The following is a 72,089-nucleotide window of genomic DNA, read 5'->3' as shown; positions in this document are numbered from 1 at the left end:
TTTATTTCTACAAACGAGTGACAACGCACTGAAAATGAGTCTCCCACTTTGCGCATTGCAGAAGAAACCAGAGGAAAGTGAGAATGTGTGGATGACGGGTATACCTGACAAATACAGAGCCAGGCCTGAAACGCCAGAGTTTGAAAACATGTGTCTTGCAGACTTTGCATCACATTACAGGATTGTTTACGGCAAGGAAACAGAAGATGGCAAGCGTGTCAGCCTATTAAACAACATGGGAATGATCCAGAAACGCACCAGAGGGAAGCCTGCAATCATCAGATATGCTCGCTTTTCAGAAAAGAAGGACCCTGAGAACTTCTACGGAAGATTGCTCAAACTCTACCTCCCCCATCGGTCAGAGTCATCGCTGAAAACGGAAATGTTCCCCACACACCAGGAGTTTTACAAACATGCCCATGTGAGATTACCAGGAACACATGAGATATGTGCAGTGACTGCAATTGTTCAAATAAACCAACAGAAGTTTGAACAACACAGTAAGATAGTGGAACAAGTCTTAAATGACTACATGCAGAACGGCCCTGTGGAAGATGCTTAGAACACCTTCGCCCCGGAAGCTGAGTTGGAGAAGTTGGAATGTATAGAAGAACGAAAACAAGCAGAACCACTTCACGAGAATGAACAAGATGATGTTCCGGAGTTTACACGTGAGAAGCAAACTGGGGGGATTGCATTTACTGTAAAGGCCCCACAAATGTGCCCCGATTTTGTTCGCAAAATGTATCGAAACCTTAATTGGACACAAGCTGGCACATTCTACTTGGTTCGTGAGTGGTGCGTTAACCGTGTGCGTGGCCTAAATCCTGACCCTTTCTTTTACTTTGTCACTGGTGGCGCAGGCACAGGAAAATCTCACCTCATAAAGTGTGTTCATGCTGAGGCAACAAAAATACTCAGTAAACTGCCTAGACTACGCGAGGACACCGACATATCCATGCCAACCGTTTTACTGACTGCATTTACAGGAACCGCTGCTTTCAACATTTCAGGCAACACTTTGCATTATGTCCTAAAGTTGCCACGATGCTTAAAGCCACCGTACCAAGGACTTGGAAATCTCATAGATGAAGTGAGGGCCCAGTTGTCAAACGCCGAGATCATCATTATTGACGAGGTGTCAATGATTTCAAAGCCCTTGTTTGCCTACGTCAACTGGAGATTACAGCAAATCAAAGGCAGTAAGAAACCGTTTGGTGGCATGTCGGTTCTGGCAGTAGGAGACTTTTATCAGCTCCCCCCACTGGGAAGAAGTAAACCGCTCTGCGTAATTGAGGAAGATACAGATGACTTCTGGAAAGACTACTTTCAAATGATCACACTGACGGAGATTATGCGACAGAGAGATGATGTTGCATTCGCTGAGGTTTTGAATAGAATCAGAGTGAAGCAGAAGACGGATGCCTTAAGCAACGATGACAAAGCTCTGCTTCATCAGGCTGTGACTGACCCCGCCCGCTGCCCTAATGACGTGCTACACATCTTTTCCACCAACAAAGAAGTTGATAAACATAATGCTGCAACTGTGTCTGTCCTCCATTCCAACGTCATCAACATAGATGCAGAGGACTATAGAAGAGACCCTCAAACTGGAGTGATGAAGAAGCAACACCATCCTTTTAAAGGAAAAAAGGACAATCTGCTTGACATGCTACAAGCAGCTGAAGGTGCCCGAATCATGATCACCAGAAACATAGATGTGGAAGACGGGCTTGTTAACGGGACATTTGGAAAGATTGCGAGAATAGTCACCCAGACAGAGAATGGTGTTACAGCTATAAACTCGCTGGGACTTGTGCTGGACAATCCAAATGCAGGACAAAGGTATCGGGACAATTCATCAGGTGATGCTGGACACTTGGTGTACATAGAGAGGGTAGAGGAAAACCTGAAACAAAAAGGAGTGGTTCGCAGGCAGTTTCCCGTCAGGCTGGCTTTTGCATGTACAATTCACAAAGTCCAAGGAATGACAACACAATCTGCAGTGGTTTCATTAAAACGTGTCTTCCAACCCGGAATGGCCTACGTGGCTCTGAGTAGAACCACTTCACTGCAAGGACTGAAAATGACGGACTTTGATGAGAAGAAGATATTTTGTGATCCTGCAATCACAGCATCACTGGACTCAATGACAAGAGCATCGTTGGACAGCACTATGCCACTTATCAAGTATCAACAGACCACAAACGAGGCACAAACATTGACGATAATCCATCACAACACGGAAGGATTGCCAGCTCACGTTGCCGATATCAAATCTCATCACCAGTTGACACTTGGAGACGTTTTATGTTTTACAGAAACTCATCTATCAGGATCTTTTGTTGCTGAAAGTCTACAGCTGGAGGGCTACAACATGTTCAAACGCAACAGACACCAACCATCCTCACATTGCAAGTAGAAGCGGAGGTGGTGTCGCTATGTATGTCCGAAACCATTACCATGCCTGTGAAAAGCAGTACCTTCAAAATGTTACTGACTTGGAGTTTTTGGTCGTCAAACTGCAGTCCCCTGTCAAAGCTTTGATTGCTGTTGTGTACAGACCACCGGATTACAATATTAGCCACTTCCTTTCAAACCTGCAAAGCCTCTTGGAATCTTTAGACGTTATGGATTGCCAGCCTATCGTACTTTGTGGAGATTTCAACGAAGATTTACTGTCCATTGGAAAAAAGCCAATATCCAACCTTCTTCAGTCAAGAGGATATACACAACTGGTCAGAGAAGCCACCACTGAGAAGAACACACTGTTGGATCATGTTTACATCTCCAGAGCACAAGACTGTCTCCAATCAGGATTATTGCAAACTTACTACAGCTATCATAATCCTGTATATTGTATTCTAACTTCTAACATCTAGGGCAAAGAAAAAACATGACTGTCCAAACACAGTCAGCGGCTCCGAAGTCTTCCAAGACAGGATCTCATCAACACGACGTCATGCCACAACAACCGACCAGCCACTCAACTCTGGTGTATTTTCTAATGACATCTTGGTGATATGAGACAGGGGGCCCTATTACAGGGTGACTCCTTGTTAAGCCAAGATGTCACGCCACAAAAACCCACCAGCATCTCCAGCCTTCCAAACCAACACAGGATCCCATCAACACAACAAGAAGACATCACGCCACAGAAACCGACCAGCCACTCAACAGCCTTCCGTCCAACGCAGGATCCCATCAATACAACAAGAAGACCAACAAGAAGACATCACGCCACAACAACCGACCAGCCACTCAACTCTGGTGTATTTTCTAATGACATCTTGGTGATATGAGATAGGGGGCCCTATTACAGGGTGACTCCTTGTTAAGCCAAGATGTCACGCCACAAAACCCACCAGCATCTCCAGCCTTTCAAATCAATGCAGGATCCCATCAACACAACCAGAAGAAGTCACGCCACAGAAACTGACCAGCCACTCAACAGCCTTCCTTCCAACGCAGGATCACAGCACAGCAGCAATTTGTCACGCCATGACAAAGGACCAACAAAACAACTCACCACCAAACGACAACCAACCAGCACTTGTCATCTATATGGATAGTACGCGTCCATCCCTCCGTTTCACGTTGTCTGATCAAGTGGGCCTGTGCGGCACTGACAGACCAACCAGCACTTGTCATCATATAGATAGTACGCCTCCAACCCTCCACGTTGTCTGAACAAGGGGGCCTGTGCGGCACTGACAGACCTAACTCTGGTGTATTTTCTAATGACATCTTGGTGATACGAGACAGGGGGCCCTAATATAGGGTGACTCCTTGTTAAGCCAAGGTGTCACGCCACAAAACCAAAAAAAAAAAAAAAAAACTGTTGATGTTCACTTTGTTACCTTTAGCTATGCATTGATGTTTATTGTGTTACGTTTCATGTTTTAACATCTGTTGTTTTGTCACCCATTCTATTCAGTAGGTGCGGTGGGCAGCTGTGGAGCAGTGATCAGGCACCACCACCTGATTTATAGCATATGTTCATTTAGTTACAGTTTGTGTAAATGTTATAAATGTGTATATATTTTGGATCCATCTTGTACACTAGGAGCAGTGAGCAGCTGCAGAGCATTGACCGGTGACCAACTCCACATCCATTTCTAATTCCCACCACTGGTCATTCTGGAAAACTGTGTACAACTCTCAATTATCCAGATAAATTAAAGTGCACCAGTTCTCAATTTTCTTGTGATTCCATTCACATTGAATATGAGATACAGGTGCTACAAGGGCATCAATAATAACCATTTCCGACATTTAGGACAGTATTTATGATAAAATAATTTAAATGTACCTGCAGTTGTTACAAAATAAACCTGAACTTGTCCAGAAGGGATTTCAAGTGTGCTTTTTTAAATACTTATTTGTTTGTGGAAATCTGATACATTTTGCGGGAGACACATCTATATGATGCTTAAAATCATTTTGAAAATCAAATATCCATTTTAGATAGACTTGTTGCTGTAAATCCTAAAATGGAAAACTGGACATAAGTTTTGATGGAATTTTATTTTGAGAAATTTCCCACAAAAATCGTGTAATAAGGTAAAAAATGTTCTTTAAATAACATTCCCATATCCTTTTGGTTACTCAAGGCTATCTTTCTGTCACTTTGGATGAGTAATTTGTATTTATGTTGCCTATCAACTGGAAGAAATGTTGGTTGTATGGTTTATTACAAATTTACAAAATTACATGTCAATTAATGGTTGCTCTCCAGGAATTATAATCCTAGTAACCAGATAACGGGACGTGTTGACCAACAACCTACACACATTTTCTTTGCTGTCTTAAAAGCAATGTAAAAACACACTGAATGGTTGATATCAGTAAACACCAGGAGACTATGGGCAGCTGGGGCAGCCGCAAGCACACCCTCACAATTTCCCCAGAAATTGTATCCTCTCTAGTTGGGTGTGCTCAAGCCTTCGGCGAGAGCACAACCTTTGTTCTCTCACATATATATTATTATTATTATTTTTATTATTATTTTTGCCCCCGTAAAACTCAGTCAATATTTGGCCTACATAGACAACGTAGGTGTCAAACGTTTCGTCTTGGTAGCGATTGAGTTGCTTCTATTGGAATTTACGGTCCGTTGCATGGTTTGGGCTTAAGTTAAGTTTTTGTGGCGAAAAGTGAAGCTAACGGTGGCTAATTTGCTAGCCACAGTCACTGACGTTACTAACGTCACTGCGTCACTAACGTCATGAAAACACGCGTGACTACCTTTGGCAGAACATTCGTTTCGCATCTGTTAACTTGGGGGATAGCTAGGCTAACTATAGCTTTACTGCAAGGCAGCTGCAGAAACGCCACAAGCAAAGAGGCCAGGGTGATAACTATTTACTCATTTTACTTTGTGATATGACACACAATTGTGATGTGTAATGTACAATATAAGCTGATATTATTAAGGAAGTACATCTACTTTCGGAAACAGTAGTCTACTATTTCACTGAAGTATTAGCATCATGACATTAGCCTGTGTGGCCCGGGCAACACATACTACAGTGGTCTATGATGTATCTGTTTTCAATCGTTAAAATAAACATTCCTCACATATACATTTTTGTTGTATGATTTATTCTGACATTAGTAAACGATTTGTTGGTGAAATTACCATTACCTGTGGTTTCAAACCAGTGTAGCTCACTGCAACGCTGTAGCCTACTGTACCCGAGACACTAGTGTGAGTAGCTAACAAAAACTCCTCAGCTGTTTAAGTCAAACGGCAACAGAACATGTTCGGCACTCCCCTTACTCAAAAGTCTTTCAGTAGGGAAACTATCTGACTACTAACCTGAACTTCATTGCCACAGCCTAAACTTTGTCAATCTGTTCATGAAAATAATTAATTTCAGCCTAAACCGTACAACGGAACGTTTAATCGAATTCAACCAACGCAATCGCTATCAAGACGAACACAGCAGTAGTCTAGTACTGTACTGTAGTAGTAGAATTTACCGGGGCAGCTTCTCCACACAGGGCTATATCGCATTTTGCGTTGTTACTGACAATGATCGCTACCAGTGAGCTTTTTATGAATGAGCGATTTTCCACTAAATAAATGTCAAGCTTATTTACGTTTTTGGGGGCATATTTTCAGTTAGCAGATGGTACTGTTTGAATCGCGATTCTATCTTCTTCCGGTAAAGTCGTAGAATAATCTTCAAAGGGGGTTCTTTATTAATGAATGAATGCAATATGAGTAGGCTAAATGCCTGAAAATATCACGAGAAGGGACAACTTAAAAGGACGTTTAAGTCATAGAGATTAGGTCCATTTTAACACCGGTCTGCCAAATGTATTTGTTTTGATTCAGCCTGTCAGCTGCCTCTTGCAGGGGAAATGAGAAGACATCATATTTCATTCTACACTTCACTCGTATTTTGAGTTGTAAATGAGCAGCAAAAAAAAGATGCTTTTAAATCTATGTAATCTTTATAAATAATAAGTAGGCCCGATGCATTTTTATATAAAATATACAGACCCCTGTGCAACCGACGCAAGCAAGCACACCCTACAATTTCCCCAGAAATTGTATCCTCTCTAGTTGTCAATTGTAACAGTCACCCCGAAGCCTCCGCGGTCTAACACTTTGTCAGGTGTAGTCATGAGTTCTTCTATGTTAAAGTCACATTTAGACCCATGGGGTCTGCCGACGTCAGCGTATATTTTCCACAGATCAGCCTTTGCAGTTGACTTTAAAGGTTTCCAGTTTCGCCTAAAGTTGTCCGTTGTCAAGATTGGTGTCTTGGGGCTGGTCGTCTGGTAATTCGATGGTAAGAAACCGTCTATCACTGGATGTGACTGCTGTGAAAGTGGACGGATCTCCAGAGGAGGACATTTTGAGAAGGTAGGAAATATGAGAGTGTGTGGATTCTTGGTTATTGCCTGTGTGTCTTTTAGCAATTTACTCAACTCCCGCATGTACAGGACCATTGGATTACCAAGAACAACACAAGGGAGTTGTACTTGCTGTCTTCAGTTGTATTGTCGTAGTCTTGTTTTACATATACAACTAGATGATCTTTTCCGAGGACCTGAGGTTCGTCAGATATTAACCACTCCAACGTTTGTAAGATTACGCTGGTTGACAATCTTATTAATTGCCACTACGCTGTCTTCGTTGTGGCTGAAGGTGCCATCGCCGGGTTTTATTCCAAGCCAGTCTAGCACACCTGCCACGTTGCTGTAACACAAGGTCTTGACGTGATAGAGATTGTAACGTTCGACCAGTTCTAGCAACCTTTCGGCGTTGCTCCCGGTTCGATTCTGCTGCTGAGACATTTCCGATCGGACCTCAAGAGACTGTCACGCCGTAATTGTCTCTAGAACATCTGCGTAGTAAATAGAAGATGGACGGTTTGGTTCGCAGAGATATTGTGTTCTCTGAACACGCTTCAATGCCACTGTTCGAATGTCTGATAGTTGCAGGTGCCCCTGCAACGGGATTGCTTCAAGATGCCGCGTTCAAAGACCGTACCACGCTCCAGACAACCTTACAGGTTTTGCGAGATATGTGGCAAAGAGTCGACACGTTGCGTATACCCAGAGCCGATCTGGAATCTCTCCACCATATGGAATGTATTAGCAAAACATCTGACAAAATACCCATCCCTGATCACATAATACTAGATGTCCGTAAACTCTCCAGATACTATATATATCTACTGTTCGGTTACTGCATGAGCTCCGCGCGACCTACTTCCTACAACTATCAGGCTTGTCAGCGAGAAATCAAGAGTATCACAGCTCCCTTAGTGGATATACCTGGAAGCTGGCTAGAAACTAAAGTGTGCACAAACTTCCCTTCGGCTCCACCGATCCCAGAAGGTAGCTCAATTAATGACTGTCCCAATTTTACACCCCAGCAGCAACCTCAGAGACAACCCCGATCTATAGAGAACCGCCTATATCTACCACATCAGCTTCCACGCCAACCAATGACAGAGGTCAGAGATTACCATGGAGGGGGCTATGTCAAGCAACAGGGTGGGAGTATCCCGTTGCAACGAAACACCAACCATTCAGACACAACCATACGCTAATTCAGCCAGCGGGCGTCACAAACTAGACATTTGCGTAAACCTACGTCAAACAATGTAACCTTTAAGGCATGTTACAATTCTGACATTGACTGCGAGGACTAGTGCTGATATTGTTAACAGATATTGCCTACTACCGTTGTGTACCAATGGAACATTCTCTTAAATTTACATCTTTGAATTTGATCACCAATCACTGACTGGACCCGGTTGGACACTCGACCTAGGTTGGACACTCGACATTGGTTGGACACTCGACATCGGTTGGATAAACATTTTTATGATATATAACAGGCCATGAACACTTCCACATTACAAAAACCACATTTACCAATGGCAACAGGGACGGCGTTGAGACCCCGTTCAAAGTCAATCTTTAAAAACTTAGCCCTCAGCAAGCGCAGTAGATGCATGGAATGTGCCGTGTGTTTGGAAGTGGTGTTCAATAAAGCCATTCGGCGGGACCGCGTATTTGGCATTCTTCCCAACTGCAACCACTGTTTCTGTCTGGCGTGTCTACGCACGTGGAGGAAGACCGACTCCCCTTTAAAAAACTCAAGAGGGTGTCCGGTCTGCCGGATACAATCGTCCTTTTATGTTCATAGTGATTATTGGCTTGAGGATCAAGACAAGGTGAAATGTATTCAGAAATACAAGGATGCCATGGCAACTAAACCGTGTCCATACTACGCAGAAGGTCGTGGACGATGCCACGCTGGCTCAAACTGTTTATACAAACACGACTCTCCAAAGATCGAACCTTGGCTGACTACAGGGACTTTTGAGAACGGAAGGGTAGCATGCTATACCCCCGCTAACTTCCTCGGATATCTGAATCTTTCTAGCCCCAATCCTCCAAACCTCGATTGACCTCGGTCAGGACACTCAGCTTCAGCGGTTGGATAAACTGATATATATTTGATATATAAAATGCTACTAACACCTTCCACATTACAATACCACATGTAGCAATGGCAACAGGGACAGGACTGAGACCCGGTGTAAAGGTACACCTTCAAAATATAGCCCGCAGCAGGCTCAGTAGATACATGGCATGTGCCTTGTGTTTAGAAGTAGTATTCAGTAAAAGCAATCCACAGGACTGTATGTTTGCCATTCTACCCAACTGCGACCACTGTTTTTGTCTGGTATGTATTCGCACATTGTGGAACTTCAACCAGTTTTTAGAAAAAGTTAAAGAGTGTTCGGTGTGTAGGAAAATGTCAAACTTTTATGTTCCAAGTGAATTTTGGGTTGAGGGGCAAGACAAGGCGAACCTGGTTCAAAAATACAAAGACGCCATGGCAACTAATACGTGTTCAACATACGCAGGTTGGCGTTCTCAGACTACAATACACCCCTTGATGCCAAAGACTGATTGCTCGCAGACCAAAGAGCCCTCAACGGCGAAGGCTGATCGTTGTCAGACCATACACCCCTTGATGCCAAAGACGGTTCGCTCGCAGACCAAAGAGCCCTCAACGGCGAACTCTGATTGTTCTCCAACTATAATACAGCGCCTGATGCCAAAGACGGATCGCTCGCAGACCAAAGAGCCCTCAACGGCGAAGGCTGATTGTTCTCAGACTATAATACAGTGCCTGATGCCATCAGAGACCAAACATGATGATAGTTATACAATTGACATACAAGCGATGTTGCTCAGGTTACTCGATGAGTGAGATGAGACCGTAATACAAGGACTGTGCCCCTTTATCTATACAGTAATGAGATTTGTCATTTTGTATATGGTACGTCTATCAATGTGACTGAAGGACATGTAATGGCAAATAAATCCCCTTATATTCCTAACCTGTGTAAATGTCTTTATTTCAACATTAAAAGGAAACATCACAGGGCACTTCACTCGTTATGTATTTGTTTAATCATTTTAATCATATCAAGTCTTTACATTGGTCATTCGAAAGTGTCATATCTGACTGAAATTGAGTAGTTTAAATTTCATAGTTTAAAGTTTACATAGTTTAAACTTATGTTGTCCTTCCTCACCACAAAGTTGATTGTTCCGTCATCGATTGAGACACCTTGTTTAAAGGGAAAAAAATATTCTTCTCTTGACACCCAGTCGATCCTTTAACCCTTGTGCTACCTTCGGGTCATTGTGACCCACCGTCGTGTTGCGATACCTATTTTTTTTTAGTTTTAAAAGTTTTATTCACAACAGACACAACACGGTGCGACTCTTCCTAATACAAAAACGTAGATACGTAGGGGAGGGGTATATCAGATAATATCAACAGTTAAAACTAGGACGAACACTCGCGCTGCCCTCAGGTCATTGTGACCCACCGCAGTGTCTGCGTTGTCAAAGTGTGTATATCACGTTATATCACTAGTTAACACTAGGTGGAGCTGTCTCCGGGTCGTTGTGACCCAGCGCAGTGTCTGCATTGTCAATTGTGAACCCGCCGCCTGCCCCAGAAGTTTATATATCAGGTTATATCACTAGTTAACACTAGGTGGAGATGTCCGCGGGTCGTTGTGACCCACCGCAGTGTCTGCGTTGTCAATTACGGCGGTCGAATTAGGTAGGCGTCATTGTGCTCTCTCAACTTGACGAGGTTTGATCCACGCCTCCAACCTCTCCCCTGAGTCTAATGACGCCTTTACAATCAGCGACCCCTCTCGGCGGTAGAATGAGTGTGACGTCTGGCGTCAGAGAAACCGCTATCGGACCCGTCTGCCAAGCGGCCGTGCGGCTGCGGCCCCTCGGAATCGGATTGGCCACATTGACCTAGATAAAATTGATAATGTCGGAACGAAGGGAGACAGATGAAATCGACGCCTCTCTCCGACCTCGTCTCGTCCACTTTATTTATTTTATTTTATATTATTTTTTATTTATTTTTTTATATTTATTTTTTTGTCCAACCGCGCGCGCACGCGCCGCCTTTTACGATTCGACGATTGGCGATCCCTCTCGGCGGGAGAATTGTCCTTGCGTCAGAGAACACCGCGGTCGGACCCTTCTGACAAGTTGCCGTGCAGGTCGGACGGCCTCGGCAAGCAGACGGGCCACGTGACGTCTGGCTTCAGAGAACACCGTGGTCGGACCCGTCTGCCAAGCGGCCGTGCGGCTGCGGCCCCTCTGAATCGGATTGGCCACATTGACCAAGATAAAATTGATAAGGTCGGAACGGGGGTAGACAAATGGTAACCGTGGTCGGACCCGTCTGCCAAGCGGCCGTGCGGCTGCGGCCCCTCGGAATCAGATTGGCCACATTGACCTAGATAAAATTGATAAGGTCGGAATGAAGGGAGACAGATGAAATCGACGCTTCTCTCCGACCTCGTCTCGTCCACTTTATTTATTTAATTTTAAATTATTTTTTATTTATTTATGTATTTATATGTATTTTTTTTGTCCAACCAGGCGCGCGCGCCGCCTTTTACGATTCGACGATTGGCGATCCCTCTCGGCGGGAGAATTGTCCTTGCGTCAGACAAATGGTCACCGTGGTCGGACCCGTCTGCCAAGCGGCCGTGCGGCTGCGGCCCCTCGGAATCAGATTGGCCACATTGACCTAGATAAAATTGATAAGGTCGGAACGGGGGGAGACAAATGGTAACCGTGGTCGGACCCGTCTGCCAAGCGGCCGTGCGGCTGCAGCCCCTCTGAATCGGATTGGCCACATTGACCTAGATAAAAATGATAAGGTCGGAACGAAGGGAGACAGATGAAATCGACGCCTCTCTCCGACCTCGTCTCGTCCACTTTATTTATTTTATATTATTTTTTATCTATTTATTTATATTTATTTTTTTGTCCAACCGCGCACGCGCCGCCTTTTACGATTCGACGATTGGCGATCCCTCTCGGCGGGAGAATTGTCCTTGCGTCAGACAAATGGTAACCGTGGTCGGACCCGTCTGCCAAGCGGCCGTGCGGCTGCGGCCCCTCGGAATCGGATTGGCCACATTGACCTAGATAAAAATGATAAGGTCGGAACGAAGGGAGACAGATGAAATCGACGCCTCTCTCCGACCTCGTCTCGTCCACTTTATTTATTTAATTTTATATTATTTTTTATCTATTTATTTATATTTATTTTTTTGTCCAACCGCGCACGCGCCGCCTTTTACGATTCGACGATTGGCGATCCCTCTCGGCGGGAGAATTGTCCTTGCGTCAGACAAATGGTAACCGTGGTCGGACCCGTCTGCCAAGCGGCCGTGCGGCTGCGGCCCTTCAGAATCAGATTGGCCACATTGACCTACATTAAATTGATAAGGTCGGAACGGCGGGAGACAAATGGTCACCGTGGTCGGACCCGTGTGCCAAGCGAACGGCCGAGAGGGGTCGTCGCAGGCCATTATTTCAAAGACGGCCTTTACGATTCGACGATTCTTGATCGCTCTTTGGTGGTCGAATTAGGGAGGCGTCCTTAGAATAATTTGTGAATGCAATGTCGTAAGCTGTAGACAAGTGCTACTAACACACATTCCGTGGGGGTCAGGACAGCTTCTGTCTAGGGTAACGCAGCTATGGCTCAGGATTTCAGTGCGCTGCAAGTTCTACAGCAGATGTTTGCCAATATCGAGCAAAGTGAGTCTGAAGAGGAGGCAGAGGATGTGTCAGAAGATGACGGTGAAGAGTGTGCAGAGAATGTGGCAGAAGAGGACGAGGAAGAAGAAGAAGACGGGCAAGAGTACGCCGAGCATGTGTCAGAAGAGGAAGACGAAGACGGGCAAGAGTACGAGGCAGTCAACCACGACGACGACACTGCCGCCGCCGCCGACCAAGCCCCTCAAATCGACAGAGATACTTTCTTGTCGAAAAACGGCCAAATTGAATGGTGTTCGATTGCGTATCGGAGGAATCCGAGGCTGCTGTCGCAACGTGACAGTACGGAGAGGACACCCAGAGGACCCACAGCTTACGCCGTTTCCCACGCTCACGACATCGTCTCCGCATTTTTACTCTTTGTCACGCCACAAATCGAAAGAGTAATCTTGGACGTCACAAATCGGGAAGGTTATCTGAAACGCGGAGAGGAGTGGAAAGCCATGGACGCCACTGACCTACGTGCCTACATAGGGCTGCTAATCCTGGCAGGGGTGTACAAGTCCCGAGGCGAAGCGGCCGCCAGTCTATGGGACGCGCAAAGCGGCAGAGCGATTTTCCGCGCTACCATGCAGCTGAAACTCTTCTACACCTATTCGACGTCGATACGATTTGACGACCGTGGGACACGAGCGGCGAGACGCGCGACGGACAAGTTGGCGGCGATAAGAGAGGTCTGGGATATGTCGGTAGAGAGATTACCACGCCTCTACGACCCAGGGCCCGAAGTGACCGTGGATGAACAACTGCTCGCGTTCAGAGGACGGTGTCCTTTCAAGCAGTACATGCCAAGCAAACCGGCGAAATACGGCATCAAGTCGTGGGTCGCGTGCAATGCAAAATCAAGCTACGCTTGGAAGATGCAAGTCTACACCGGGAAGCAGATGGACGGAGTCCCGGAGAGGAACCAGGGGATGCGCGTCGTGCTCGACGTGACAGAGGGCCTGAAGGATCGCAATGTAACGTGTGACAATTTCTTCACCTCTTACGAACTCGGACGAGAGCTCATGGCGACGAGAAACATGACCGTGGTTGGCACCGTGCGAAAGAACAGGGCCGAGCTCCCGTCCGAGCTGCTGACGACGAAGACGCGACGGGTGCTGTCGTCGCAGTTCGCCTTCACTCCAACCACCACTCTGGTTTCCTACCTCGCAAAGAAAAATAAGAACGTTTTACTCATGAGCACACGCCACACAGACGCTGAAATCAGTGACAGAAACGACGGCAAACCGACCATCGTCCTGGATTACAATTTGAACAAAGGAGGAGTCGACAATCTGGATAAGGTCATCACGGCCTACAGCTGTAAAAGGAAGACGGCCCGCTGGCCCCTCGTCATCTTCAGCAACATCGTTGACGTCTCCTCCTACAACGCCTTTGTGATATGGAGAGAGGTCAACCCCAACTGGATGCCGCGTAAGCGCAACAAGAGGAGGTTTTTCCTCGAGCAGCTCGGAAGGGCCCTCGTGACTCCGCTGATCGAAAGAAGACGATGTCTGCCCCGCACGGGAGCTGCTGCCGCGGTTGTGAAAGATCTACGGATGGCCAGCTGTTGCGATCCGCCTCCTCAACGGCGACCCGGAGAGGATGGCGCAGCGGCAGCAGCAGGACCGACGTCGCCGGTGCCTGCCAGTAAGAGGAAGAGATGTCAAGTCTGCCCGGTGAAGAAGGACCGTAAAACGTTCACCGTTTGTCGCGGGTGTAAGAGGCCTGTCTGCAAATCATGTTCTCATGTATACTGCCCCACATGCCCCACCGAGCTGGGCTTCGGCCAAGGAGAGGTTCCCGTTGACCCTGGACGACCTGCGGGAGTGTGTGCAGAAGACTGAACAACTCAGTCGAGTGCAGAAGAGGGCTTCGCTCAAGCCACAGCGCTGCTAACGCTACTACCAACACATGCACCACGATGTATATGTCGTGGTGAAGCAAACTGACGTTGTGACAACTTTTTCATAATAACAAATAAATAAAGTCAAACCTTTTATTTCTAGCCTTGTCTGCCTAGCCTATTAGTACACTCTCGCGCTGTATCCTAGTCTGCGCTGTGACTCACCATACCTAGTCTGTTACGCCACCCTCGTGCTGACAACCTTTCGTAATACAAAAATAGTCAAGTGAAACATTATCCGTCGAAATAAAAATGAAATCATATTTGCCCTGACCGTGAAGCGAACGCCGGCCACGGAGCTGAAAGCCCCACAGTCTTGCCACTAGACCACCAGGGAGATACTTGTTTATTGCCTTTCATTCCCACGCTGTGGGTCACAACGACCCCCGAAACAGCGCAAAGGTGGCGTAATATACAACGCTGTGGGTCACAATGACCCGGACACAGCGCGAAGGATAAGTTCAGGTTGCATAGACAATGAGGAGAGCGTAAGGGTTATTGCGCTGTCTCTGCCTTTTTGCTAGACACGGCAACGTCTGTGGTGTCTATTACGAGACCCCGCACTGTCTCCGGTTCCTTGTGACCCACAGCGGTCTTCTGAAAATTTTACATAATACAAAAATAAATAAAGTCAAACTTTTCATTCCCACGCTGTGGGTCACAACGACCCCCGAGACAGCGCGAAGGTGGCGTAATATACAACGTTGTGGGTCACAATGACCCGGAGACAGCGCGAAGGATAAGTTCAGGCTGCATAGACAATGAGGAGAGCGTGAGGGTTAAGGGGACACGCCGACGTGAGGAAGGCTTGGGGGTTTGTATCTTGACACCCACTCGATCCTTTACAGAGACACGCTGACCTGAGCCTGAGGAAGGCGTGGGGGTTATCTCTTGACACCCACAGAAAGACGCTGACCTGAGGAAGGCGTGGGGGTTTGTATCTTGACACCCAGTCGATCCTTTACAGAGACACGCTGACGTGAGCCTAAGGAAGGCGTGGGGGTTGTCATCTTGACACCGTCCGTTAGAGAGACAGGCTGTTCACAGTTAGGTGTTGACGACATCTGGCCTGAGCCCGGGGAAGACGCGACGCCTGTTGTCTTGACACCCTGTCGACTCATCAGGGAAAGGCTTTTGACGTTTAGCGCTAAGTTTTCAACCTCCAATCTGCTGCCGGCCCCTGGAGTTTGTGACTCAAATCCCAGTTGAGCCACTTCCGAGGGTGTCCCTGTCCCTGGAGTTTGTGACTTGAACCCCAGTTGATCCGCAAAGCATTTCCTCATCAAGACCTTTCGTAGGGTGTCACAAAGTTTCTGATGTTGGTCAGCGAACGTTTCTCCGTATTCAAACAACACCTCATTGTAGGGGATTGCTAGAAATCTGTAGAATGTGAAAGGATTCCGGTATTTTTTAACAAAGGTTTCGGTGTATTCCATCATCGCCTGATTGTAGGGTATTGTAAGAAATCTGTCAATGTTGAAGTTCTCAAATGTATCCGTACGATGACGTTTGTCCGACATCTGTAGATCAGACTCGGCAGACATGACTTATTGATGTTGGCGGTGTACACAACGTAGTTTGAGACGTGTATAATGTTAATTCAAAAATTTCTTGTGATCTCTAGGTTTTTATCCACTTGAACCTTGCTACGGTTGGAGATTCCAGCCACTGTATGGTAGTCAAAGGCAATTGGACAAGTCGACATTGTGGTAGGCGGAGTCTGCCATGTTGGAATGGGGTTGCACGGTTCCACTTGATGTTGCTATAAACTGTGCGCACACTTGCACCTTTCCATTAAACCCAAAGACCAGACTGTGCCCAAACTCAGATGACTCTGCGAATGTCACACTCTACAAATGGGCTGATATTGAAGGGTGTGTCATGTGGGGATATGTCTTTGCTAACAATTAATAAATGACTGTTAAACCAAAACACTTGATGTTAACCGAATCTTAGATCTAAGTCTAAGGTGTGATCTTTGGAGCCACAACAAAACTTCAGCAGATTCCAGCCACAAAGCAGACTCTGAGAATCTCACAATGGATTGCAACACTGCTGGTTTCAATAATTACTGGTGGATTGACACCAGCCAAGATTGGCTCAAGATCACCTGCATAGCAACTCCTCTGATGATCGTTGTAGGCTTGATGGTTATCACCTACAGAATACGTAGTCAACGGTCCTCGCATTTTTACAAACCGTCATCGTCTGGGCAGCGTTCACTTTCTAAAAATTCTGTGCACAATCCTACTGCATTCGCCTTTGACGATGTGAACTTTGACGTTCCCGTGAACAACCAGTCGGATGTGCGTGTCATTCATGCAACAGACTCTTCAGTTATATAACTTGTATGGTAAGTGTATAACCTGTGGTCTAAGTATATACGTCGTTTAACTTTGTATAAAGCTACTAACCGTGGTTTAATGTTCGTTCATCTCTCTCGCCCTAGTCTTCACTGAAGTCCGGGACATGTGGCGTGAGACCAGGACCCGTTGTATAAAGACGATGTTACCAGTTGTATTCATCTCAATAAACCACGCTTCGGTTGTATGTGTAATACATGACATAAACCCACTTTGTATTCATTATACACTTGAAATGTATTGTGAAGCAATAAAGATCATCAAGAGATGTGTAAAGACTGGATGTTTATTGGTAGAAGTAAATAGACACGATCCCACAGCAACCAAAGGCCATGTTCTACATCTTTGTTTTCTGGCATACAATAAAGAAAAGTAACACAACAAATTAACAGCTGAAACCGTACTCAGTATTATGACAATAGCCATGCTCCATATACACACATTGTTGTCTACAACATCTATGACTGAGCGGTAGAAAGTAGGCTTGTTGTGAAAGGGCAATATCATCTCAGCCGTATCGTCCTTTTTATTTCTCAGACGCTATAAACGTGGGCGGTGCTTAAGGCCACCAAATACACGGACCATGGTGTCGTTTATAGTGACGAAATTGAACATAGTGACCCAATTGAACATGATGTGGTGTTTGCAGAATCAGCACACAAATATACACTAAGGACGACAGAGACACAGGTGTACAAGGTTACATTTCCACTGTTATACATATGTAACACAGCTACCAAAAGTGAGTCTAAAGTTGATTCAGCAAAACAGTTTATATGATCTGCACGGCTACATTTCCACTGTTATACATAATACAGCAAGCATAAGGCACACAGTTAGCAAACGGTAGGGATTGAAATGAACCACATGAACAGTCAAGGCTCCCATAAACTAAGAAAGTATCGTATGTAACGCATTTATACAACATCTGTAACGGATATTGGTTTTGGTCTACTGTAATGGCTGTAAACGTCTGCTACACTCACTTTAGTAATAGGCTGTCTAGAATCGTCTAAGTCTCTTTGAAGAGACAGATTTAACACCTGTTTGTTGATGTAGGCAGATGCGTCAAGTTGAAGTCCCACATTATCAGAGAGAGTCTTTACAGCGCAAATCAACATCTGCACATCTAGCCTCCCCCTGAGCGCTCCCAATAGGTAACAAAGGTCGCCTCTCTGTGTCAGACTGGAAAGCATTTTGTTCTTAAACTTATTATACTCATTTTCTTCGCCGATTGTCCTATTCATAGATTCTTTAAGTATAGCTATGTTAACGTCTAGACTTGCTATTGATCGTGAAATGGTATTAATCGATATGTCCACTTCAGCCTCTTCTTTCTTCCTGGATAGCTTCAGGTTATTCTCTCGTTCCAAGGGATGCATGTAAAGAGAAGTGAAAAAGTTTACCCCACAGGAGACTATGAAATCGGTCAGGATGCAGACTCCTCGAAATACGTTGTCAGCAAAGTTGATAATGGTCATCCTCTGGTTGTCTTGTCAGAATAGACTGTAGGGTTTGATGATGTTAAAAGCGCTATAGATTATTTAAGTAGAGCTATGTTAGCATCTAGATGAGCAATAGATCTCGAAACTGTGTTTATCGACGTGTCCACCTCAGCCTCTTCTTTCTTCCTGGATAGCGTGACGTTATGCTCTTGTTCCAGGACGCTAATGTAGAGGAAAGTCAAAACGTTTACCCCACAGGTTACTATGAAATTGGTCAGGATGCAGACTCCTCGAAATACATTGTCAGCGAAGTTGATAATGAACATCATCTGGTTGTCTTGTCAGAATAGACTCTGGGGTTTAATAATAGCAACTGTGCTTTGTGTGTTTACTCATAGATTGTAGGAAGATTTGCTATAAGAGAAACCGAGAGTAACGGCTATTGTCAAATATCCTGTTAAAAATTGGGTTGATTAGTAGAGAGGTTGTACGGATGGGGTTGCACGCAAATATTCCAGTTCCGCTTATTCTGGGTGCCAGTCTATCGAGCAAGGTTTCCCTGGTTTCGTCGCTAAGGCACATGAGCTTCTTGTCAGATGTCAGTCCTATACTGTAAGTACCACAGAAGGACACTCCCAGAATCGACTGCATTATGTCTGTGGTATGCTTTTCACTGTTTACTCTGTCCACAGTGTCCTTGAAGGGATCTCCTATGGGATTAAGTATACCCTTCTCAAACTCTACCATATGAAGGGCGTTACAGAAGAGCTTATGATTACTGTCCTCGTTGCGGCGGTGTCGGTTAGAATGCTTGTTTTTAATCCTGAGGACAGAGCTGAAAGGGTGTAGTAGAGTTGGCATACAGGTGTAGGCTTCGACCCTCATCATAGGATCCTGCGTAACAGACCCGTTGAGCCTTTCCGATCGACCAGTCGTGAAGATGTAAGGTCGGCGGTACCCACTCGCACTGTCAGACTCTGGACAGAAGCCGTTGAACGCGTCTGCTACCACCATATCAAAGGGAGAGTCTCTGTTGATATGCACATCCCCCCCTTTTACGTCTTTCATGTAGAGATTGGGGATGTAAACCCCGGGAGATTCCAGGGTCTCTGGCATGACGGCATACTGACAGTATTGGTTAAGCGTTTTGACGTTGTGCGTATTGTGAGCAGTGGGCGCGCAGGTAATATTGTTACCAAGTGTGTAAAGACCAGACTTTTGTTGCATGAGGGATATGCCATATCCCGTGAAACGTACACATCTGAAAAGCAGGTACGCCATGCCAGAGTAGTATTTTGTGTCATAATGATCCTGTATGACGCCGTGCGTCAATAGGGTTCTGTAATGTATCCCCATTAAAACCTTGGCTACGTTGTTACTGATTCCTGCCAGCTCACGCAGTCTAATTGCCCACATATAGGTGATTAGAGACGTACCACTAAAACCGGGGTCAGTGCAGAGCTTGTGTGCCGACTCAGTAGGCTCAAACATTTCACTGACGTCGAACCCTTTCTGAGGCGTCACCTTTGAGAAAGCACAGTTTTCGGGCAGACACGTCACCGTCAGATTGTTTTCATTGTCTAAGTTTAACTCGTTGGTTAGGTTGACATCGCCGTTTCTGTATGAGATCAAAGTGCAGACAGGTCTGCATGGTCCATCTTCAAAACAGTAGACTCTAGCTCCTAGGACTGGGAGGATTATCCAGTACATGATATTACAATAGTCGACATCCTCCAAGGTGAATTCTGTTGGGTAGCCGTAGGCCGTGAGATTGTCACTCCTGACATTGATAAACGCCGGCAAGGAGGCTATCACAGAATTGTTCCTGTCACCTACTATACTCTTAAACAGTGCGATTGTTCCGTTCATCAAGCCCTCCAATTGTACCAATATGGTACGTTCTTCAGGGGTGATACCCTGGGTTTCCTTGTCTGCAAGGTGACGCCGTATGGAAACTGCGCATATGGGATCGGCTAACCATGACCAATATGTTCTCCCCTTAGCCCACCCCTCCGACAAATCGTTTATTTTGCCAGATTGGAGAATAAGACTCCTCATTTCAAGCATTGATTGTATGCCATTTTCATAATGGAGAGCTCTGTCGAGGAATAGCAAATTGTCTCCCACTCGTTTGGCGTGTTCCGTGTTGCCGAAGTGAGTGAGCAACTCGCTGCCAATTTGAGCAATTTCGTCAGAGATGTTGTTCATCGATGATGAGTTGAAAAGAGCCACCCTGGGCCTGACAACCCAATGATAGGACGTTGCATTCTCTTGCTCACCGTCGTTCACTGGACAAGGTACCACCATGTTACGGGTATCAAACTCGAGTACGGATGCAGGGTTCTTTATTTTACTGTACCAGTCTGCACTGAGCCCAAGACGCGCCAGTGCTTCCACCGGAACAGCGTTTGACTCACTTCTCATCAGCGCGTTCACGTCGTTTTGTAGTCGCAGCCTATGGTCCCGACTAAACAGCTCTTTAGGGTTACCGACGGGATGTAGACTGCGAAGACTGACAGGGACGACTGCTCCATCATACTGGTGAAGGTAAGAGACGGGTGGCAATCTTTGGGCAAGCTGTTTGTAGTTGATGTCATCGGAATCTGTGGTGGATAGGACATGTGAGGGGTTGATCTGATTTAAGGCAGGTGCCATACAGCCCACTGTGAAGTACTCCCATTTGAATCCTCCAGAATTACAAAAGGCCTTGTATTCAGTTGAAGTGTTCGTGTGGCTACTGTGCTCCATCTGTACGGCATCCACATGCACAATAGGAATTTTATCAACGGTACCTCCTCCAACGCGAAGATAGTTCACCTTCATGTCGATTGACTTATCCCTGAAACATGATTAATGTTAATAGTATGTCAATAGTATAGACGGAGAACTCAGGGGTGATGCTCGTGTCCTCGCTTACGATGTGAGACCATGTACTACCATTGGAACATCTCTGGGATAAAACGCCGAACAAAGTGTCACCCATTATTATAACCTCAGATTTATCACTTCCTAGTACCCTCCTAGCATTTTCCAGCGCACAGAGGAAGGAGTCAGGCTGTATGTTGACCATACCACACATGAGTTCGGCCATCACCAACACACAGTCCATTTTCTCTGCAAGACTGGAAGTTCTGGTCTTTTGCATGACTCTGTCTGTCAGGGTGGGTTGAGCGGCGCAATATTTCAGCACAGCAATGTTTCTAGTTATCTCCCAACAAGTACTGACCCTGTCAAACTCTCTTTTTATCAACTCCATGGCTAACGATGGCACTGTAACATCCAAGAGACTCCCAAATTGCATGGTGATGAACCTAGAGTCAGGCTTAAACACTTGGCAGTATTCTTTGGTCTGTACTCCGTTGCTGATCGTATCATAGGTGCCCTGTTGAGCCTCCCGTTGATCTGTTATCTTGTACCTCCTGCGAAATTTCATATCCTTAGGGACCTTTATGTCGGGGACCAGCATCTTGTAGACAAATCCAGCGAGTAGACAACTTGTCTTTTTCTGTTGCCTGAATAGAGCCACCCCCATCTGAGCCTGTGCTATCTCGACAGTGACGTTGGCTGAGATGGAACTATTGACTGCCGAGGCTCTGATTATTTTCGTAGTCATATACTCGGCAAATGTGTTGTTAGGAAAGGTTAGGAAATTGGGGGATTTGACCAAACGCGTGACCGTCTCCAGTGGATCTAACCTTTATACATTCTTGACGGTCTGAAATCCACTCGGGTCCATATTTATTACAATTCGACGAGTCTCGTGGGGTTCTAATAGATGAAATCGCAAACCAACCGCCAAATTTATAGCTGAGCTAGTGAATGTCAACTTAGGGTGATGTCCAGTTACACGATGTCACGAGAGTAAGGCACAGTGTTACGATCCAACTTGTACGCTACATCGGCGTGTGTCCTGTGTGATGTACCAGCAAGTTTAGCGAGCGCTTGATGCATCTCTTTGGAACACTTATAGTGGTACATTAATAAACTCGAATCGTCACTGTGTTTTCTCAGTAGATTTTCCGCGACAATCACATCCATGGTCAAGTCAATAGCGTTGCGCTTGAGATTGGACAGCTTAACCACCTGAGCCCTGACATCGCTAGTCGTGTCATCGTCGTCGTCGTCACTGTCTTCTTGGTAGTAGTGGTAATACTCACTACCTTGGCTTATGTTAGTCAGACTTTGTCTGTTCTTACACATACAACAGAACGCTCTAAATAACATCCGAAACATTTTAGAAACGCAGCGCTTAAGCAGGAAACGTACGTATCCTACAAAGGACTTTGGTGGCGTTCACCAACTGCCGATGTTACGTTTGATGTACACTCTTACGCCGCTCTAACTTGTCATTAGAGATGCCGAAAGCTGTGAATAGTCTATCCAGAGAGCAACTGCTTTGTCACGAAGAGGACCTGGCTGAGGTTGCCTTGGAAGACAGAGGGGATTCTTATGGCTTATGGATATCTTCAGAAAAAAAGTGTATTGTCAAGGTGGAAGGGAGCGGTCTGATGACACCAACTACGAACGTTATGGGCTGATAGCCATCCATCGGGATGTTGAATCTTGGGTATACGTAAGCGATGATCCTCAGCTGGCCATAGTGATCGAGGAGGTTGTTAACACGTTCAGTTCGTTATCTCATCAACCATTATTCCGCCAACCACATGTGGGAACACATCAAGACAACTCTAAGGAACATGATTCGATGGACCGTCTTGGCCGGTTTTGTACCCTGCCTTTTTCTGCCTTGGAAGAAACTCACAACTCTCAGCCTGGGGTTGTCGGGGAAAGCTATCGTGACAAACCTTGTGTCATCAAACTCAGCTATCCACCGAGACACGTACATAAAGCCGGTGTGTGGGGGTAGACGTTACCGAAATAGACGGAGGAAAATCAAGACGTCCAATAAGCCGTGGAAGCGTGAAAATGTCAGCTGGGCTAGACACAAGCAGTCGAACTCTAGCTTCAGGACAGTAAGGGACGGTCTCACCCCCACCGATGCAGCATTTGAAGCCGTACAGGAAAGACACGCTCACCAACAAGCTCTACCTTCAGTGTTGGACGTGCCACTCGATCAACTTGCGGACACGTTGAAACTGCTGATGGAAAATTCAGTCCCTGCAACACAAGTATATGTTGTCTGCAGACTCATACGTGACTGGGTCAAACGGGACATCACGCTCAAACAAGACCCGATCAAGGAAACAGAGCTAAAGATGGCAACCATTGCTTTGTGGGCTATAATGAAGACATTTGAACATGGTCGGTGTCCAGTAATACCCGAGTGCAGAGCAGCGACGTGTCTAGCCTTCTATGATACGGAGACAGACCTTGTCACAGCCACCGTTGATGGGGTCCTTTACAGACAAATCTCAATGTGGGATGGTTGCTGGTCAGGGGGGTCAAATCTGTCTTCATTGGCAAAAAGAGCTCACCCGACAGTCAAGAGCTGGGCTGCTCTCTTTCACAAGATCACACAGGGGTTGACCACGGCATCGACTAGACATATATACACCAGTACAGGCGTGGATCGCTCCTCTTTGACACATCTGGCTGATGTAATGCTTTCATCCCGCGCAGAGCAGCAACGTGGAGGAGGGTCAGTCGCGGGGAACGCGTTTGGTAAACCTTTAGTGGACAACTTGTCCCGCTTTCTGGCTAGCGACCATCAGGCTGATATGTTTGGATTGAACATGACCGAGCTACCAGATATATTTCTAAGATCAGGGGTCGGAAGTACTGTGTCTGAGCACAAGTCGGCCAGCGTCTCGCATAGCCTGAGTAAAACGATGTCTTCCATGATATCCGAAGGTAAGGAGGTTCTGCTGATCAAGCAGTTTCTTGGTGAGGTGACCAGACACCCTCGCGTGGCCTTAGAGCGACTCAAGAGCGATTGTAAGGATCGGCGGCTACTGCAGATGGCAGAGAGTGTTACAAGGCAACTGGAAGACATCATTAGCAAAGGCTGTGACGGTAAAGTCGATGAGCCCATCACAGAACTTGGTTCCGATGTTAAACTGGTCTGCAACTACCCCTCTTCTGTCAGCGTGGCCCATCTAGAGGAGACCTTGAGTATGTGGACCAATTTCTGGAGGAGCACGTTATCCGGATTCAGCCAGTTTAACAGGAGACATAATACCATCCAGTACAACAACAGGGATACGGTGAGAGCGTTAGAATCCGGGTCACCTGTACATGTTCTTCACGCTATGCTTGTTACACTTTTGAACACGTCAGGGGTGACATTTGCAGACAGCTTATCTGGGAGAAAACCAGACACTTCGCTCACAGTCAACGACATCCTGCTCACACGCAACTCTCTCCATCCGACCGCATATGGGTTACTGTTGGCTAACAAGCTCGGTCTCAGGCCTTCCGATGTGAAATGTGAAGACGGAAAGGGTGATGGGACATCGGAAAGGAGTGTAGACGGGGTGACTCCTGACTACATCAGCAAACACCATAGACTCTGCGAACCTTCAGTCGTTGAACTCTTAGGATGTAGATTACATTGAATATCCCCGGGTTGAGACGCAGACGAGGGTGTCTGTGTCACAATTGGCGACGTGTCGACAGATGGGAGTCCAACACACATTGAGTCGGATTCGTTACCATGCTTTGACACTTCATCAGAGACACAAGGGTTGGTCGACTCGTATTGGCAACGTTGTACAGTCTGATGATCAGGGGCCGTGTGTGTAGCAGCATAAGCGTCAATGTCATATGTGCCGTGGGACGCGATAGCCGAGGCAGATGGTATTTGATGAGGCTCTGCTCGGGTGACAGACGACCAATGTGACAGGGGTTGAGCTTGGTCTTTATTGTGAACGACGTTACGTTTGCTGGTGTTGTTGCGACGACAATATCTAATCGTTTTGCTGTATATTGTGTTAACCCTCCTTTTGACATGTTGCCCCTGTCTTGATTTCAGCCTGGTTTGCATTCCAATATTAAAGTCTGTGCGTATAACATTTGGTATATCGCTTCTTTCACCTTGGTCCTTTTTTTGCTCATCCGTTTCTAAGTCTGTGTCCAAATGTTTGCGTTTTTTCTATGATGCCGTGATAATCGCGTTGCATTGATTGACTTCACACCTCTTACGCTTGTGTACAACTCGGATACTGTCGTCAGTGTCGTCATCGCGGGCTCGCCGCTGTCCTTTGAATGTACTTCATCACTGGTATTATCAGTGTGCACCCCCTCGTCGGCGTGACAAGTGAGACATTCCTTGGCTAGTGTAATAAATTCGTCATACCACTTTTTATTGGGTTCAGAGTCGAGCAGCTGAGACTGTGGGTTTAGAAAGCACGGCTCGAGTGACTGGTCAGTGATTGTAATCATGACCCACCGATGTTTCGAGTAGAGCCTGACTCTCCCGTTTATCATCCAGAGAGGTTCCAGACTGAGTTCACTCAAGTCTGCTATCGACACCCTTATCCAGAAATACTTTTTACCTGTTGCCACGACAGTATGTAGGGACGTCTCTATCATCACCCCCGTGTCTCGTAATCTCTGAATGAACATATTGAGCTGCTGAACGGGATCAATCTTCAACCCTGCACACTTTTTATGTTTTTCCTTTGGCCTGTAGTATACAAAGGAAAATCCTTGGTTCTGTGACAGTATTCCAACTAGGTAATCAAGTGTCACCAAGTCGTCGCATACATTTTCCAAAATCCTATCCTCTGACTTGTGAATGGGTTGTTGCTGCGGCTTCGGAGGCTGAACAGGGTTCGATAGCATCGACGTACGAGGTGTATAGGAGTAGGATAACATAATTAAATTTTTCAACTGTAACGCAAGAAACTCAAATGCGCTGTCGAGGGCTCTGGAGAAGTCGTAGTCTGACAGGAAATGTTTCACATTCAGCTCAGCAAAACATTGCCCAATCTCACATGTACTTTCTAAACTTTGGGGTCTGTAAATAGGAGTGCTCCAGCCCGCACTCCCTTCTACTATCCACCTAGGCTTGTCTGATCGTGTCAAAGACTGCCAGGCTGGCACTCTGTTACCCCTGTCCGCAATCTCAAATAATGCATGCTTCCAAAACTTGGAAACTTTGAAAGATATCTGACAGCAAGGACATCGTGCATAATCGTAACAGTTATCCAACCAAGTGAAATTGTCATCAGTCACTTCGTTCGCCTCTCTTGCCACTCCTGGTGGGATGGTGAATTCGCCTCTTTTGACAGGGGTGGACCCGTTGTCAGTATTAACCGATATGCTTCCTGGCACCAACTTCATGTAGCCGAAAATACTATTGTCTTCCATGTATAGAAAATACCATTCTCCGGCCAGTTCCGAGGATAGGGGTTGTTGCAATGGGCAATCGTTCAGAGCGACATTTTCCATTATCTGTAGTTCTGATATGTAAGCCTCTATAGAATTCAGCCGTCTGCTACACGTGCCCATTAGGTCTTGCATCTCCTTCACCTGAGACTGTATGTTGATTTCAGCTCTGCTCTTGGAGTTTGACCTGACCGCCGTAGCTATTAGCGATTCAAAGTGTGTGTTTATAATATTCCACACCCTTAGAATAGGTGTGGTACTAGTAGCTGAGGACGCTACTCGGTGGGTAATGGAAGAGTTGTCTCTAGCCATGGCCATTGTCACAAAAGACTAGCTCTACTATATACATTCAACACCCTGTCTCTTAATTAATAATTTGCAGACACTCACTGACTACAACTATCGACTGTAAGCTAGAAGTGTAATTCCAACCACTGCACAACTAACGTTAGCCGTTGTTGGAGAATGGTCAGAGTGTCAGGGAACTCTGAGATTTGCTCAAGGCGAGTCGAAGTGTCTGCTTACTGTACCCGAGGTCTGTGAAATCAACGTCTTCAAAGCCAGGAAATCCGTGTGGTTGGCAGCAGACGGGGTTCAGGTTGACGTGATTGTCAACCATTGCAATAAACTCTGCTCTAGCATTCACTTTACCCTCCTCTCTCAAGTATGCCTCGTGTGAGCCGATAATTTTGTCGTGCATAACAATCGGATTATTGAGTAGCCATGGGACTAAGTTAATAAACTCAGGGTTTTTTAGCTGATAATTTGTTAAGACCTTATCCTGGAAGGAAGAGAGGTTGCTACGGTAACGTTGAACAAATACGCCTCTCACAGCCTCCCTGTAGTCCGGCCAGTACTTGGAGTGACTGCGGTCTCTTACTTCTATGAAGTATGTCTCCGTGAGGTATACCAGACACATCTTCTCCTGTGACGTCAACATACCTCGCCTCTCCTGAGCCAGCTCACAGCAGAGCCTGTTGAGATGCGAGTGCATCTCCAGTAACTTTGCCACTTTACCCAGCGCATTTGGAAGCTCTTCAGCTACATTTCTCACTTTTTGCGAATTGATAGACATGGACGAGAAGAGCTGGTGTCGGGTTTCCTCTCCGGCTACGTTGACAGAGGAGAAGAAGAATGGTGTGTGGAAATATTTCTTTGTGTTCTTCATTCAGATAACCACGGTTAAAGGGTTGGCCACTCCGTATATGTAACATGTCAGGTTCTCGTTGCTAACCGTAAAGGGTTTAGTCGACACAATGCAGGTTCCCTGCGATAAAGCAATTGTCTCAAACACTCCTCTAAAGTAGGGTTGTAGCAGATGATTAGCGTTGGACGTGTAGTTGGCGCTGCGACTGGGTTTAGATGAGAACTCTATGCGGGTGTTTTTATAGCCATGCTGGGAGCATAGCCTCTTCTTGTCTGAGACAAACCTCAGTCTGCTCAGCAACTTGGTTTTAGTGGTATTGGACTGCATTCGAGCGTATTTCCTAAGGTGTTTTGAGAATGTAGTAGCCCTGAACTTCTGATTCCCAACGGTGTTCACATGCAGCACGTGGAGGAGAATGTTGTTTTCAAACTTCACCACACAGCTCCCTTCCTCCCTAAGCATTTCATCGGGTCTGTCGGGACAGTCTACGGCGTAGCTATAGTGTGACGGCAACTCGGGTTGGCTAATCGTATTCGTCTTATGTTGTACACGGTTCAGGTTTGTAAAGCCAGTGAAGGACATCTTTGTTGCACTCGATGTCCAGTATCCATAGGGTTCCCAGCCAGCAAAGGCGGGACAGTCGAGACTCGTGTAGCGGGTTGCCGGCAGGGGGTCTCGATCTCGAGGTGTCACGGTTAAACTTGCGTTTCGAGCCCGGCTGAATAACGGGACATTTTGTTCTGTACATAGCCATTGGTTTTTGGTGGCGTTCTTTATGCAGAGAGACTGGGTCATGTTTACCATGTACAAATAGAGCAGCCCTAAGCTCACTAGGAACCAAATTCACAGAGTCTTGGGGTCTGATGAAGAACACTTCCAGATTACACAACAGAAGCTTGCGATTGCCAGCATACACTAACACCAAATGAGGCCATAGGAGCTCAACTGCTATCTTGGTTTCAACTGAAACATCAGGTGACTGACACACCTCCCCCCATTCACAGGGGGGCGTACTTGACAAGTTGTCTATTATATACGTCAAAACTCTGATTTCGAATTCGATGACCTCATTCCCGCAGTCCCTTAACCCTGTCAGGCTTACCAACAAAGCCTGAGCCTCAGCCCTGGCATGGTTGTGACACTCGGACAAGAAGCACAGTCTACAGTACACAGGTACTAACTTTCCCAGTAACTGAACCGTTGCTGAACCGCTAGGTTTTAAAGCTGCAAACTGGCCGTGACTTCCATCCTCAAAGTGAACATAGGCTCGAATTTTAGGTGACCAGACGTTAGGACCTGAAATCAGCTCTCTATGCTTCGTCAGACATTCTATTAAGGCTTTACTGGAGAGAAAGACCTTGGTCGCGGTTGTACACTCCAACTCATTTATTAGGTAGCCAAGAAAGAGATCGTACCTTATTATGTCGACATGCGGACCGGGACATTTGACGGTCGGATTAAGCAAAGGCATCCCTGAGTTTTTCTTTGTTGCCACGGTAATTAAAGCGTGTTATGGAATACTACCCAATTGGAAGCAATCGAGTGAGCAGACGCGAGTCGGCGGGGGTCCACCTGCCAAGAGGCGTCGGTTACCGTTATCAGAAGAGCATCGATGTGAGACCATCGATGAGGAGTACAGACGTGTGTACTGTGAACTTAGAAATAAAGCCTTGTCAGACATAAAGAGTATGGTGAGAGAGCATGTTGAAAATCAGAGCAGCTCCTCCTCCTCCTATGACTTCATGAACATATATGGCATGTGTTCATTTGACCCCCCCAATGTGGCGAGGGTGTCACACCAAAACAATCAGCCTCTTAGGTGCAAATTTACCAAGATTACTTGTCCCGACGATAACTCCAACTCCAACTCTCATAGGCTCATTTCAGTCAGCGGAATACTCAATCCTCTTATCTGTGCCCGTCTTGAACAGGGGGAGCTTGAACTCTCTTACTGTGGAGAGTCGGATTACGACAGAGCCATGGAGGAGTTTGTTAGACTTGCTTCTCGGAATAAAATGAGGGTACCAAGAGTCTGCAATGTTCAATTAGGGAGCACCATCGGCAGCATGGAAAATCGATTCATTTTCCCCGCGAGAGAGGACTTGCACACTCTCGGATGTGCTTACAGGCAAATGGTGGTTTTAGTTGAACTGTTAAACCTGCACATTATCCATTTCATACATTCCTGAATTGCAGACCCCTGTGATACTTTTAATACAACTTATCACGTTGTGAATGTGTAATAAAGTAAGTGTAGACGATGATGTGGCTGGTTAACATTTGTTTTTATTTCACACATACAATACACCATAACATTACAACATATAGGATATATATGTGTCTTCATTCGGGGTGGTCAAATCCGAAGCTTAAGTCGGTCTCAAATCAATTCGCTATCAAGACTTCATTCAATCTGACTCAAAGTAGCTGTCAAATATGGTCAGTTCGTCTTCAACGTTGAGTTTCTTTTTCTCAGGGCTACCTGTTACATCATCTGTAGTCTGTTTCCTATCATCCTGATGGTCAGTAGAAACACGACTACTCGTTTCTGACGCCATGGAAGAAGATACGGAAGATGAATATTCTTCTTCTCCAGTCACCTTGATGTTGTCGTTCTTAAGTTTCGACAGTAGTAATCTGAAATCTGTTTCGTTCAGCTCAGGAGCCATCATTTTGATACGACTCACGGCTATCCTAGGTAAGACACAAGACACCCCTTTCTTGATCCTATCCACCATGTCATCGACCGTAGTCTTCTCAGCAGTGGGACGGTTGACATCTTTACTTTGGCTGTAAAGTGATGTGTCAATGCAGTCATTGTTGAAAACCCTCAGAGTGTAGTAATGCTTAGAGATCTTGACAGTGGCGTAATTGTTGTTGTTCTTGCCAGAGAATATCACCATGTTCGACAGCACCATCATGGGTGCGTGGAGCATGAAGTCCATCCATCCATCCATCATCTTCCGCTTGTCCGGGGGTCGGGTCGCGGGGGCAGCAACCTAAGCAGGGAGGCCCAGACTTTCCTCTCCCCGGCCACTTCCACCAGCTCTTCCTGGGGGACCCCGAGGCGTTCCCAGGCCAGCCGAGAGACATAGTCCCTCCAGCGTGTCCTGGGTCTTCCCCGGGGCGTCTTCCCAGTGGGACGTGCCCAGAACACCTCACCAGGGAGGCGTCCAGGAGGCATCCTTATCAGATGCCCGAGCCACCTCAACTGGCCCCTCTCGACGCGGAGGAGCAGCGGTTCTACTCTGAGCCCCTCCCGGATGACCGAGCTTCTCACCCTATCTCTAAGGGAGAGCCCGGACACCCTGCGGAGAAAACTCATTTCGGCCGCTTGTATTCGCGATCTCGTTCTTTCGGTCACTACCCACAGTTCATGACCATAGGTGAGGGTAGGAACGTAGATCGACTGGTAAATAGAGAGCTTCGCCTTTCGACTAAGCTCCTTCTTCACCACAACGGACCGATGCAGAGCACGCATCACTGCGGACGCCGCACCGATCCGCCTGTCGATCTTGCGCTCCATCCTTCCCTCACTCGTGAACAAGACCCCGAGATACTTGAACTCCTCCGCTTGGGACAAGATCTCCTCCCCGACCCGGAGATTGCACTCCACCTTTTTCCGGTCGATAACCATGGCCTCAGATTTGGAGGTGCTGATTCCCATCCCAGCCGCTTCGCATTCGGTTGCGAACCGCTCCAGTGAGAGCTGGAGGTCACGGCCCGATGAAGCCAACAGGACCACATTATCTGCAAAAAGCAGCGACCCGATCCTGAGGTCCCCAAACCGGACCCCCTCAACGCCCTGGCTGCGCCTAGAAATTCTGTCCATATAAGTTATGAACAGAATCGGTGACAAAGGGCAGCCCTGGCGGAGTCCAACCCTCACCGGGAACAAGTTCGACTTACTACCGGCAATGCGGACCAAACTCTGGCACCGGTCATACAGGGACCGAACAGCCCCGATCAGGGAGTCCGGTACCCCGTACTCCCGGAGCACCCCCCACATGAGCCCCCGAGGGACACGGTTGAACACCTCTTCCAAATCCACAAAACATGTGTAGACTGGTTCGCATGCACCCTCCAGAACCCTGCCGAGGGTATAGAGCTGGTCCACAGTTCCACGGCCAGGACGAAAACCACATTGCTCCTCCTGAATCCAAGGTTCGACAATCCAACGGACCCTCCTCTCCAGAACCCCTGAATAGACTTTCCCAGGGAGGCTGAGGAGTGTGATCCCCCTAAAGTTGGAGCACACCCTCCGGTCCCCCTTTTTAAAGAGGGGAACCACCACCCCGGTCTGCCAGTCCAGAGGCACTGTCCCTGATGTCCACGCGATGTTGCAGAGTCGTGCCAACCAAGACAGCCCTACAACATCCAGAGCCTTAAGGAACTCCGGGCGGACCTCATCCACCCCAGGGGCCTTGCCACCGCGGAGCTTTTCAACCACCTCGGCGACCTCAGCCCCAGAGATAGAAGGGCCCCCTCCCAATGTCCCCAGACTCTGCCTCCACGTCGGAACGCTTGTTGGTGGGATTAAGGAGGTCTTCAAAGTATTCCTTCCACCGATCCAGGACGTCCCCCATCGAGGTCAGCAGCGCACCATCCCCACCATATACAGCGTTGACAGTGCACTGCTTCCCCCTCCTGAGTCGCCGGATGGTGGTCCAGAACCTTTTCGAAGCCGTTCGGAAGTCATTCTCCATGGCCTCGCCGAACTCCTCCCACGCCCGGGTTTTAGCCTCCGCGACCGCCAAAGCCGCATTCCGCTTGGCCTGCCGGTACACATCAGCTGCCTCTGGAGTCCTACCAGCCAACAAAGTCCGATAGGCCTTCTTCTTCAGCTTGACGGCTTCCCTCACCTCAGGCGTCCACCACCGAGTCCGAGGGTTACCGCCGCGACATGCACCGACCGCCTTGCGTCCGCAGCTCCGGTCAGCCGCCTCAACAATGGAGGCCCGGAACATGGCCCATTCAGACTCAATGTCCCCGGCCTCCCCCGAGACATGGTCGAAGCTCTGCCGGAGGTGGTAGTTGAAGCTCCTTCTGACAGGGGATTCTGCCAGCCGTTCCCAGCAGACCCTCACATTACGTTTGGGCCTGCCAGGCCTGACCGGCGTCTTCCCCCACCATCGTAGCCAACTCACCACCAGATGGTGATCAGTTGACAGCTCCGCCCCTCTCCTCACCCGAGTGTCCAAGACATTCGGCCTCAGATCCGACGACACGACTACAAAGTCTATCATCGAACTGAGACCTCAGGTGTCCTGGTGCCAAGTGCACATATGGACACCCTTATGCTTGAACATGGTGTTCGTTATGGACAAGCCGTGTCTAGCACAGAAGTCCAACAACAAAACACCGCTCGGGTTCAGATTGGGGGGGGCATGAAGTCCTCATTAGCAAACATATAAGCGAATGTGAACACCCGCCCCTCTAACTGAAACTCCACACGATTGTATCTCATATTCTCCTCCGTCATGATCTTCGCAACCTCCTTTTTCGTGTCACCTATCATGTTTAGAGACATCCTCATGTACTCGGGGAGATGTTTGTCGGTAGCTTGCAACCACTCCATGTCATCCAAGTCTGAATGGTTGCTACCTGTCATGCTTGAGTTCTTAGTGAAGACTGGTCCAGTTAACTTTAGCGACATGCCATAAGATGCGTCAAACGTGTTGGTGCTATCATCATCCTTTCCGTGTAGAAACTTTGCAGGCATAGATAACACGGGGAGTTGTCTACACAAGTTAACATCGGTTACCTTGGGAGTGTGAATGACACGTGCTAGCTCAGTGCAAAATTATCCCATAACCATTATCACGGTCTGTCTCATGGTCATGGCAAGGGTAAGCGTGCACATTGGCAAGGCTCCGTGTGATATGGTTAGCTGATACTTACTCGAGTCTGACAGCGTCTCATTGTGCAAGTTGCTGTTGTAGATGGGGTTTTTCATAGATTTGACAAACGAAACCTCTATAAATTCGCCCTTGTTAAAGGTGTTGTGATAACGCCCATAGAAGTGAATATCGTTCACCTTTTGGTTAAACCCCGAAGGCCTGTAAACTGTAGACAACATCTTGTGTAAATTAGCACCGCTAGCCATTGTAGAATCTTCATGCAATGCAATGGTCAACATAGTCTTCATCATGGTGTCAATTGACAGTCCCAGAGCCATTGAAGTGAAAACTCCCATTCTGCCGGCAACCGGAGGGGGCCTCTTGTCTTCAGGGCCAGTGAAAACGTTATCGAACTGTAATGACTTGCCTTTATCCTGCCCATTGAACCCTACCCAGGTGGTGACCAGGCATGTATTTTTCAGTGTATTCACATTTATCATCAAGTTTGCGCTCTGGTGACGAATTGCATTTGAGAATGTAACCATTGAATGGTTGAGGGCTGACATCACTTCCTCACTGAAGTCACTGTTTGCATGACATGGTAGCATGTTAGATATTGTACCAAATACAGCGTACTGAATGTAAGCCATTACATTATCGGACATCAGGTAATGACAGAGCCCAATGGGTTTTTCACCTGTCTGTTCTCCCATCATTGCAAATGCGCCATTCTTAACCATTAACATTCGATCACCCATCTGAGGTGACACGAACCACAGCTTTTTACTTTCACCTTCCACGATCTTATACCCTTGCATACGTTCCAGTATACTGACATTGGTCCATTGTAGATCCATGTTCATCTCCGATACGTCAGTGCCATCTTTGTCAAGTTCATAACCTGTGAAGAGTTTGTAATATTGCAATCTCGCTTCAGGGCATTCCTGCTCCGTACCACCTACTTGGTTTTTACCACTCACTTGTTCAGGGTAGTAAGGAATGAACATCGGACGAAGTATAGTTGCGGCGCACAAGGGGTTGCGAAAATTTGCTTCCAGGAAGACAGCCGATGCAACACTCAAAATGACAGCAAGGTGTTGTTCGTCGATGGAGGTGCTCATAAATATTGCCAGTAGCTGAATGAGGTAAAGAAAGATGATATGGTGAGGCTCCTCTCCTTGTTGATACGTCATTTTACCATTGCGAAGCTCGTCAATGTTAAATAACTCAAGCAACTTGCGAAGTAAAGACACGATCTGACTTGCTCTTTTTTTGTTGAAGTTAACAAAAATGCTCGGGTAGGACTGCTCTCCGTCATTGTCTTCGTAGGGTACATCAACAACATTTTCAGTCAGCACTTGGTCAGTCAGGATTGTCTTGTAAAGTGAAAGGACCGTCTCCCGAGTAAACAATTTACACAGACCCAGAAAGAGAGTCTTTTCAAAATCTCCATCCATCTGAGGCACGTTCTGTAAAGCCAAGAAGTGCCCCAGGTGCTCAGCGTGCACTTTCAGGATCTAGTTGGGGAAAAGGTTTGGACAATAGAGATGCAACACCACGGGGGAATTGAGAAGCACCGGCGCAAAGGGGTTGGAAGGGCAGGGGTAGAGGATACCAGAGTCGTGTGGTCCCATCGTTATGCAAAATCCATCCTCTTGCAGGCTTACCTGGAGTGTCTTAGCAGAGCATGCCATTCTAAATCGAGAAATAACACGTCTACACCCTGAATACAGGCTCAAATAGTGAAGATGTTGATGGATAAGACGAATCTATCAGACTGCGAAGATGCTTACAAATTCTGTTACGATCTTTGGGATGATCTATCCTTAGTCTTAATCGGATCACAAGACTTTAACTCTTTCCCCCATAAAGACGTCATATGACTACCCCCCACAAATCCTTTATGACGGGTTTGACGAGTCTGTTGTATCAATAAAGACGTGTTTTGACGATGACTAGAGCAAGTACCGTGTTTGCCTTTGTAACAAATAATCTGATCGGCAGAGCCGAAACCTAGCAACACCAGGCTAACCAATAGGAGTGAGGGATACATATTCGTGGGGTTTTCCGAAGTTTGACGATCTAAGTTTTAGCCTCTGAGGGGAAAAAAGACGAGCGCGTCAGCTGTCAGAGTGACCCGCGAATGTTGACATTTTGACCATGGCGGCGCGAGTGTTTAGGAATCCGGAAGATGCAGCCTTTTATATTGAGAATTTTCTTGATAACGAGTCTGATTTTTCTGGGTTTGAAGATGATTTTATACCCCTGGAGGAAAGTGACAGCGAAAGTGATGGTCACGAAAATGTCACTGACGAGATGAGAGAAACGGGAGATGTAGCCTGGAGTCGCGTTATAAGGGACCAAACAATCAATCCATTTACTATGGATTCGGGCCAAGGACATTCAATGTAGGAAACGCTACACCCTTGGATTACTTTTTTCTTTTTTTTGTCGAGACAATGTTTCAGAAGATTGCTACTGAAACTAACTTGTACGCGGAGCGCTGTGCTCAAGAACACTCGCGAGTCGATAGCCTCTGGTTTCCGACTGACGGCGCCGAGATGAGAGCTTTTTTTTGGATTAAATATCCTGATGGGTGTTAATCCGAAACATGAATACAGTGATTACTGGTCCACGGATCCATTCCTGGGTGTCAGCGGGTTTCAACGTGCCATGACTGTGAACAGGTACGAAAAGTTGTGCCAGTACTTACACTGTAATAATGCTGCCGTGCGAGTGACGAGAGCTGATGCTAGCTATCATCCGATAGCTAAAGTTGCGCCGGTGTTTGAGATGGCACGTCAAAATTGCAAGTTGTTTTATCAACACGGTCGTGACATTTCTATTGACGAGGCTATGAAAGGATTCAAAGGCAGAACAGAGCTTGTAATGTACATGCCTAACAAACCAGAAAAGTTTGGAATCAAGTTCTGGGCCCGGTGTGACGGCAACACATCTTACATGTCAGACTTCAAGCTTTATTCAGGGAAACGGGACCAGACACCTCTTCAACGGATCCATGGTTTGGGATACAGGGTCGTGCATGATATGACCAGGGATTTGATTGGCCTCAATCACTGCGTTTATTTCGACCGCTTTTTCACAAGCATTCCCCTCTTGCAGAGTCTGCTAGCAGATAACATTTATGCCTGTGGAACGCTAATGTCCAATAGAAAAGGTGCCCCCACAGAAATAAAGCAAAAAAGAAACCTGAAAAAGCTTCTACGGAAACGAAGTGACAGTATTTTTTTCCATAAGGCCGGCATCACTGTCACAGCATGGAATGACAACAATGTAGTTGTCATAGCTCACACCTTTCTCCCACATCCTGGTCAGATGGTGACCTGTCATTGGCAGGTTGAGACGGAAAAGCTAGTCGTGCCACAACCACAAGCTATCACTCGATACAATCAGCACATGAATGGCGTGGATGTGCACGATCAGCTAAGAAAAAAATACGCTGCCTTTCGTCCCAGTAAGAAGTACTGGAAGTATATCTTATGGTTTGTGGTGGACGTCTGCCGAGTGAATGCGTGGATTTTGTACAGGATGGCCTCTACAAGACGAGTGGGGAGAAAGACGCGATACACCCAGAAAGATTTCATCTTGGAGCTTGGTAAGGGTTTGATCAATGGCTTCACCAGTAGGAAGCAATCTACCATCACAGAAAGGGGGGTTGAAATTGATCCAAAAAGGCACAAGACGCCTCACACCTTCGAGCGACTTCCCGGCAAGCACCGTAGGTGTAAAAATTGTTACATACTTGAGCGTCGGCATGAAACGGTGTTTGCCTGTGCCACATGCAACACACACATGTGCAGGGACTGTTTCCTCCAGCTGCACCAACCTGAGGAATGAACTAAAGGTGTTGTTCATCTGATATGTATGTATATATTATGTATGTATCTATCAGTTTATATTATTGTTATGCCTAATTAGTTGGTAAACTTGTTGTACATCTGATATCTTTATCTATTCATATTATATCTGTTTTTATATTATTGTTACGCCTAATGAGGTGGTAAAGGTGTTCATCTGATATCTTTATCTATTTCTATTATACCTGTTTTTATATTATTGCCACACCTAATGAGGTGGTAAAGGTGTTGTTCATGTGATATATACTCAGCTTTATATATTTATATTATATCTGTTTTTATATTATTGTTACGCCTAATGGGTTGGTAAAGGTGTTCATATGATATCTTTATCTATTTATATTATATCTGTTTTTATATTATTGCCACACCTAATGACCTAATGTGGTAAAGGTGTTGTTCATGTAATATATACTTAGCTTTATATATTTATATTATATCTGTTTTTATATTATTGCCACACCTAATGATCTAATGTGGTAAAGGTGTTGTTCATGATATATTTATCTTTATCTATTGATATTATATCTGTTTTTATATTATTGCCACACCTAATGAGGTGGTAAATGTGTTGTTCATGATACATATTTATCTTTATCTATTTATGATATCTGTTTATCATATTATCTGATTTTGTTTCAGTAAAAACAGATATTAATTGAAACAACCAAACACTGTCAAATCTGGTTTTATTTCGTATAAGATTGATAACTGATAGACTGAAACTACAACACAAAACAGGTCAAATAGGCTTGAAACTGTTTTGTACCACACTTATAATTACTTACCACTTGGGGAATCTTGACTACAACAGACTACAAGATTGGTAAAACAGGTGTGAAATAGTTCATTGCCATATTTCCCATTACTTACCTGATCATGAGAAGACCCTCGCTGCAATTTCCATGTGTACAGGTACATGGTCTCAATACCATACTTACCATTACATACTTACATAATTCTTTTCAGATAGTCCATAATTTCAGGTTTCCAAAGATATATAACATGACTGGGTTTCTCTAAGGTCCATGGAGTGTAACATCAAGTTTATCACCTGGCGAGTTTAGAATGCAACCCCCGCCAATTAATTAAAAGTTAAAATAGATTAAAACTGTTCTATACCATACCTGGTTATATTTTCATTGTCTCAATAACTTGGCCAACATATTGGAATATGTTAACGCTGTTTGACTGTTAGATGTTTTTGTAGTGTGTCTCGCGTAAGCTACAGTGTTGCAGTGAGCTACACTGGTTTGAAACGACAGGTAATGGTAATTTCACCAACAAATCGTTTACTAATGGCAGAATAAATCCTACAACGAAAATGTATATGTGAGGAATGTTTATTTTAACGATTGAAAACAGATAACGCTACATCATAGACCACTGTAGTATGTGTTGCCCGGGCAACACAGGCTAATGTCATGATGCTAATACTTCAGTGAAATAGTAGACTACTGTTTCCGAAAGTAGATGTACTTCCTTAATAATACCAGATTATATTGTACATTACACATCACAATTGTGTGTCATATCACAAAGTAAAATGAGTAAATAGTTATCACCCTGGCCTCTTTTCTTGTGGCGTTTCTGCAGCTGCCTTGCAGTAAAGCTATAGTTAGCCTAGCTATCCCCCAAGTTAATAGATGCGAAACGAATGTTCTGCCAAAGGTAGTCACGCGGGTTTTAGTGACGTAGTGACGTTAGTAACGTCAGTGACTGTGGCTAGCAAATTAGCCACCGTTAGCTTCACTTTTCGCCACAAAAACTTAACTTCAGCCTAAACCATGCAACGGAACGTAAATTCCAATAGAAGCAACTCAATCGCTACCAAGACGAAACTTTTGACACCTACTTTGTCTATGTAGGCCAAATATTGACTGAGTTTTAGGGGGGCAAAAAAGAATAATAAAAATAATAATAATATATATGTGAGAGAACAAAGGTTGTGCCCTTGCCGAGGGCAAAGCACACCCAATAATATATATGTGAGAGAACAAAGGTTGTGCCCTTGCCGAAGGCAAAGCACACCCAATAATATATATGTGAGAGAACAAAGGTTGTGCCCTTGCCGAAGGCAAAGCACACCCAATTACATCTCAGAGTAGTGACACATTGACAACTCTGTCAAGAAACCTAACTAGTAAAGACAATAAACGTAAACCAAAATCCATACCTTTTGAGTCATCTGTGTGTAAGACCGAGCTTGGCAAGGAGGGTCGTAATAAGCCTGTGAAGAATGTTGATGTCCATAAAGTCATCAATCGGAAAAGGAAGAAAGTCCACTCAGACTCCGTTGGAGGTTCAATTAGAAGGCAGAAATTAAGTTTTTCGATGAGGAAGAAATCTTACTACACAAAACTCACCAAAGCCTTCCAAGTGGTTAAAACCATTGGACACCCTATGCTTACACTCAATTCAGAATGGAGTCTGAGTTGTTATTACAACCTTGCCATCGCTTACACAACCGATCAACTATTGGAAATGGCGGCTGCGTGTCTACCTGAACTGCGTCAAGCTGTTGACATTATTCACAGTGAGCATTTTCATAAGCTGAGTGAATTAAAGCCTGAGTGTCAAATGCTACTGTACGCCGTGCTAAACTGTTACATTAACTGGGTGGACCATAATCACAAACAGATACTCCTTGTACCCGGAGAACCAGGTCCGCAGCCACCTAAGGACGAGGGAGACCTGAGGTGCTCTAGATGTCTAAAGAATCAGACCTTCCACTCGTCTGAGGTGAGAGGTAACCCAAAAAACATTGACGTCGAATTTGACTTTGAACAACTGAAATTTGGGTCTTCATGCTGTGGTGCGACCATGATAAATGTCCCACTCAGCACCAGAGATGTCAACACCTGCACGTTTACTGACTTGAAACAGATGTACACATCTTGTATGAAATGTAGCCAGCCTATATTTTCCGAAGTATTAGTGGATGTAGAAACGTTATTCTCACGCTGTACAGTGTGTTTGGCCAATAGTGTCTAATACGACCTAACTCTTCAATTGAAGTTTTCGAGATCAACAAGGTTATGACTGATAACACATCGGACTCTGTCCTCCGCCATGATGTGGAGCTGTTTAAAGGCATTCGCGCCATATCCTTTAAAAGGTTGAAAGATGTAATCTGCACACATTATGGTGTTAAAGCTTTTGACAACGGGTGGCAGGGAGTCCAAGGGGGTCGGCAAGCGTCTGTAGGATGCAATGATAACCTACACGTGTACTTAAACATCACACACAGCCTCGGTAAGAAACCGGAGGCAGTTGAAGAAATTATGAGACTATACAAAGATTTAAACAGACTGGAATCTGACACCGGAGACAGTGCGGAGACTTTGAAGCAGACTCAACTTCTCTCTGAGTCAACTGGTCACTCTGTGTTTGATAACGCCACGATTGAAGCAGCTGAGAATATCATGGGGATTGAAGACTTTGCGGCTATGACTGAGTATATGGAGGCTTTCGAATGTAATACCACTCGTAGCTGCTATCTCGAACTCAGCGACAGTGAGTCTTACAGCGATGAAGATCGTTCAGAGGAGGACTGCGAAGATGAGGGCGGGAATTCGCATTCCCCTCAAGACGATCAGCCGTCCGTGTCTATGTCAGTCCAAGGTGACGTTACACAAGAGGATAAATGCGACTGTCATGTTGTATCGGAAGCCGTGATTGCGGAGAAGTCTAAAGTTGTCATTGATGACTATTGATTACATAGTCATTTGTTCCAGGGCTGAACGGCTGACGATGGAACCCTGTCAGAGAGGCGACTGGAGCGCTACCCGCCACGTGACTATAAGATTTGACGACGTAGCTGACATAGCGCAACTGGAATACACCTGGGTGCAAATGTTTGATATAGAGAAACGCATACCCCTATCTGTAACGCTGACGGAGCCCGGATTTGACGGAATTTTTCGAATACCCGTTGACTCAGACGTTCTTCCCAATACGTGCTATATCCTTCTCAGGGCTGTGCACGCCCATAGCGGAGACAACTACGGTCTTGTTACAGCCAAACACTTTTCCAATACGTATATTGATACCAAAGGCCACAAGGTTAAAAGAATCAGTGTTTTAGCCAGAGCACCGTTAGCCTGGGTGAAAATGATCACACCTTCCGATATGGTAGCGCACTACAAGGCATATACTTTCACAGGGGACACCGTTTCAGGTCATCAACCCGAGATGCTGGTATCAAGAATATACGCCAGCATGAACCGTCATGTTCACACCCTCTTGGCTGCTACATTACGTAGCTTAGACTCTGCAGAAATGGATACTCTTGCTTCAAAACTGGTAAGCGAGACAATATCCACACTCGGAGCTCCGCTTGCATTCAAAGTCTTGCACGAGCAGAGTAGGCTAACCCTCGAGAGGTTACACAGCCACAGTGAGCAAGGCGTCCTTGCAATACCCGATCCGCAACGCGCACTGTGGGGGACGTGTGTATTGTGGCAGCATGATTCCGACATGTCAAGTCTCTCACGGCAAAGTGTTAATCATCACACTCACCTCTTACCAGTTCCATCCTCCCCTCAGTGGTTGCTCTTGAGGCTCACATGGATGAATTTAGAGGTGACCAGGTGTTTAGGAGGAAAGATTACCAAATACGTTATACACGCTCCCTATGAGGCAGTGATACTCACAGCCTTGTGTTGCGGATCCCTGGACCGTTGGTGTCAAGAGCTGGGTAAACTTAACACCACATTGAGAGTTGACCAGCATCTGTGATCGATATAAGGCTGAATTGTGTCAACGGTGCGGTTACGCTTATCGAATATCACCCGCGGTGTGCGAGCCTGAACCCAGGAGGGTTCCAGCTGTGTCGCAAATAGACAGATTGCTCTTCGGTGGCACCTGCACTACACTGTGCGCTACAATCTCTCGATACGCCGACAATGGATGTATAGGAAGACGATCGGAAACCCCACCGCCAGACCTTCAAAACATCCGAGGTCGGGCAGACTGGGAATATAGATACTGCCTCAATCACCGTAGGGTCTACAGGTCAAGCGGTGAGGAAAAATGGGAAGTCGACAAGTGGAGAGCGTGGGAAGTCGACCAAAGTCAAGGACAGAAGGAGCTCCAAATACCCAGCTCGCCATTGTTCACCCTGTCTAACAAAAGACCAAAACCAAACCCGATCGCCTTGTGGTGGGAGCACGGCTCAAGTTGTTACTGGGGACAAGAAAGAGAACAAGAATGCCATCAAGAAAGCTTCACATCAAGGAAAAACATCTCACCGTTCACAGAACACGAAGACCAACAAAGACAACAGCGAAAGACCAAAAGTGAAGCAGTCGAAGAAGAAAATGACCCAGGCTGGTGGTTGTGGCAAAAGGAATGTTGACAGAGACATTGTGAGAGCATCGGCTCCATTGCTGACAGGCAAACCCTCAGCGGTCTCAACCGACACAGGTTCTGGGACCGATACCTTACAACATCACAAGACAATGGAGATGAGAGCCGTAGATCATCAACTTCAATTCAATACTGGAAGCGATTCTCGTGTAATGCTCTTCGATATCATATAAAACTATTCCCTTCGGCTACCGAGGTGGAATCCTCACCATCTAACACGGAATCGGACATGTCAACAGCCCTGGCTGTCCAACCTCGCACAAGAATTTCCCTTGACGAAACCTTAATAGCAGTCGATGCACTTGAGACGAATTTCGGAGACTTGGCTAAGTGGTTTGAAGCGTTTGAAAAAACGAAAGTTTGCGACACAATAGGCTTTGGTGTGGCTATGGAATTGTGTGGTTGTTACGATCTTATTATCCGTAGACTGGGTAAAAGTCTATGAGATACATTTAGAGAGACTAGGTTTTTACAAACTGCAGACCATGTTAAACAAGCTGATCAAGCGCTGAAATACATTGCGAGTATTGTAAAGGGAGATCTCGAACATCAACTCGTAACTATCGTTAAGGATTTATTGGAATCCCTCGAGAAGGAGGATGCGATCTGCAACACTTTCGACAATCTGCAAACACTCGTTGGTGTCTGGCAGAGTTTCCCCGTCGTCTCCCAGTCACGTCATTGAGTCCCTCAAGATACACTGGGACACTGTACTTGATATAGGATGTACTCTCAGTTCAATGTTGAAGCAACGCAGTGACAAACTTGTCCATGTGAGAAATGAATATGTAAAACAGCAGAACGAGTTGACATCCGCTAGGAAGGAAATCGACTGTTTACAAGCCGACTGTGCAGACATGTCTAGTCGTTTGTACCGCACTCAGGATACCTTGCAACAAAAAGAGGAGCTGTCAAAGCATTGTGATGTAGAACACCGTACACAGAGCATCGAAAGAGACACTCGTTTCAATGAATTACAAGACCGTTTGAACAAGTATCGAGAGTTATACGATGACCTCACTAGGGATATGAGTAGAATAACAAATGAGCACACATCAGAGAGGAAGAGGTAGAGTGTGCAACGTGATGAGTTGACAGCTCAGCTAGCCAAGACTCCACAAGTGCCGAAACGCATAAACGACATTTAGAAACAAAAGCAGAATTTAATGCTCAAATCGACAGTCTAACACGGTCCTGCGGCGCCTTTCTAGAGACAATATCCTCGCTAAAGACTACAACAGAAGTGCTCAGAAGTGACCAAGTTAAAATCGTGGATGATTTTAAGCTTGAAAGGAGATCACTGGACAACATGTTGTCTAAGCAAATCGAGGAGCTTTCACGTTCCATCGCTTTCCATGAAGACAAGAACATCAAGCTCAAACTAACCGTTAGGACTCTATCTGAAGAAGTTGCCATGTTAACAACTGTGGACGAGGATTTGCAACTAGCTAACATTAAATTGGCTACAATACAGCAGTGTTTCGGTTTTGACATACTTGAGTGTAATGTCACAAGTGTGCTAGATGAAATCAAACTTCTGAAAGACTCATCCCTTGAAAGACTTATTACGTTCATTCAGGGGAGATGTATTCAAGTGGTCAAGACGGATTCTGATGATGACATAGAACAAGCTATGTGTGTATCTTACACTCCAGGTAATTTTTTCAACGACTATGAGAATCATATACGCAACATCATACTCACTGCATCAGCAACATGTACCCATGGAAGTAGGGGTTCAATCGTGTACACAAAGAGTAATCAAAACCCCTCTTAAAAGAAAATGGACAACCTTAGAATCTTCAGAAGATACAAAAATGGAACAACCTTTTAAAAAGCAAGAATGTGATTCTAACATGAAACGAAACTCAGAAGTAGAAACAACGTCCGCTCGTGACCTAAAGTTAGAGGACGTAAAATGTGAAACACAAAGTCAAGTCCTATCACACCCTGATACTGTTACTTCTCCAGTCGAACAAGAAGGCAGTGGTCATAGAAAGTTTTTCAAGTTCACCGGTGACGGGTCAGGAGAGACCACCCTCAGGCTACCGATTCCCCTGAATGTTGTAATGCACCTGAAAGGTGAGGGCGATATCAAGCTTGTCAACCTGGGACATCATAACCCCGTTCATACTTTACTAAGCATTTTACAAGCCAGAGAAGAAGAATTCAAGGTCATCTCTGAAATTAAACCAAACATGTGTCATTGCTCAGAGATGGAACGACTGTCCGACAGATTGAAATGTTGCATTCTTGTATGTTGGAGTCAGGAGGGTCCACACGAGTTGCACGGTAAAGACCATACGAGATGCCGTTACGCTATCATGGTACATAGAGACCAAAACTTGAGATTGTACTACCTGATATATGTCAAAATTGATGGTTCTTACATATACAACTTGGCAAAATTATCTGTCAACCAAATCGATCATCTATTCAACCCTGTGTTTATACATAAATCGGATGGTACATGTGTCCAAGTTTCTCCCAACCCACACATTGTGAAGATGATAAAAACACCTGCATGGTAGATGTAATTGGAACAGACCATATTGTATTGCAGGGAGATGTCGAATGACGCAACATGTACAACAAGTCGATTTCAAGAGTTTATTATTACGAAGTACTAAACGACTCTCATGGCGTGATACGATGGTCTTGTAATAACTATTATAAACTCCAATCCTGTATCATGCACTAACGAACACATTATGTCATGACATCACTACTACTATAACGAATCGAGACATGTAAATCGTTTGAATATAGTAGATTTATACTGACATTGTAGAATAATACATGTACAATTTCACAGAATGAATAAAAGTGTGCACAGTATGATAAAGTTCTAATAAAAAAAACATTATACACACACAGTCCTCTTTTTAACTTCGCTCAACCTGGTTTCTGACCACATTCTTAATTTCTTCAGTCATGCAAGACGCAAGCGTCATCCACTCTCTATCCTGTAACAGTTTGTGAGCCATAAGTCTGTTGGTCCCATAGACGTCCAATAATTTCAAGACGATTCTTCGAACGACATCACATCCCATTGCAGTAGGTATTATAGTCATAGGATTATATAGACACTGATAAATGAGCTGGTAGGTGGGCACAGTTTCACCCCTGCGCTCAAAGTCGGTCGCATTGTCATACCCACGAAATACAATCCTTCTTTCCATGGCGTCCGCTATCATTACACCCAGACTCCACATGTCTATGGAACAAGTGTAATCTCCAAAATGACCTGCACCAAACAATTCAGGAGCCCTGTATGGCACAGTGACCACATTCAAGCTCATCCATTTTGAGATTTGTCTGGAAAGGCCCATGTCGGCCACCTTGACAGTGAGATTTTTTGTCAGTAGCACGTTGAAAGGTGTCAGGTCTCTGTGCACTATACTCAATCGGTGCATGTAGGACAGAGCACTGGCCACTTGGCTAGAAATGAGCCACAAAACTCAACGGGAGGGCTTGTGGCGGCAGGTCTCGATTTAAGTAGGATTTCTCAGCTTGTTTGTTGTGAATCAGTTCGCTCAGATTGTAGGGTAGGTAGGGCATGAGCATGGCGAGTGTTCCATTGTCTACGAAGCAATCGAGCATCTGTATTATGTTAGGATGCCCACTCAGTGAAGCGAGACATGACATCTCTCTCACTGTCGAATCCTCCACACCGCGGACGTAATGCTTCAAGGCAAATGATTTTCCTGTCTCCCTACATTTGACTTTGTATACGACTCCGAAGGCACCTTTGCCGATAATGTCTTCTTTTATGTAATTCTCCATTCTGAGTCTGATGGGATATAACCTTTCAGCTATAGTTGTGGACAAGCTGAATGAGGGGGTTTATAAAGGGGTGAACAGTTACATAAAAAACTGTGACGTCCAACAACGACTGATACAGCCGACCTTGACTGTTACAGCCAACCTCAGTGCTCACTACAAGACTACATAAACTGAAGGGGTTCAACCCTTTAGCAACATATATAAGGTGTCCTTGGTGATATGCACAAGACACTAATGTATTGATGACTAAACCATTGGCAGCATTTAAGATGTTAAACTTGAGATATAAAGTCTTTTCAACATTAATTCTGAGGAGATTTATCAGCATACTATACGGTCAACAACGATGTCCCGGTGTGCTGCTCGTAAGGAACCTGCTCTTAAGAAACCAGCTTGTAAGGTAGCCGCTCTTGAGAAACCCACTCACAGGAATGCCGAGATGACAAGACTGACTGAACAGCTCCTAAATCAGATGGGGAAATCGCCAAAGACTTTTACATGCGCGTCTGCAGCCGATATACTGAACGTAAAATATTGCAGGTTAAATGATAGCCTTCACGTTCTGCAAGGTGTTGGGCTGGTGATTAAAAATCAGAAAGGATTCGCATTCAACACAAAGCAGTATAAGATCTGCCAAGAAAATAGCCTGATACATCAAAGCAATGTCACGTATCACTACATGTGTAGTGACCCAAGAATGTTTTGTGTAAGCAACTTTGCTAAACGTTTAAACATTCCAATACGCAGGATACTGGACATCGTCAACGTCCTAAAGGCAATCGGAGCCGTTGAAACCGCAGGGGACACATTTTACAAACCCCTAACACATTCAAAGTCAAACCACTACTGGAAATGTTTCTTGGATAACATCTGGACTGACGCAACTTAAGGTCAAGTTGACAACAAACTCCAAGCTTGCAAGATTTGCAAGATTTGCAAAACACCCAACCTTGTGTTGAGTCTAGAGGAACTGGCATCAATACTCAAAGATTGTCAAATTAAAGGAATCTCAGAGATTGTGTGGATTTTTGACAATAAACTGACATGCGTACTCAAAGCTAGCAAGATTGACAAAACCTCTGAGATTAAGTGGATGGTAGTCAACAAACTGGCATGCTTAGTCAAAGCTTGCAAGAATGACGAAGCCTCTGCGATTGTGCGGATGCTAGACGACAAACTGATATGCGTATTCCGAGGTTGCGTGATTGACGAAACCTCTGAGATCGTGTGGATTGCAGACCCCCATATTAAGTGTCTATGTGATTTGCAGTCACTATACATCACCGACGATAACGTAGTCTTGGGCTCCTGCGTCTTACACAACAGTTCCGATGTGGCAACCAAGGACTCAACAGCAGAGACCGTCGCTGAGTGGACTTCGGCCACTTCTCCGATGAGACAGTCGCTGCACTGAGCGACCCTTGCAACTTCGGTCACTTCAGTCACTTCGCCGATGAGACAGTCGCTGCACTGAGTGACCCTTATCAATTAGAATGGGGATGTTGTGACTTCACAGAGGAGACCGGCGCTGCACTGAGCGACCCTTATTAATAAAAAATGTGTTGTAGCGACACCGACGCGAAGACCGAACACGAAGACTGAACTGAATATGATATTGTATGTGTATTGTGTACGTTGATTTGTCTCCAAATATATAATTTGTATCTATACCACCATGTGTAATAACACTGACATAAACCATTTGTAGCAAATAAAGAACGAATATACGGTTTAAGCGTGTGATATAAGCCTTTATTATTACATTTCAAAATGTGTAAATGTAACACCAGAGCAGAGGCTGGAATTCAGAACTTCTTCAGTGTCAACAAAACCAGTGTTGCTGCAATGTCCACACATTTCACAATTGTCTTCCTCAATGTGGACTCCACTTCTGTCACTTGAAAGAATTTGACAAAGCCATCCTGTGACAAAATGGTAATTAACATTAGATTACAGTCTTACACTCAGTGTCACCGTCATCCGTTAGGCCGTTACGCAGCTTACCCAGGTGTTGTTTTCGACTAGCCAAGTCTTCTGGTTGGTGGCCAGGTAGACAGCTATGTCCTCTCCAACCAACTCTACACAGTTGTCCACGCCCCCGTCCTTTAAATGTTGACACACTACAGCTCCAAAGGCTAACAGGCTGGCGACACGGCCCCAGTTGACGATCCCGTCTTCAAAAAGGTGAATTGCTACTACACCGACTAATTTCGCATTGCCCTCTATGTCAGCACAAGAAATTGTCCTGATCATACCTTTAAAAACAAATATTGATGACATTGAGCATAACAGCTTTGAGTTTATGCCATTGTATTATTACCTAGAGACATAGACGTATTACCTACCATTGTATACTCTGGCGTGCTTCTCCAATAATTTGCCAACAACCCTTTTCATCGTTGACATAGGTTCCTTTTCTTTCCAGCTAGGTTTAAGCACTCCTGTAAATTCCCCTAGGAAGCATTTAACGAGTTGAGAAGTCTCTGTGTAGACATCACGCCTGGGGTTAGACATCTCAATGTTGACTTTGGATGCGGCGTAGATACCTGCCCATGACATTGCAAGACTCCTCTAGAATTTGAACATCTAAGTTGACAATTTAAGTCTAACTGGCAGCTTATCTATATAAGCACTCACTTACAGCAAGTTACTAATGTCAAGGTCCCGCCTTGACATTAGTCAAGTCATACCAATTAGTGGTATGGCATACACCTTCATCGTCCAACTACACGAATAATGCAAAAGGTTGATGTACATGTATTTTATTAAACAACGTCAGAATCAGACACAGTCATAGCCATATGATAACATAGACAATCAAATTAAACTACCGTTCATGCTGACATGTTTACTACAGTTGGACATTATGTGAATAGAGGACAGTGGCACAGCATGCAAGTATCATGCAAGCACTTTGAGTTCCGGGAGAACTTAAATCTTGACATGGGCATTTCGGCTCATGAACTAGTTGATACTCTTCTTCAGCAAGCTAGCAACAAATGAGATTGTCCAAAGCAACCTTTCCCAATACTGGACCTCAGGTTTCCCTGCTCTGCATGCGTTAGAACTGATTGGACCCTTACCAAGCTCTACAGAAAACGACGGAGCATGTGGCACCAGGGTACTCCAACAAACTCGTAACTGTCGACAATGCATCAATTATTTACGAGACTGCTGATAAAAGGGGACGTGTTTCCGCCCGGTCTCGAACCGGGGACCTTTCGCGTGTGAGGCAAACTTGATAACCACTACACTACGGAAACTTCTTCCTAACCAAACAACAGAATCTCACTGCACACCCACACAAACAAGGACACCGAATGAGGACACGCCTTTATCATGTCAAATGGGCATTTGGGCTCATGAACCAGTTGATATGGTTCTTCAACAAGTCAGCGGGCACTGAGACGGTCTAAGGCAGTGGTTCTCAACCCTTGTCCTCAGGCCAGCATGCTTTAGATCAGTGGTTCTTAACCCTGTCCTAAGGGCACCCCTGTCCTGCATGTTTTTAGAGGTTTCTTGGCTCCAACACACCTGATTCAAATGCATGTTCGTTACCAGGCTTCTAGAGAGCTACATAACGACCCACTTATTTGAATCGGGTGTGTTGGAGCAGGGAAACATCTCAAACATGCAGGGCAGGGCAGGTGGGACCAGGATCGCGAACGACTGGTCTGAAGGTCTCAGAAGTAACAAAGGTCCTTGGCCCATGACATTCATGGTAATCTTGCTGAACGGGATTCTACCGACTGGTAGAAACAACGGAACGGCTTAAAAGGCGAATCCGCACAAGTTGCACCAGGGTAGCTGACTTCCCATTTCAAAGAATGACATGTCAACTCCACTGAATCATGGGACTTCTTGGGACATTGGGACTACATGGGACATTAACTACTCTCGAGAGGATCGCCATTGGACGAAAACCGAGGAAAGACGCAGAAGTTTCCGCCCGGTCTCGAACCGGGGACCTTTCGCGTGTTAAGCGAACGTGATAACCGCTACACTACGGAAACTGCCAACTCCTGAAAGACAGAAGCCCAGTGCACACACAAACACGCAAGTAACAAGGAAACAGAATAAGGACACACATTTCAAATCTTGACATGGGCCTTTCGGCTCATGAACTAGTTGATACTCTTCTTCAGCAAGCTAGCAACAAATGAGATTGTCCAAAGCAACCTTTCCCAATCCTGGACCTCAGGTTTCCCTGCTCTGCATGCGTTAGACCTGATTGGACCCTTACCAAGCTCTACAGAAAACGACGGAGCATGTGGCACCAGGGTACTCCAACAAACTCGTAACTGTCGACAATGCATCAATTATTTACGAGACTGCTGATAAAAGGGGACATGTTTCCGCCCGGTCTCGAACCGGGGGCCTTTCGCGTGTGAGGCGAACATGATAACCACTACACTACGGAATCTTCTTCCTAACCAACAACAGAATCTCACTGCACACCCAGACAAACAAGGACACAGAACGAGGACACACCTTTATCATGTCAAATGGGCATTTGGGCTCATGAACCAGTTGATATGGTTCTTCAACAAGTCAGCGGGCACTGAGACGGTCTAAGGCAGTGGTTCTCAACCCTTGTCCTCAGGCCAGCATGCTTTAGATCAGTGGTTCTTAACCCTGTCCTCAGGGAACCCCTGTCCTGCATGTTTTTAGAGGTTTCTTGGCTCCAACACACCCGATTCAAATGCATGTTCGTTACCAGGCTTCTAGAGAGCTACATAACGACCCACTTATTTGAATCGGGTGTGTTGGAGCAGGGAAACATCTCAAACATGCAGGGCAGGGCAGGTGGGACCAGGATCGCGAACGACTGGTCTGAAGGTCTCAGAAGTAACAAAGGTCCTTGGCCCATGACATTCATGGTAATCTTGCTGAACGGGATTCTACCGACTGGTAGAAACAACGGAACGGCTTAAAAGGCGAATCCGCACAAGTTGCACCAGGGTAGCTGACTTCCCATTTCAAAGAATGACATGTCAACTCCACTGAATCATGGGACTTCTTGGGACATTGGGACTACATGGGACATTCACTACTCTCGAGAGGATCGCCATTGGACGAAAACCGAGGAAAGACGCAGAAGTTTCCGCCCGGTCTCGAACCGGGGACCTTTCGCGTGTTAAGTGAACGTGATAACCGCTACACTACGGAAACTGCCAACTCCTGAAAGACAGAAGCCCAGTGCACACACAAACACGCAAGTAACAAGGCAACAGAACAAGGACACACATTTAAAATCTCGACATGGGCCTTTCGGCTCATGAACTAGTTGATACTCTTCTTCAGCAAGCTAGCAACAAATGAGATTGTCCTAAGCAACCTTTCCCAATCCTGGACCTCAGGTTTCCCTGCTCTGCATGCGTTAGACCTGATTGGACCCTTACCAAGCTCTACAGAAAACGACGGAGCATGTGGCACCAGGGTACTCCAACAAACTCTAACTGTCGACAATGCATCAATTATTTACGAGACTGCTGATAAAAGGGGACATGTTTACGCCCGGTCTCGAACCGGGGACCTTTCGCGTGTGAGGCGAACGTGATAACCACTACACTACGGAAACTTCTTCCTAACCAATAACAGAATCTCACTCCACACCCACACAAACAAGGACACAGAACAAGGACACGCCTTTATCATGTCAAATGGGCATTTGGGCTCATGAACCAGTTGATATGGTTCTTCAACAAGTCAGCGGGCACTGAGACGGTCTAAGACAGTGGTTTTCAACCCTTGTCCTCAGGCCAGCATGCTTTAGATCTGTGGTTCTTAACCCTGTCCTCAGGGAACCCCTGTCCTGCATGTTTTTTGAGGTTTCTTGGCTCCAACACACCTGATTCAAATGCATGTTGGTTACCAGGCTTCTAGAGAGCTACATAACGACCCACTTATTTGAATCGGGTGTGTTGGAGCAGGGAAACATCTCAAACATGCAGGGCAGGGCAGGTGGGACCAGGATCGCGAACGACTGGTCTGAAGGTCTCAGAAGTAACAAAGGTCCTTGGCCCATGACATTCATGGTAATCTTGCTGAACGGGATTCTACCGACTGGTAGAAACAACGGAACGGCTTAAAAGGCGAATCCGCACAAGTTGCACCAGGGTAGCTGACTTCCCATTTCAAAGAATGACATGTCATCACAGACTTCCTGTCTGACAGGAAGCAGTGCGTTAAGCTGGGAACACAAGTCTCTGACTCCCGGTCCATCAGCACCGGATCACCTCAGGGCTGCGTCCTTTCTCCTCTGCTGTTCTCCCTGTACACCAACAGTTGCACCTCCAGTCATCCGTCCGTCAAACTCCTGAAGTTTGCGGACGACACCACCCTTATTGGGCTCATCTCTGGTGGAGACGAGTCTGATTATAGGTGGGAAGCGGCCAACCTGGTGACCTGGTGCAGCCAGAACAACTTAGAGCTCAATGCCCTTAAGACAGTGGAGATGGTTGTGGACTTCAGGAGGAACACAGCCCCACTCACCCCCATCACCCTGTGTGACTCCCCAGTCAACACTGTGGAGTCCTTCCGCTTCCTGGGCACTATCCTCTCCCAGGACCTCAAGTGGGAACTGAACATCAGCTCCCTCATCAAGAAAGCACAACAGAGGATGTACTTCCTTCGGCAGCTGAAGAAGTTCAACCTGCCAAAGACAATGATGGTGCACTTCTACTCAGCCATCATTGAGTCCATCCTCACCTCCTCCATCACCGTCTGGTACGCTGCTGCCACTGCCAAGGACAAGAGCAGACTGCAGCGTATCATCCGTACTGCTGAGAAGGTGATTGGCTGCAATCTGCCTACCCTCGAGGACCTGCACACCTCGAGGACCCTGAGGCAAGCGAGGAAGATTGTGGCCGACTCCTCCCACCCTGGACACTCCCTGTTTCAGTCACTCCCCTCCGGCAGAAGGCTGCGGTCTATCAGGACCAATACCTCACGCCACAAAAACAGTTTCTTCCCTTCCGCTGTTGGCCTCTTCAACAAGGCCAAGGGACCACACTGACTCAAATGACTTATTGCTTAAAACACACCTCTTTTGCACTGCACCACAACATGGTATCTTGTACATTTGTATTTTTTGTAATATTTGTATTTTTGTATTTTTATATTGTAATTTACGGCAACTTATATTTATCCCACTTAGTACTGCTAGTTTATGTACCCTTAGTATAGTTAGTCCACATATTTAAATTTTAGGTATATGTTTATTGTATGCACCTTCCTGCCAAAGCAAATTCCTTGTCTGTGCAAACTTTCATGGCGAATAAATCCCTTTCTGATTCTGATTCTGATTCTACGACCCAGGGCCCGAAGTGACCGTGGATGAACAACTGCTTGCGTTCAGAGGACGGTGTCCTTTCAAGCAATACATGCCAAGCAAACCGGCGAAATACGGCATCAAGTCGTGGGTCGCGTGCGATGCAAAATCAAGCTACGCTTGGAAGATGCAAGTCTACACCGGGAAGCAGATGGACGGAGTCCCGGAGAGGAACCAGGGGATGCGCGTCGTGCTCGACGTGACAGAGGGCCTGAAGGATCGCAATGTCACGTGTGACAATTTCTTCACCTCTTACGAACTCGGACGAGAGCTCATGGCGACGAGAAACATGACCGTGGTTGGCACCGTGCGAAAGAACAGGGCCGAGCTCCCGTCCGAGCTGCTGACGACGAAGACGCGACGGGTGCTGTCGTCGCAGTTCGCCTTCACTCCAACCACCACTCTGGTTTCCTACCTCGCAAAGAAAAATAAGAACGTTTTACTCATGAGCACACGCCACACAGACGCTGAAATCAGTGACAGAAACGACGGCAAACCGACCATCGTCCTGGATTACAATTTGAACAAAGGAGGAGTCGACAATCTGGATAAGGTCATCACGGCCTACAGCTGTAAAAGGAAGACGCCCGCTGGCCCCTCGTCATCTTCAGCAACATCGTTGACGTCTCCTCCTACAACGCCTTTGTGATATGGAGAGAGGTCAACCCCAACTGGATGCCGCATAAGCGCAACAAGAGGAGGTTTTTCCTCGAGCAGCTCGGAAGGGCCCTCGTGACTCCGCTGATTAAAAGAAGACGATGTCTGCCCCGCACGGGAGCTGCTGCCGCGGTTGTGAAAGATCTACGGATGGCCAGCTGTCGCGATCCGCCTCCTCAACGGCGACCCGGAGAGGATGGCGCAGCGGCAGCAGCAGGACCGACGTCGCCGGTGCCTGCCAGTAAGAGGAAGAGATGTCAAGTCTGCCCGGTGAAGAAGGACCGTAAAACGTTCACCGTTTGTCGCGGGTGTAAGAGGCCTGTCTGCAAATCATGTTCTCATGTATACTGCCCCACATGCCCCACCGAGCTGGGCTTCGGCCAAGGAGAGGTTCCCGTTGACCATGGACGACCTGCGGGAGTGTGTGCAGAAGACTGAACAACTCAGTCGAGTGCAGAAGAGGGCTTTGCTCAAGCCACAGCGCTGCTAACGCTACTACCAACACATGCACCACGATGTATATGTCGTGGTGAAGCAAACTGACGTTGTGACAACTTTTTCATAATAAAAAATAAATAAAGTCAAACCTTTTATTTCTAGCCTTGTCTGCCTAGCCTATTAGTACACTCTCGCGCTGTATCCTAGTCTGCGCTGTGACTCACCATACCTAGTCTGTTACGCCACCCTCGTGCTGACAACCTTTCGTAATACAAAAATAGTCAAGTGAAACATTCTCCGTCGAAATAAAAATGAAATCGTATTTGCCCTGACCGTGAAGCGAACCCCGGCCACGGAGCTGAAAGCCCCACAGTCTTGCCACTAGACCACCAGGGAGATACTTGTTTATTGCCTTTCATTCCCACGCTGTGGGTCACAACGACCCCCGAAACAGCGCAAAGGTGGCGTAATATACAACGCTGTGGGTCACAATGACCCGGACACAGCGCGAAGGATAAGTTCAGGTTGCATAGACAATGAGGAGAGCGTAAGGGTTATTGCGCTGTCTCTGCCTTTTTGCTAGACACGGCAACGTCTGTGGTGTCTATTACGAGACCCCGCACTGTCTCCGGTTCCTTGTGACCCACAGCGGTCTTCTGAAAATTTTACATAATACAAAAATAAATAAAGTCAAACTTTTCATTCCCACGCTGTGGGTCACAACGACCCCCGAGACAGCGCGAAGGTGGCGTAATATACAACGTTGTGGGTCACAATGACCCGGAGACAGCGCGAAGGATAAGTTCAGGCTGCATAGACAATGAGGAGAGCGTGAGGGTTAAGGGGACACGCCGACGTGAGGAAGGCTTGGGGGTTTGTATCTTGACACCCACTCGATCCTTTACAGAGACACGCTGACCTGAGCCTGAGGAAGGCGTGGGGGTTATCTCTTGACACCCACAGAAAGACGCTGACCTGAGGAAGGCGTGGGGGTTTGTATCTTGACACCCAGTCGATCCTTTACAGAGACACGCTGACGTGAGCCTAAGGAAGGCGTGGGGGTTGTCATCTTGACACCGTCCGTTAGAGAGACAGGCTGTTCACAGTTAGGTGTTGACGACATCTGGCCTGAGCCCGGGGAAGACGCGACGCCTGTTGTCTTGACACCCTGTCGACTCATCAGGGAAAGGCTTTTGACGTTTAGCGCTAAGTTTTCAACCTCCAATCTGCTGCCGGCCCCTGGAGTTTGTGACTCAAATCCCAGTTGAGCCACTTCCGAGGGTGTCCCTGTCCCTGGAGTTTGTGACTTGAACCCCAGTTGATCCGCAAAGCATTTCCTCATCAAGACCTTTCGTAGGGTGTCACAAAGTTTCTGATGTTGGTCAGCGAACGTTTCTCCGTATTCAAACAACACCTCATTGTAGGGGATTGCTAGAAATCTGTAGAATGTGAAAGGATTCCGGTATTTTTTAACAAAGGTTTCGGTGTATTCCATCATCGCCTGATTGTAGGGTATTGTAAGAAATCTGTCAATGTTGAAGTTCTCAAATGTATCCGTACGATGACGTTTGTCCGACATCTGTAGATCAGACTCGGCAGACATGACTTATTGATGTTGGCGGTGTACACAACGTAGTTTGAGACGTGTATAATGTTAATTCAAAAATTTCTTGTGATCTCTAGGTTTTTATCCACTTGAACCTTGCTACGGTTGGAGATTCCAGCCACTGTATGGTAGTCAAAGGCAATTGGACAAGTCGACATTGTGGTAGGCGGAGTCTGCCATGTTGGAATGGGGTTGCACGGTTCCACTTGATGTTGCTATAAACTGTGCGCACACTTGCACCTTTCCATTAAACCCAAAGACCAGACTGTGCCCAAACTCAGATGACTCTGCGAATGTCACACTCTACAAATGGGCTGATATTGAAGGGTGTGTCATGTGGGGATATGTCTTTGCTAACAATTAATAAATGACTGTTAAACCAAAACACTTGATGTTAACCGAATCTTAGATCTAAGTCTAAGGTGTGATCTTTGGAGCCACAACAAAACTTCAGCAGATTCCAGCCACAAAGCAGACTCTGAGAATCTCACAATGGATTGCAACACTGCTGGTTTCAATAATTACTGGTGGATTGACACCAGCCAAGATTGGCTCAAGATCACCTGCATAGCAACTCCTCTGATGATCGTTGTAGGCTTGATGGTTATCACCTACAGAATACGTAGTCAACGGTCCTCGCATTTTTACAAACCGTCATCGTCTGGGCAGCGTTCACTTTCTAAAAATTCTGTGCACAATCCTACTGCATTCGCCTTTGACGATGTGAACTTTGACGTTCCCGTGAACAACCAGTCGGATGTGCGTGTCATTCATGCAACAGACTCTTCAGTTATATAACTTGTATGGTAAGTGTATAACCTGTGGTCTAAGTATATACGTCGTTTAACTTTGTATAAAGCTACTAACCGTGGTTTAATGTTCGTTCATCTCTCTCGCCCTAGTCTTCACTGAAGTCCGGGACATGTGGCGTGAGACCAGGACCCGTTGTATAAAGACGATGTTACCAGTTGTATTCATCTCAATAAACCACGCTTCGGTTGTATGTGTAATACATGACATAAACCCACTTTGTATTCATTATACACTTGAAATGTATTGTGAAGCAATAAAGATCATCAAGAGATGTGTAAAGACTGGATGTTTATTGGTAGAAGTAAATAGACACGATCCCACAGCGACCAAAGGCCATGTTCTACATCTTTGTTTTCTGGCATACAATAAAGAAAAGTAACACAACAAATTAACAGCTGAAACCGTACTCAGTATTATGACAATAGCCATGCTCCATATACACACATTGTTGTCTACAACATCTATGACTGAGCGGTAGAAAGTAGGCTTGTTGTGAAAGGGCAATATCATCTCAGCCGTATCGTCCTTTTTATTTCTCAGACGCTATAAACGTGGGCGGTGCTTAAGGCCACCAAATACACGGACCATGGTGTCGTTTATAGTGACGAAATTGAACATAGTGACCCAATTGAACATGATGTGGTGTTTGCAGAATCAGCACACAAATATACACTAAGGACGACAGAGACACAGGTGTACAAGGTTACATTTCCACTGTTATACATATGTAACACAGCTACCAAAAGTGAGTCTAAAGTTGATTCAGCAAAACAGTTTATATGATCTGCACGGCTACATTTCCACTGTTATACATAATACAGCAAGCATAAGGCACACAGTTAGCAAACGGTAGGGATTGAAATGAACCACATGAACAGTCAAGGCTCCCATAAACTAAGAAAGTATCGTATGTAACGCATTTATACAACATCTGTAACGGATATTGGTTTTGGTCTACTGTAATGGCTGTAAACGTCTGCTACACTCACTTTAGTAATAGGCTGTCTAGAATCGTCTAAGTCTCTTTGAAGAGACAGATTTAACACCTGTTTGTTGATGTAGGCAGATGCGTCAAGTTGAAGTCCCACATTATCAGAGAGAGTCTTTACAGCGCAAATCAACATCTGCACATCTAGCCTCCCCCTGAGCGCTCCCAATAGGTAACAAAGGTCGCCTCTCTGTGTCAGACTGGAAAGCATTTTGTTCTTAAACTTATTATACTCATTTTCTTCGCCGATTGTCCTATTCATAGATTCTTTAAGTATAGCTATGTTAACGTCTAGACTTGCTATTGATCGTGAAATGGTATTAATCGATATGTCCACTTCAGCCTCTTCTTTCTTCCTGGATAGCTTCAGGTTATTCTCTCGTTCCAAGGGATGCATGTAAAGAGAAGTGAAAAAGTTTACCCCACAGGAGACTATGAAATCGGTCAGGATGCAGACTCCTCGAAATACGTTGTCAGCAAAGTTGATAATGGTCATCCTCTGGTTGTCTTGTCAGAATAGACTGTAGGGTTTGATGATGTTAAAAGCGCTATAGATTATTTAAGTAGAGCTATGTTAGCATCTAGATGAGCAATAGATCTCGAAACTGTGTTTATCGACGTGTCCACCTCAGCCTCTTCTTTCTTCCTGGATAGCGTGACGTTATGCTCTTGTTCCAGGACGCTAATGTAGAGGAAAGTCAAAACGTTTACCCCACAGGTTACTATGAAATTGGTCAGGATGCAGACTCCTCGAAATACATTGTCAGCGAAGTTGATAATGAACATCATCTGGTTGTCTTGTCAGAATAGACTCTGGGGTTTAATAATAGCAACTGTGCTTTGTGTGTTTACTCATAGATTGTAGGAAGATTTGCTATAAGAGAAACCGAGAGTAACGGCTATTGTCAAATATCCTGTTAAAAATTGGGTTGATTAGTAGAGAGGTTGTACGGATGGGGTTGCACGCAAATATTCCAGTTCCGCTTATTCTGGGTGCCAGTCTATCGAGCAAGGTTTCCCTGGTTTCGTCGCTAAGGCACATGAGCTTCTTGTCAGATGTCAGTCCTATACTGTAAGTACCACAGAAGGACACTCCCAGAATCGACTGCATTATGTCTGTGGTATGCTTTTCACTGTTTACTCTGTCCACAGTGTCCTTGAAGGGATCTCCTATGGGATTAAGTATACCCTTCTCAAACTCTACCATATGAAGGGCGTTACAGAAGAGCTTATGATTACTGTCCTCGTTGCGGCGGTGTCGGTTAGAATGCTTGTTTTTAATCCTGAGGACAGAGCTGAAAGGGTGTAGTAGAGTTGGCATACAGGTGTAGGCTTCGACCCTCATCATAGGATCCTGCGTAACAGACCCGTTGAGCCTTTCCGATCGACCAGTCGTGAAGATGTAAGGTCGGCGGTACCCACTCGCACTGTCAGACTCTGGACAGAAGCCGTTGAACGCGTCTGCTACCACCATATCAAAGGGAGAGTCTCTGTTGATATGCACATCCCCCCCTTTTACGTCTTTCATGTAGAGATTGGGGATGTAAACCCCGGGAGATTCCAGGGTCTCTGGCATGACGGCATACTGACAGTATTGGTTAAGCGTTTTGACGTTGTGCGTATTGTGAGCAGTGGGCGCGCAGGTAATATTGTTACCAAGTGTGTAAAGACCAGACTTTTGTTGCATGAGGGATATGCCATATCCCGTGAAACGTACACATCTGAAAAGCAGGTACGCCATGCCAGAGTAGTATTTTGTGTCATAATGATCCTGTATGACGCCGTGCGTCAATAGGGTTCTGTAATGTATCCCCATTAAAACCTTGGCTACGTTGTTACTGATTCCTGCCAGCTCACGCAGTCTAATTGCCCACATATAGGTGATTAGAGACGTACCACTAAAACCGGGGTCAGTGCAGAGCTTGTGTGCCGACTCAGTAGGCTCAAACATTTCACTGACGTCGAACCCTTTCTGAGGCGTCACCTTTGAGAAAGCACAGTTTTCGGGCAGACACGTCACCGTCAGATTGTTTTCATTGTCTAAGTTTAACTCGTTGGTTAGGTTGACATCGCCGTTTCTGTATGAGATCAAAGTGCAGACAGGTCTGCATGGTCCATCTTCAAAACAGTAGACTCTAGCTCCTAGGACTGGGAGGATTATCCAGTACATGATATTACAATAGTCGACATCCTCCAAGGTGAATTCTGTTGGGTAGCCGTAGGCCGTGAGATTGTCACTCCTGACATTGATAAACGCCGGCAAGGAGGCTATCACAGAATTGTTCCTGTCACCTACTATACTCTTAAACAGTGCGATTGTTCCGTTCATCAAGCCCTCCAATTGTACCAATATGGTACGTTCTTCAGGGGTGATACCCTGGGTTTCCTTGTCTGCAAGGTGACGCCGTATGGAAACTGCGCATATGGGATCGGCTAACCATGACCAATATGTTCTCCCCTTAGCCCACCCCTCCGACAAATCGTTTATTTTGCCAGATTGGAGAATAAGACTCCTCATTTCAAGCATTGATTGTATGCCATTTTCATAATGGAGAGCTCTGTCGAGGAATAGCAAATTGTCTCCCACTCGTTTGGCGTGTTCCGTGTTGCCGAAGTGAGTGAGCAACTCGCTGCCAATTTGAGCAATTTCGTCAGAGATGTTGTTCATCGATGATGAGTTGAAAAGAGCCACCCTGGGCCTGACAACCCAATGATAGGACGTTGCATTCTCTTGCTCACCGTCGTTCACTGGACAAGGTACCACCATGTTACGGGTATCAAACTCGAGTACGGATGCAGGGTTCTTTATTTTACTGTACCAGTCTGCACTGAGCCCAAGACGCGCCAGTGCTTCCACCGGAACAGCGTTTGACTCACTTCTCATCAGCGCGTTCACGTCGTTTTGTAGTCGCAGCCTATGGTCCCGACTAAACAGCTCTTTAGGGTTACCGACGGGATGTAGACTGCGAAGACTGACAGGGACGACTGCTCCATCATACTGGTGAAGGTAAGAGACGGGTGGCAATCTTTGGGCAAGCTGTTTGTAGTTGATGTCATCGGAATCTGTGGTGGATAGGACATGTGAGGGGTTGATCTGATTTAAGGCAGGTGCCATACAGCCCACTGTGAAGTACTCCCATTTGAATCCTCCAGAATTACAAAAGGCCTTGTATTCAGTTGAAGTGTTCGTGTGGCTACTGTGCTCCATCTGTACGGCATCCACATGCACAATAGGAATTTTATCAACGGTACCTCCTCCAACGCGAAGATAGTTCACCTTCATGTCGATTGACTTATCCCTGAAACATGATTAATGTTAATAGTATGTCAATAGTATAGACGGAGAACTCAGGGGTGATGCTCGTGTCCTCGCTTACGATGTGAGACCATGTACTACCATTGGAACATCTCTGGGATAAAACGCCGAACAAAGTGTCACCCATTATTATAACCTCAGATTTATCACTTCCTAGTACCCTCCTAGCATTTTCCAGCGCACAGAGGAAGGAGTCAGGCTGTATGTTGACCATACCACACATGAGTTCGGCCATCACCAACACACAGTCCATTTTCTCTGCAAGACTGGAAGTTCTGGTCTTTTGCATGACTCTGTCTGTCAGGGTGGGTTGAGCGGCGCAATATTTCAGCACAGCAATGTTTCTAGTTATCTCCCAACAAGTACTGACCCTGTCAAACTCTCTTTTTATCAACTCCATGGCTAACGATGGCACTGTAACATCCAAGAGACTCCCAAATTGCATGGTGATGAACCTAGAGTCAGGCTTAAACACTTGGCAGTATTCTTTGGTCTGTACTCCGTTGCTGATCGTATCATAGGTGCCCTGTTGAGCCTCCCGTTGATCTGTTATCTTGTACCTCCTGCGAAATTTCATATCCTTAGGGACCTTTATGTCGGGGACCAGCATCTTGTAGACAAATCCAGCGAGTAGACAACTTGTCTTTTTCTGTTGCCTGAATAGAGCCACCCCCATCTGAGCCTGTGCTATCTCGACAGTGACGTTGGCTGAGATGGAACTATTGACTGCCGAGGCTCTGATTATTTTCGTAGTCATATACTCGGCAAATGTGTTGTTAGGAAAGGTTAGGAAATTGGGGGATTTGACCAAACGCGTGACCGTCTCCAGTGGATCTAACCTTTATACATTCTTGACGGTCTGAAATCCACTCGGGTCCATATTTATTACAATTCGACGAGTCTCGTGGGGTTCTAATAGATGAAATCGCAAACCAACCGCCAAATTTATAGCTGAGCTAGTGAATGTCAACTTAGGGTGATGTCCAGTTACACGATGTCACGAGAGTAAGGCACAGTGTTACGATCCAACTTGTACGCTACATCGGCGTGTGTCCTGTGTGATGTACCAGCAAGTTTAGCGAGCGCTTGATGCATCTCTTTGGAACACTTATAGTGGTACATTAATAAACTCGAATCGTCACTGTGTTTTCTCAGTAGATTTTCCGCGACAATCACATCCATGGTCAAGTCAATAGCGTTGCGCTTGAGATTGGACAGCTTAACCACCTGAGCCCTGACATCGCTAGTCGTGTCATCGTCGTCGTCGTCACTGTCTTCTTGGTAGTAGTGGTAATACTCACTACCTTGGCTTATGTTAGTCAGACTTTGTCTGTTCTTACACATACAACAGAACGCTCTAAATAACATCCGAAACATTTTAGAAACGCAGCGCTTAAGCAGGAAACGTACGTATCCTACAAAGGACTTTGGTGGCGTTCACCAACTGCCGATGTTACGTTTGATGTACACTCTTACGCCGCTCTAACTTGTCATTAGAGATGCCGAAAGCTGTGAATAGTCTATCCAGAGAGCAACTGCTTTGTCACGAAGAGGACCTGGCTGAGGTTGCCTTGGAAGACAGAGGGGATTCTTATGGCTTATGGATATCTTCAGAAAAAAAGTGTATTGTCAAGGTGGAAGGGAGCGGTCTGATGACACCAACTACGAACGTTATGGGCTGATAGCCATCCATCGGGATGTTGAATCTTGGGTATACGTAAGCGATGATCCTCAGCTGGCCATAGTGATCGAGGAGGTTGTTAACACGTTCAGTTCGTTATCTCATCAACCATTATTCCGCCAACCACATGTGGGAACACATCAAGACAACTCTAAGGAACATGATTCGATGGACCGTCTTGGCCGGTTTTGTACCCTGCCTTTTTCTGCCTTGGAAGAAACTCACAACTCTCAGCCTGGGGTTGTCGGGGAAAGCTATCGTGACAAACCTTGTGTCATCAAACTCAGCTATCCACCGAGACACGTACATAAAGCCGGTGTGTGGGGGTAGACGTTACCGAAATAGACGGAGGAAAATCAAGACGTCCAATAAGCCGTGGAAGCGTGAAAATGTCAGCTGGGCTAGACACAAGCAGTCGAACTCTAGCTTCAGGACAGTAAGGGACGGTCTCACCCCCACCGATGCAGCATTTGAAGCCGTACAGGAAAGACACGCTCACCAACAAGCTCTACCTTCAGTGTTGGACGTGCCACTCGATCAACTTGCGGACACGTTGAAACTGCTGATGGAAAATTCAGTCCCTGCAACACAAGTATATGTTGTCTGCAGACTCATACGTGACTGGGTCAAACGGGACATCACGCTCAAACAAGACCCGATCAAGGAAACAGAGCTAAAGATGGCAACCATTGCTTTGTGGGCTATAATGAAGACATTTGAACATGGTCGGTGTCCAGTAATACCCGAGTGCAGAGCAGCGACGTGTCTAGCCTTCTATGATACGGAGACAGACCTTGTCACAGCCACCGTTGATGGGGTCCTTTACAGACAAATCTCAATGTGGGATGGTTGCTGGTCAGGGGGGTCAAATCTGTCTTCATTGGCAAAAAGAGCTCACCCGACAGTCAAGAGCTGGGCTGCTCTCTTTCACAAGATCACACAGGGGTTGACCACGGCATCGACTAGACATATATACACCAGTACAGGCGTGGATCGCTCCTCTTTGACACATCTGGCTGATGTAATGCTTTCATCCCGCGCAGAGCAGCAACGTGGAGGAGGGTCAGTCGCGGGGAACGCGTTTGGTAAACCTTTAGTGGACAACTTGTCCCGCTTTCTGGCTAGCGACCATCAGGCTGATATGTTTGGATTGAACATGACCGAGCTACCAGATATATTTCTAAGATCAGGGGTCGGAAGTACTGTGTCTGAGCACAAGTCGGCCAGCGTCTCGCATAGCCTGAGTAAAACGATGTCTTCCATGATATCCGAAGGTAAGGAGGTTCTGCTGATCAAGCAGTTTCTTGGTGAGGTGACCAGACACCCTCGCGTGGCCTTAGAGCGACTCAAGAGCGATTGTAAGGATCGGCGGCTACTGCAGATGGCAGAGAGTGTTACAAGGCAACTGGAAGACATCATTAGCAAAGGCTGTGACGGTAAAGTCGATGAGCCCATCACAGAACTTGGTTCCGATGTTAAACTGGTCTGCAACTACCCCTCTTCTGTCAGCGTGGCCCATCTAGAGGAGACCTTGAGTATGTGGACCAATTTCTGGAGGAGCACGTTATCCGGATTCAGCCAGTTTAACAGGAGACATAATACCATCCAGTACAACAACAGGGATACGGTGAGAGCGTTAGAATCCGGGTCACCTGTACATGTTCTTCACGCTATGCTTGTTACACTTTTGAACACGTCAGGGGTGACATTTGCAGACAGCTTATCTGGGAGAAAACCAGACACTTCGCTCACAGTCAACGACATCCTGCTCACACGCAACTCTCTCCATCCGACCGCATATGGGTTACTGTTGGCTAACAAGCTCGGTCTCAGGCCTTCCGATGTGAAATGTGAAGACGGAAAGGGTGATGGGACATCGGAAAGGAGTGTAGACGGGGTGACTCCTGACTACATCAGCAAACACCATAGACTCTGCGAACCTTCAGTCGTTGAACTCTTAGGATGTAGATTACATTGAATATCCCCGGGTTGAGACGCAGACGAGGGTGTCTGTGTCACAATTGGCGACGTGTCGACAGATGGGAGTCCAACACACATTGAGTCGGATTCGTTACCATGCTTTGACACTTCATCAGAGACACAAGGGTTGGTCGACTCGTATTGGCAACGTTGTACAGTCTGATGATCAGGGGCCGTGTGTGTAGCAGCATAAGCGTCAATGTCATATGTGCCGTGGGACGCGATAGCCGAGGCAGATGGTATTTGATGAGGCTCTGCTCGGGTGACAGACGACCAATGTGACAGGGGTTGAGCTTGGTCTTTATTGTGAACGACGTTACGTTTGCTGGTGTTGTTGCGACGACAATATCTAATCGTTTTGCTGTATATTGTGTTAACCCTCCTTTTGACATGTTGCCCCTGTCTTGATTTCAGCCTGGTTTGCATTCCAATATTAAAGTCTGTGCGTATAACATTTGGTATATCGCTTCTTTCACCTTGGTCCTTTTTTTGCTCATCCGTTTCTAAGTCTGTGTCCAAATGTTTGCGTTTTTTCTATGATGCCGTGATAATCGCGTTGCATTGATTGACTTCACACCTCTTACGCTTGTGTACAACTCGGATACTGTCGTCAGTGTCGTCATCGCGGGCTCGCCGCTGTCCTTTGAATGTACTTCATCACTGGTATTATCAGTGTGCACCCCCTCGTCGGCGTGACAAGTGAGACATTCCTTGGCTAGTGTAATAAATTCGTCATACCACTTTTTATTGGGTTCAGAGTCGAGCAGCTGAGACTGTGGGTTTAGAAAGCACGGCTCGAGTGACTGGTCAGTGATTGTAATCATGACCCACCGATGTTTCGAGTAGAGCCTGACTCTCCCGTTTATCATCCAGAGAGGTTCCAGACTGAGTTCACTCAAGTCTGCTATCGACACCCTTATCCAGAAATACTTTTTACCTGTTGCCACGACAGTATGTAGGGACGTCTCTATCATCACCCCCGTGTCTCGTAATCTCTGAATGAACATATTGAGCTGCTGAACGGGATCAATCTTCAACCCTGCACACTTTTTATGTTTTTCCTTTGGCCTGTAGTATACAAAGGAAAATCCTTGGTTCTGTGACAGTATTCCAACTAGGTAATCAAGTGTCACCAAGTCGTCGCATACATTTTCCAAAATCCTATCCTCTGACTTGTGAATGGGTTGTTGCTGCGGCTTCGGAGGCTGAACAGGGTTCGATAGCATCGACGTACGAGGTGTATAGGAGTAGGATAACATAATTAAATTTTTCAACTGTAACGCAAGAAACTCAAATGCGCTGTCGAGGGCTCTGGAGAAGTCGTAGTCTGACAGGAAATGTTTCACATTCAGCTCAGCAAAACATTGCCCAATCTCACATGTACTTTCTAAACTTTGGGGTCTGTAAATAGGAGTGCTCCAGCCCGCACTCCCTTCTACTATCCACCTAGGCTTGTCTGATCGTGTCAAAGACTGCCAGGCTGGCACTCTGTTACCCCTGTCCGCAATCTCAAATAATGCATGCTTCCAAAACTTGGAAACTTTGAAAGATATCTGACAGCAAGGACATCGTGCATAATCGTAACAGTTATCCAACCAAGTGAAATTGTCATCAGTCACTTCGTTCGCCTCTCTTGCCACTCCTGGTGGGATGGTGAATTCGCCTCTTTTGACAGGGGTGGACCCGTTGTCAGTATTAACCGATATGCTTCCTGGCACCAACTTCATGTAGCCGAAAATACTATTGTCTTCCATGTATAGAAAATACCATTCTCCGGCCAGTTCCGAGGATAGGGGTTGTTGCAATGGGCAATCGTTCAGAGCGACATTTTCCATTATCTGTAGTTCTGATATGTAAGCCTCTATAGAATTCAGCCGTCTGCTACACGTGCCCATTAGGTCTTGCATCTCCTTCACCTGAGACTGTATGTTGATTTCAGCTCTGCTCTTGGAGTTTGACCTGACCGCCGTAGCTATTAGCGATTCAAAGTGTGTGTTTATAATATTCCACACCCTTAGAATAGGTGTGGTACTAGTAGCTGAGGACGCTACTCGGTGGGTAATGGAAGAGTTGTCTCTAGCCATGGCCATTGTCACAAAAGACTAGCTCTACTATATACATTCAACACCCTGTCTCTTAATTAATAATTTGCAGACACTCACTGACTACAACTATCGACTGTAAGCTAGAAGTGTAATTCCAACCACTGCACAACTAACGTTAGCCGTTGTTGGAGAATGGTCAGAGTGTCAGGGAACTCTGAGATTTGCTCAAGGCGAGTCGAAGTGTCTGCTTACTGTACCCGAGGTCTGTGAAATCAACGTCTTCAAAGCCAGGAAATCCGTGTGGTTGGCAGCAGACGGGGTTCAGGTTGACGTGATTGTCAACCATTGCAATAAACTCTGCTCTAGCATTCACTTTACCCTCCTCTCTCAAGTATGCCTCGTGTGAGCCGATAATTTTGTCGTGCATAACAATCGGATTATTGAGTAGCCATGGGACTAAGTTAATAAACTCAGGGTTTTTTAGCTGATAATTTGTTAAGACCTTATCCTGGAAGGAAGAGAGGTTGCTACGGTAACGTTGAACAAATACGCCTCTCACAGCCTCCCTGTAGTCCGGCCAGTACTTGGAGTGACTGCGGTCTCTTACTTCTATGAAGTATGTCTCCGTGAGGTATACCAGACACATCTTCTCCTGTGACGTCAACATACCTCGCCTCTCCTGAGCCAGCTCACAGCAGAGCCTGTTGAGATGCGAGTGCATCTCCAGTAACTTTGCCACTTTACCCAGCGCATTTGGAAGCTCTTCAGCTACATTTCTCACTTTTTGCGAATTGATAGACATGGACGAGAAGAGCTGGTGTCGGGTTTCCTCTCCGGCTACGTTGACAGAGGAGAAGAAGAATGGTGTGTGGAAATATTTCTTTGTGTTCTTCATTCAGATAACCACGGTTAAAGGGTTGGCCACTCCGTATATGTAACATGTCAGGTTCTCGTTGCTAACCGTAAAGGGTTTAGTCGACACAATGCAGGTTCCCTGCGATAAAGCAATTGTCTCAAACACTCCTCTAAAGTAGGGTTGTAGCAGATGATTAGCGTTGGACGTGTAGTTGGCGCTGCGACTGGGTTTAGATGAGAACTCTATGCGGGTGTTTTTATAGCCATGCTGGGAGCATAGCCTCTTCTTGTCTGAGACAAACCTCAGTCTGCTCAGCAACTTGGTTTTAGTGGTATTGGACTGCATTCGAGCGTATTTCCTAAGGTGTTTTGAGAATGTAGTAGCCCTGAACTTCTGATTCCCAACGGTGTTCACATGCAGCACGTGGAGGAGAATGTTGTTTTCAAACTTCACCACACAGCTCCCTTCCTCCCTAAGCATTTCATCGGGTCTGTCGGGACAGTCTACGGCGTAGCTATAGTGTGACGGCAACTCGGGTTGGCTAATCGTATTCGTCTTATGTTGTACACGGTTCAGGTTTGTAAAGCCAGTGAAGGACATCTTTGTTGCACTCGATGTCCAGTATCCATAGGGTTCCCAGCCAGCAAAGGCGGGACAGTCGAGACTCGTGTAGCGGGTTGCCGGCAGGGGGTCTCGATCTCGAGGTGTCACGGTTAAACTTGCGTTTCGAGCCCGGCTGAATAACGGGACATTTTGTTCTGTACATAGCCATTGGTTTTTGGTGGCGTTCTTTATGCAGAGAGACTGGGTCATGTTTACCATGTACAAATAGAGCAGCCCTAAGCTCACTAGGAACCAAATTCACAGAGTCTTGGGGTCTGATGAAGAACACTTCCAGATTACACAACAGAAGCTTGCGATTGCCAGCATACACTAACACCAAATGAGGCCATAGGAGCTCAACTGCTATCTTGGTTTCAACTGAAACATCAGGTGACTGACACACCTCCCCCCATTCACAGGGGGGCGTACTTGACAAGTTGTCTATTATATACGTCAAAACTCTGATTTCGAATTCGATGACCTCATTCCCGCAGTCCCTTAACCCTGTCAGGCTTACCAACAAAGCCTGAGCCTCAGCCCTGGCATGGTTGTGACACTCGGACAAGAAGCACAGTCTACAGTACACAGGTACTAACTTTCCCAGTAACTGAACCGTTGCTGAACCGCTAGGTTTTAAAGCTGCAAACTGGCCGTGACTTCCATCCTCAAAGTGAACATAGGCTCGAATTTTAGGTGACCAGACGTTAGGACCTGAAATCAGCTCTCTATGCTTCGTCAGACATTCTATTAAGGCTTTACTGGAGAGAAAGACCTTGGTCGCGGTTGTACACTCCAACTCATTTATTAGGTAGCCAAGAAAGAGATCGTACCTTATTATGTCGACATGCGGACCGGGACATTTGACGGTCGGATTAAGCAAAGGCATCCCTGAGTTTTTCTTTGTTGCCACGGTAATTAAAGCGTGTTATGGAATACTACCCAATTGGAAGCAATCGAGTGAGCAGACGCGAGTCGGCGGGGGTCCACCTGCCAAGAGGCGTCGGTTACCGTTATCAGAAGAGCATCGATGTGAGACCATCGATGAGGAGTACAGACGTGTGTACTGTGAACTTAGAAATAAAGCCTTGTCAGACATAAAGAGTATGGTGAGAGAGCATGTTGAAAATCAGAGCAGCTCCTCCTCCTCCTATGACTTCATGAACATATATGGCATGTGTTCATTTGACCCCCCCAATGTGGCGAGGGTGTCACACCAAAACAATCAGCCTCTTAGGTGCAAATTTACCAAGATTACTTGTCCCGACGATAACTCCAACTCCAACTCTCATAGGCTCATTTCAGTCAGCGGAATACTCAATCCTCTTATCTGTGCCCGTCTTGAACAGGGGGAGCTTGAACTCTCTTACTGTGGAGAGTCGGATTACGACAGAGCCATGGAGGAGTTTGTTAGACTTGCTTCTCGGAATAAAATGAGGGTACCAAGAGTCTGCAATGTTCAATTAGGGAGCACCATCGGCAGCATGGAAAATCGATTCATTTTCCCCGCGAGAGAGGACTTGCACACTCTCGGATGTGCTTACAGGCAAATGGTGGTTTTAGTTGAACTGTTAAACCTGCACATTATCCATTTCATACATTCCTGAATTGCAGACCCCTGTGATACTTTTAATACAACTTATCACGTTGTGAATGTGTAATAAAGTAAGTGTAGACGATGATGTGGCTGGTTAACATTTGTTTTTATTTCACACATACAATACACCATAACATTACAACATATAGGATATATATGTGTCTTCATTCGGGGTGGTCAAATCCGAAGCTTAAGTCGGTCTCAAATCAATTCGCTATCAAGACTTCATTCAATCTGACTCAAAGTAGCTGTCAAATATGGTCAGTTCGTCTTCAACGTTGAGTTTCTTTTTCTCAGGGCTACCTGTTACATCATCTGTAGTCTGTTTCCTATCATCCTGATGGTCAGTAGAAACACGACTACTCGTTTCTGACGCCATGGAAGAAGATACGGAAGATGAATATTCTTCTTCTCCAGTCACCTTGATGTTGTCGTTCTTAAGTTTCGACAGTAGTAATCTGAAATCTGTTTCGTTCAGCTCAGGAGCCATCATTTTGATACGACTCACGGCTATCCTAGGTAAGACACAAGACACCCCTTTCTTGATCCTATCCACCATGTCATCGACCGTAGTCTTCTCAGCAGTGGGACGGTTGACATCTTTACTTTGGCTGTAAAGTGATGTGTCAATGCAGTCATTGTTGAAAACCCTCAGAGTGTAGTAATGCTTAGAGATCTTGACAGTGGCGTAATTGTTGTTGTTCTTGCCAGAGAATATCACCATGTTCGACAGCACCATCATGGGTGCGTGGAGCATGAAGTCCATCCATCCATCCATCATCTTCCGCTTGTCCGGGGGTCGGGTCGCGGGGGCAGCAACCTAAGCAGGGAGGCCCAGACTTTCCTCTCCCCGGCCACTTCCACCAGCTCTTCCTGGGGGACCCCGAGGCGTTCCCAGGCCAGCCGAGAGACATAGTCCCTCCAGCGTGTCCTGGGTCTTCCCCGGGGCGTCTTCCCAGTGGGACGTGCCCAGAACACCTCACCAGGGAGGCGTCCAGGAGGCATCCTTATCAGATGCCCGAGCCACCTCAACTGGCCCCTCTCGACGCGGAGGAGCAGCGGTTCTACTCTGAGCCCCTCCCGGATGACCGAGCTTCTCACCCTATCTCTAAGGGAGAGCCCGGACACCCTGCGGAGAAAACTCATTTCGGCCGCTTGTATTCGCGATCTCGTTCTTTCGGTCACTACCCACAGTTCATGACCATAGGTGAGGGTAGGAACGTAGATCGACTGGTAAATAGAGAGCTTCGCCTTTCGACTAAGCTCCTTCTTCACCACAACGGACCGATGCAGAGCACGCATCACTGCGGACGCCGCACCGATCCGCCTGTCGATCTTGCGCTCCATCCTTCCCTCACTCGTGAACAAGACCCCGAGATACTTGAACTCCTCCGCTTGGGACAAGATCTCCTCCCCGACCCGGAGATTGCACTCCACCTTTTTCCGGTCGATAACCATGGCCTCAGATTTGGAGGTGCTGATTCCCATCCCAGCCGCTTCGCATTCGGTTGCGAACCGC

At 46.2% G+C, this 72,089-nt stretch overlaps 2 protein-coding genes and 5 non-coding genes across 7 annotated transcripts; 2 read left to right on the top strand and 5 right to left on the bottom strand.

Moving 5' to 3' along the window:
• The first annotated feature begins 12,435 nt into the window (after positions 1-12,435).
• On the top strand, positions 12,436-14,483 carry LOC136951935 (piggyBac transposable element-derived protein 4-like). Its single transcript, XM_067246595.1, has one exon. The coding sequence runs from the start codon at positions 12,576-12,578 to the stop codon at positions 14,481-14,483; it is 1,908 nt and encodes a 635-aa protein (XP_067102696.1). The 5' UTR covers positions 12,436-12,575.
• A 26,446-nt stretch (positions 14,484-40,929) lies between these two features.
• On the top strand, positions 40,930-54,642 carry LOC136951934 (piggyBac transposable element-derived protein 4-like). Its single transcript, XM_067246594.1, has 3 exons — positions 40,930-41,128; positions 53,981-54,219; positions 54,322-54,642. Exons 1-3 carry the CDS (start codon positions 40,930-40,932, stop codon positions 54,640-54,642), a joined length of 759 nt encoding a protein of 252 aa, XP_067102695.1.
• On the bottom strand, positions 49,851-49,923 carry trnav-cac (transfer RNA valine (anticodon CAC)). Its single transcript has one exon. It is a non-coding gene; the product is annotated as a tRNA-Val (tRNA).
• trnav-aac (transfer RNA valine (anticodon AAC)) lies at positions 50,601-50,673 on the bottom strand. The gene has a single exon. It is a non-coding gene; the product is annotated as a tRNA-Val (tRNA).
• trnav-cac (transfer RNA valine (anticodon CAC)) lies at positions 51,011-51,083 on the bottom strand. The gene has a single exon. It is a non-coding gene; the product is annotated as a tRNA-Val (tRNA).
• trnav-aac (transfer RNA valine (anticodon AAC)) lies at positions 51,760-51,832 on the bottom strand. Its single transcript has one exon. It is a non-coding gene; the product is annotated as a tRNA-Val (tRNA).
• Positions 52,169-52,241, bottom strand: trnav-cac (transfer RNA valine (anticodon CAC)). Its single transcript has one exon. It is a non-coding gene; the product is annotated as a tRNA-Val (tRNA).
• Positions 54,643-72,089: the final 17,447 nt, after the last annotated feature.

This window comes from Osmerus mordax, chromosome 11 (assembly GCF_038355195.1).
Source record: "Osmerus mordax isolate fOsmMor3 chromosome 11, fOsmMor3.pri, whole genome shotgun sequence".
Classification (NCBI taxonomy): domain Eukaryota; kingdom Metazoa; phylum Chordata; class Actinopteri; order Osmeriformes; family Osmeridae; genus Osmerus; species Osmerus mordax.
The sequence above is the reverse complement of the archived record's forward strand: the minus strand, read 5'-3'. Positions and strand labels throughout refer to the sequence as shown.

What these genes read in the sequence shown, in the direction of transcription:
- LOC136951934 (XM_067246594.1), top strand. Translation starts at nt 40,930, where the DNA reads ATGGGGATTGAAGACTTTGCGGCTATGACTGAGTATATGGAGGCTTTC. An exon ending in CGTGTCTATGTCAGTCCAAG is followed by an intron (nt 41,129 to 53,980) that starts GTGACGTTACAC and finishes TCTACGACCCAG; the next exon opens with GGCCCGAAGTGACCGTGGAT. An exon ending in AGGGCCTGAAGGATCGCAAT is followed by an intron (nt 54,220 to 54,321) that starts GTCACGTGTGAC and finishes AACAGGGCCGAG; the next exon opens with CTCCCGTCCGAGCTGCTGAC.
- LOC136951935 (XM_067246595.1), top strand. Translation starts at nt 12,576, where the DNA reads ATGGCTCAGGATTTCAGTGCGCTGCAAGTTCTACAGCAGATGTTTGCC.